At 39.5% G+C, this 71839-nt stretch overlaps 2 protein-coding genes across 2 annotated transcripts; both read left to right on the top strand.

Annotated features, from left to right (window-relative positions):
• Positions 1–27485: 27485 nt before the first annotated feature.
• Positions 27486–34748, top strand: SH2D1B (SH2 domain containing 1B). Its single transcript, XM_069868829.1, has 4 exons — positions 27486–27827; positions 29001–29064; positions 30151–30319; positions 32741–34748. Exons 1-4 carry the CDS (start codon positions 27694–27696, stop codon positions 32776–32778), a joined length of 405 nt encoding a protein of 134 aa, XP_069724930.1. The 5' UTR covers positions 27486–27693; the 3' UTR covers positions 32779–34748.
• Positions 34749–36271: 1523 nt separating this feature from the next.
• On the top strand, positions 36272–59315 carry CIP2A (cellular inhibitor of PP2A). The gene is made up of 21 exons (XM_069868842.1): positions 36272–36444; positions 37086–37233; positions 38566–38678; positions 39918–40012; positions 40650–40746; positions 41175–41297; positions 41380–41525; positions 42212–42287; positions 43449–43676; positions 44150–44309; positions 44737–44878; positions 45640–45739; positions 46572–46690; positions 48334–48526; positions 50731–50805; positions 50891–51001; positions 51747–51943; positions 53579–53692; positions 55566–55648; positions 56135–56274; positions 57328–59315. The coding sequence occupies exons 1-21, from the start codon at positions 36343–36345 to the stop codon at positions 57496–57498; spliced, it is 2733 nt and encodes a 910-aa protein (XP_069724943.1). The 5' UTR covers positions 36272–36342; the 3' UTR covers positions 57499–59315.
• Positions 59316–71839: the final 12524 nt, after the last annotated feature.

The raw sequence follows: 71839 nt of genomic DNA, 5'->3' as shown, positions 1-71839 counted from the left end.
TGAATTAAAACCGCGAATGCTTCAGTCACATCACGGATGTTAATGAAACAGCATAATAGAGAGGCTGAGCGAGGTGGATTCAGGATGTAATGACTCTTTCAGGCCTAATGCTCCTACAGATTAGTGAAAGAGTACAGATGGGAATCTCTACTTCAGAATGACTCTGAGCATCTTCCTACCGATAGCAGATTGAGCTATCTGCTGTGGGAGCTGCTGTAAATAGGTAAAGGGCAGGTTTCTTACCTGTCAGCTTGCATAATTCAGCTCATTCCAGTAGCTTTGACATTTCACTTGTTGCTGTTCTTGACTATTAAATTTTGCTACACATAGATCAAAATTGTGACTGGGAAAGTGAGAAGTTAAAATTCAGCAGAATGCACATTTGGAAGGAAAGGTGAAAAAGGGTAAAAGATAAAGAACTCAGAAAAGTCTAATGAGGATAAATTTAAAGCTAATATGCAAAGCAGACTATGTAACTAAAAGCTGCTCTTTTTCTATTACAGTAATCCATAAATGTATTAACAGATCCATTGACCTAGAGAGTAAAGAGTTAATCCTTCTGGACCAAAACCCAGAGCTGGAATCAATCACTTGAGGTTTAGCTTAATTTCTCTAGGAGCTCTCCTGCAGATTGGGAATACCACTGCTTCCCAGTAGCACTAACTTGTGTCATTTGTGAGTAGTTAAGTATGACAGTAAGACTCCTGCACACTGCAGGTCAAGCCTATTTTCTTGCTAGCCAGTGTGAAAGCCAACCAAAGCCTGGTCAGTTTCCTAAGTAAATGCACTCTGCTTTGTATCTGAAAGCAGCTGAGAAAAAATTAAAGTAAGCAAGCCTCCTATGAAGCACACCTGCCCTTGCTTTTATGTCTCTTTAAATAGTCCACTCCCTGCTCCCTCTTCCCTTTAAAGAGCTGTGCTCTGGTGGAGGGATGAAGTCTTTTAGTGGTATTTGTTATGGCAGTGTGTCCTTACCTAGAACATTATCTTGTATCTGTTGTCATTTAGATATTAGTAACATCAGCAGGGCTGTAACAGGTAATAGATCTTAATTCCTTTGGAAGGTTGCATAGATGGATCTATAGACTTCTATGCTGGTATGCTTCTAATTAACTAGAAGACAGTGGGTTTTCTTAATATCTTGCTATTCAACTTGTTAGAACCTATTTACTCTTAGAATAAAGGGAAGTAACTAAAAACAAAAATGGTAGAATTTTCCTAATTGTATCAGGTTCCTTCTGAATTGCTTCTGAGATGCAATGATAAATCTTACCTGATAGGGGCTTTTTTTGCCACTATCTAAAGAAAGAACTAGTTTTACTTTTAACAACAATGTAGAAGAGCATACTGTTTTATTACTTCACACATTGAAATCAGAGATTATAGTTAATCCTGCGCTTGTCAGATTTATGCTTTTGATTCCCACAGTGACCATATATCTGCTCCTGAAAGCTTTTTCTCACACTCTTCTTATCTAGCTCCCACCTGGCGTTTTTCAAGGTGACATACTGCTCTTCAGACATAGGAGGAGGTAGGGAAAGAAGTGAGGGGAGGAATCATTTTATTATAAATTGGTAAAAAAAAAAATAAGACTTTACAATGTTACAAAGAAAATATTTAATCTCCTGAAGTATTGTAGAGGCAGTGCATCCCAATCTTCCACATTCCCCTAATCCTGTTAGGTAACACCAGGAATAAGCAGCTGCACAATAACAAATGCTAAATAAATGCTTTTGAACTGCTTGAAAGTATGAGCAAGGAAACTTGAGATGGCTATAAGGCAGCGTGAGCATGATAATAAGCTGGGAGTATGCAGTTTCTAGTCTTTCTCATAATGGCCCTCACTCAAATGTGTCCAGTTTAGACTTTGGAAAGATTCTTCTGCCCATGGTATTAAATGCATCAGAGACATTTTTTTTTATTTGGGTATTATCTTGCACGAAAGTCCTTATGACTTTCTCTAAGTATTTTGATGATGTTCCTTTCTCAGCCATGTAGTATTTATCTGGGCTCTGCAATATGAATATATTTTCAAGTAATATGACCATCTGGGTGCATATCTCTGTTTTTAAACCTGTTCTGCAATTTACTAGGCAATAATGAGGAGGCGGTGAGATGCTGCTGTTACCTGGTGCCCTCGTCTGCAGCAGAATGCTCTGGTGAGTGGCCTCAGTACCTAGGTAGTTGCTGGGGTTTTGTTGTTTTTCTTTTTCAATCTGCCTTTCCAGTCATGAAGTTCAAATTATTTGCATATCTGTCATTTCTGCCTCTCATTCTGCAGAGGAAGCTGAGACAGAGGAGAGGAATGAATTGCACTCAAGGAGAAAAAGTTAGTGCAGAAGTACAGTTTACATCTGAGTCCTTGTCTTTTCTCTGCTTAGTGTGTTGTTCCTGTTTTCCCCTTCTCCAGTGAAACAGGCTTAGCCACTCCCGAACAAAGGGAAGCATGTTGAGGCCATACAATGTTCCTTTTCAATGCAAACTATAAGAAAGTTTCTTAGGTATCTAACCCCAAACCAGTGAACCCATACTTGTAAATCACACCTGTATTAACACAGATTTTCCAAAGTAAACTAACTTTTCACAAGTTAGATGTGACTGAAGATCTCCTAATTCCTTCTTTTACCCTAGCATGAATGAATATGGATGAAAACAGGTGCTTCAGAACTTTTTTAATGTGGTCTTTTTTTCTAAGGTGAGTTGAGAACTTTGATAAGGTGCTTTGGGATTTTTCCAAAGCTTGCCCCTTTTGCATAAAGAGAAAATTCACTGTGAACTGAATCTTGCAGCCTAAGAAATATCACTCTGTTACTTAGGACATACATGGCTTTAAAGCAAAACCCTTACCATGCACTAACTAATACGGCTGCAACTATGACAGTTCCACAGTTTACCACAATCGTATAGGCAGATAATAAACTTAGCACAAGCCTCTTCTAAGACATCAGATGACGTGTTTTCTGGAAAGTAGCCCAACTTTGACACTGGGTTCTCGTACAGGTAACTTCTGGTACATTTGCCTAACACTGTGTCAAAGTATGCATCCAGGTACAAGCAGAGCCCATATTTAGGAATTAAGGAAGAAAAGGGAGGAAAGGTGAAAAGGTCTCATTGTGCCTAATCAGACCTGCAAACTGGAAAGGAGGTGAAAATGCACACGTGTGTTAGGAATGTTATTAAAGATTTGATGTCTTTAAATAGTGAACAGACACACTTTTTTCTTTAGAAGTCCCTTTTGTTTCAGAGCACCTTTTCCAGGTGTTTTCTTGTTGATTTCAGGTAACAAGAAGAGCCAGCAACTCTGTTTTATAGACAGAATCTGAAACTGTTTTCTGCCAACTCCACTGTTAACAAATGCCTTTGGAGCATAAGTTCAACTCTGCAATACCTCCTGTCTCGACAGCACATCTGAGTATGTGAGAGGGTAGAGGACTGAGATTAGATTTTTCTGAAATGTGGCAGGAATTTCAGCTCTTAACTGGGTCAGTGAGATATGAGGGTATGTTCTGAGGACTACAGTCTTGAGTATTAACTGAGCATAATTCCAATAGATATGATGCACAGAGTGTTCCTCTTCTGCAGTCCCCTGTGTATTTGATTTGATGTAATGGGTGTGTTCTGGCAGCAGTAGTTCTCATTGAGTATGATAACTTCTATTAAGTTTAATTAAAGCCTGCTTAATTAAAAATGACAGAGATGCTTGTAAGCATCTGTGTGGCAGCACAGCTGCTAAGTCACAGAAGTGGGAGATTCATAGATGAAGGGACTGAAGCTATCTTGCACTTTTGCAGGTGATTTCACTAGTCTCAGTGGTCTAGGTGGTGGAGACTTCACCTTGCCTGCTGCATCTCAGCTGCTATGTTGTGCTGTCCTGCTGCTGGGCAAGAGAAACGCAATGTGGCTGCCCAAACCAGCAATCAAGAAAATTCAATTAAAAGGCCAAACCTCTGTAAATCCTGTGGAATTCCCTGCTGCACTGGAAAAAAGAGCAATGTTCCTGCAGGCTGCAGTAGTGTCCTCTGCAAGGGACCTTTAGAAGGCCCAGCCTTCAAAAGGGACTTTAAGCTAGAGCTGTAGTATGAACTGCAGAGATTTGGGGCAGACCTCTCTGGCTTCCTAAAGAGCAAAGGTTTCTTTAGATTGGAGAGGCCTCAGGTTCAGTAAATTATACCCTGCATGCCTTGGTTCTCCTTTAGGTTATGTCCCTCCCTTTTTATAGACTCAATAGGAATACGGGGTGGGGAATAGAGGGGCTGGCTGTTGTTGTTTAGATCCCATCAGTAAGCTATTTGCTTAGCATTATCTGATCTGTCACTTCTAATTTGACATTCATCCCCACCCAATCAAAGCAAAGCAAATGGCCAGTGACTTTTGTATCAGAACTGCTATCAGCTCGTGAGACTAAATACAGTTGCTCTAGCCCCTGTCTGTTTAGCTGACAATTATCTGAGCTAACTTCAGCATAGAACACCAGAACAAAACACTACAAACTCCATTGGAGCAACTTCCAGATAACCGTGGTTTCTCCAGTCTCTGTTTGAGTGGTCAGCACGGAAGGCCATTTACATGCTGTGGCCTGTGTTGGGCAATTCCATCAATATAGACTAGTGAAGAGAAATAAATACCAACCTATTTACTTCTCTCCATCCTCAGAGAGGAAAACTCTTTCTAAAGCAGGTAGTATGAAATCCTCTTCTCTAAAGTAAAATTTTTGTAGAGGGGAAGCTAACCAGTATCAATGCTTCAAGTTGTCTTGTTTATTATCTCCTAGAAGCAGCAGGATTTTTAAAAGTTTATATCCTGGCTAGTGATCGTTTCTTGGCTGAAAGAAAGCATGCCTGGAGCCAAGCAGTGTGCATGCTGTTGCATCTTGTTGGTTCATTATATCTTAATCCCTGTCTCTTCCCACCTGAAGAACCTTCAGACTGCCTCACCAAATAGCTTTAGCTTCTTTTTTCCTCACTAGCAAACCATTCTTATGCCCATAAAGATATGAAAGAGAAAACTGGCAGCTGAGGTGACAAGTCATTGCAAAAAGCAAGACAAATGAACTCATTGAAACCTTAATCATGTTTCAGTAAATGAGCAGAAAAAAGGTTTGAGTGTTCCCATGGTAAGTTAAACTCATAAGTTTCTGTTCTCTCCTGTCAAAACCTCTAGACCACCCCTAACTGAGGGGAAGAAAGCCAAAGGAAAGAACAGGAGATGTAAGGTGTTGGTGGATGGAAATGTTAAGTGTTCCCTTTGCTAAGGTCATCTTTTTTCCAGATGTCTTGCTGCGAGACTGGAAGACCATTAGAGCCTTTTCTCCAACACACATGCTTTTTCACTTAGGACTCATGATGGCCACCTCAGGCAGCACAGGAACCTGTCTCTGTGGCAGCCCAGTTTGAGTGGAGTCAGACATCCTCGTTAGTTGCATAATTCAGTCAAGCTACATCTGGCTAGAAGGAAATTTTAAAGACCATGTAGCCTGGACTGTGTAGGAATTTGAGGGTATCTCTGCAAAAGCTGCAGGGGTGGAAAGTCCAATCCATCTCTCCTCTAAAAGCATCTTTATTCTTTCCTGCCTAAAATTGTGCTCAGTCTCTTCCCAACCAACCAACTGATGGATTTCTCTTCTGCACTCCTGCAAAAGCCCAGAAAAGAAAGGGAAAAGGAATTGTGTAAGCAGTAGAGACCCTCAGAACATGTAAGGGATGGCAAAGGTATTGGAAAATTGACATGCTCTAGACCAGACAAACCTCTCTTATTTACTAGACTAACTGCAGCATCTCTGAGGATTGGCGTTACCCTGCCTGAATACAAAAGTATATCCTGGCTCCTATAGAGACATAGAAGATCACAGGCAGTGTTTGCGCCAATAGTCTCTGCAAATAGTTGAACATGTGAAAGCAACTTCATGCCACTGAGGTAGCTGTAATTCTGCTTTTGGTCTTCCAAGTTAAGCCATGGAAAGTATTTAAGATTAAGGCCCATCCCAAATTTTAGCCATGAGGATTGGTTCACTATTTCTTGAATCTCATGGATCTAGAGATAGGCTGTTTGCAGCAAATGTGCTTTCTCCAGCTGCAGAGAAGGTGATGCATGAGCCTGGCCACTTCAAGATCTTGCTTTTAGCCCTATGTCTCTCATGTGACAGAAGCCTGATGTTCTTCTTGGGTCACTGACTATTTCTGTCATAACCACAGTGGAAGAGTCTAAAGCAGGCTGGACAGATTCATATCCCCTAGAGCATTCTTTGAGGTTTTAAAGCATGAGTACCAGATAAAGAAAGATTCTATACATTTCTGAATCAATAGTGAAATGAATTGTCATTGTTCTATGAATGTATCAAGCCTGTAATAGATGCTTTTATCAAATGAAATACAACAATTTGTTTTGTCAAGTAAAAGAAGATCTCTGACTATGCTGTCTCTGAAGGTATCACCAAAAACCAGCAAAGAAAAAGTTCAGTTTGGAAAGAACAGTATCCAACTGCATGCAAAAGCAGTTTTCTGTCTGGGATTCTTGTTCTAAAATGTAAAATACCACTTTCTATATATGTTCCCTAGTGGTGAAACATGCATTAACCAGTTCATTGAAAATTTAAATTGCTTAATTTCTTACACTGAATTGTTATACTTTGCAGCCTGTAATGGCCTTAAAAGTGATATTCCCATAAGTATCAGTAGAAGTATTAAGGACAATGGAAATAAGCCCTGTGTGATTTAATCCTGCAGGTTTTGTGCATTCTGGTCATGATTCAGCATAGCACTTAGCAGCATACATTTTGTCTTACATGCATGATTCAACTCAGCAGGATTATTTGCATAGTTAAAGGTAAGGCTGCATTTGAGCACTCTGCTGGATCAGGTTCAGAGCAATTCTCACCTGTCAACATCCTGCTTACTGCAACATAGCAGATTTTGCTTGACAAACGCTAGGGTCACTGGAAAGCACTGTTTTACTCTTCAGAAACGACCAGAACAATGATGTATGTATAACCACAGTTTGGTTAAGAGTGTTCATCTCAGGCTAAAACATACGTATATAACAGACATGCAGACATGGGAGTGTTTATGCATGGAACAGTGCCATGCAACTAAATAATTCATTATTAGTTTTGAATGTTGCTACAATTAATTTCAAAGGAGACTTGTAGCTATTGAAATCCACCAAGTGTTGAGAATAGAAAGAATTATTTTAAACAAATGCATATGTATGACCAGATTTGGACCAGTTCCTTGAGAACTGGATTAACAGATCACTGTTACCTAAATGAAAATGTTCCAGAACCACTCTGCCCCACCTAAATCTTAATAAGTTTTCTTCTGTTAGCACATCACTGCATTTCTCTTAAAGAACTCATTCTGCCCTTTGTGAATCAGTAAAGTTTGTCTAGATCTTTTATTCCTGAATTGCATGCAATTTATAGCAAAATATTTCCTTAATTTAAAAATCATTATCTTCCTAAGAAAAGTGAAAGAGAAAACAGTTTTCAGGCAAAACATTAGGCAAGTCTTTTTAATCAATTACTGTATCAGGCTTTTTTAAAAGAAATGTCATTTAGCTTTGGTATTATTTTTACATAATCAGTCCCATGAAACTTGTCTTTTCAGTCTATTATTCTCAAAGTTTAAATATACCATGCTGAATTTTAGCATTCAGCTAGCTTACTAATAAATAAACAAACTTGTGATATAAAAATCCTGAAAATCTCCCTTCACTAAAGGAAATACCCAAATACGCTTAAAGAAGAATAAAGACCATGCAAATTAAGTTTGCCCCGACCATCAGTAACATTAAAAAAGCACTAATAATAATTTGTTCTTTATTGGAATCAATCTAATAATGATAAATTAAAAATTCAGACAGTGCCAAGTGCTAAAAAATATATATTTTTAGCAAATTATCAAGACCGTGCTTTCATCCTAGACATGTAAGCTCTTCCAACAAGTTTTAATTACAAAAATGTAAAAAAAAGCAAAAACAACATGACAATGCATTGCTTTACCATAGTCACCAAGTTAGACAAGTGGCACTTGTCATACAAATACAAAGTGGAATTTATCTTTTTTCCTCAACCCTATTGTTAAGGCAGAAACTACACAAGTTTTTCAGTCACTTTTGCAGGGCTTCTCAGTGGAAAAAAAAAAAAAGTGTTAACCATAGAGGAAATGTAAAGCTAGACTGTTCTTACAGAGGCTGGTGGGGGAGGGCAGAGATGGGCAGAGACTGTAATGAGCAGCAGTAGAGTAATGAAATAAGCCCGTGGATATCATCAGTCTGTACGTAAATAATTTTAAATTCACCCTTAGCTTTAGGGATCTCTTGTTTCATTTAGACATTGAATGAGTTCACTGCATCAGCAAATCCATATCTCGGGTTACCATTTATTCTTACACAAAGTTCAGTTCTGTTATTGGCTGTAGGCAATGAAAATTACTGATCAAAATGTGTGGTTGTAAAATGTTTACAATGGGGTGATAAACTTCTGTGAGCTGTATCTGATGCTCCTTGGGATAAGGAAATATATGAGTGATATGATGATTATGTTTTTAGTTCGTGAACCTCTGACTTCATCAAAACTTGCCTTCCTGTTGAAGTAAGATTGCACAGTACAGTATACAATCAAATACCCATCTTTTATTGTTTGCTTGTGGTTTTTCTTCAAAGGGTCAGCCAACAGGTCTTCCCCATTTGTTTCCACGTTTTAGCAGTCCAGAGGGGTCTCCTGTAAGCAGCATCCTTGCAACGGGACCATGGGCACGGCTGCAGTAAGAATACTACCTGTTCCAACGGAAAGCACTGAGAGAGGAAAACACGCCGTTCTAGTGTGTTAAGCATACAGAAAACTTTCCAGTTCAGGGGATCACATGCAACCTTTTGCAATCTATACAATTTAAGAAGATAAGAACTCCAAGTGCAAATCATCTATCCTTCATTAATCCAGACATTACTCATTTATTGAAAGAGATTCTTCCTGAAAACTGAAGTGCTTGGAATTACAATGGAGCCATAACAAAAAATGACACTCTCACCAAAGGTAAGAGATACTTTTTCCAATTTCATTGATGCTGTACATTGTCTCTCTTTGACCTCTTGTTCCTCCTTAGAAAAAAAGTTTTAGGATCTGAGTCATAAAAACTTTTCCTCATGAATAGTGTTGAGGGATGTTTTACCTTTGTGGACTAATTCTGAGCTGATGTAGAATTTAAGGCAGACTCTTTGAGGGTTTAATCCTCTATGATTTGGCACTTATTGTAATAATTGTCACAGCGAGTCTCAAGCCAGGCAATAATGAGTCCAAAGAGTCCTGCTTTATTGAGGATATTTTAATGCTGGACTTGTCTAAGATGAACTGAGCTCAGGCTGTTAGTCTGGTGTATAAACTGCTTCAGTGGCATCAGTGTGCTTAAGGAGAAAGATGTAGTACAGTGAAGTGTTAAATTGTTAAGGAACCCTTTCTGATGTAAAAGATTGCTCACTACCTTCTGTGTCACCGAGTAAAGGTCTTGAGAACCCTCAACTATTGTATGGTTGTACAAATGGTTTTCTGCCTTATTACTTTGCTTTCCTATATCTGAACTGGAATTTCTTTCTGTGCTCAATCCTTAACTGTAATGGGAAGCCTTATAGGCTATGCAAAGAGTAAATAACATGTCAGATCAGAAATCATCAGCTCTTCCTTACCGATCTCAAGCATATAATCATAATCAGCCTATGAAATTATTCTGGGCAGCTGTGGATAGTTTAGGACACCAATGAGGAATATATTTTGAAGCTGGCAGAACAGGATTGTTGGGGAAAATGTCACACTAGAATACTGATCTAAAGAAGAAATCTTTCAAAATACACTGGCTTTGTGCCCTAAGCACGTCTGAGAAATTTACCTGAAATCGCTGGGCTTGTTTTTACAGTCATTGTTTTGTAGGTACAGTGTATGGCAAGATGGCCTTTGGGTAGCACCTACAAGGGCTGAATTTATTAACCAGCAAGGCTGGCTGATAGGTTTTACTTTGTCTCAAAGCAGATGATGGTGGTACAATTACAGTATTCAAGACTGACACCTCGACTTATTTGGCCTCGGTGACACTAGCAAGGTTAGGTATGGCAAGAAAGTACAAAGAACAAATCTAAAAGGCTAGATAATGGTATAGAGGTCAAAGGCATTATGAATGGACTCACCATATCACTTTAAAATGTGAAATATGCTTAGCTTGAGAAATTGGGGAAGAGACCAAGTTTCAGCTCCTTATTTTCAATCATGTACTGTTGAATCCCATGCTTTCAAAACAAAATGAGTGCTAAATGTTTTGCTCAAAGTGGTTTAAGAATAACTCTCCAGCTTTTTAGGCAGCATCCTTAGTCTGATGCATTAGTTTGCACTTCTCTAAGGAAATTGCTTGGAGGTAGGTCCTTCTACTACTTATGAAACAGAGCTTGATTTGACACTTGATACAGAAGTTCTCTCTGTGCACAAAAAAACTATGTTTTTGTTCCCTGAACGCCATATTTAACACACCCAGATACGCTGCAAACTAAACACCCCATTTAAATGGAGCCTTTGATTTTCCTCCTTACTACAGTTAGGAACAAAACTGTTCTCCATTTTTCATAATTTGACTCCACAGTAAAAATGCTCCAGAAATAAAGATTTATAACTAAATACTATAAAATATATGGGATTGACTACCATATAGGTGGCACTCAATTATTGCTGTCTATATTGGGCTTAGAAGTATAAAGTGTTAAATGTAAAATAATAATTACTTTGTTATTGCAGAAAATCACCAAGATCAAATGTTTTGGAGCCCGAACCCCTTCATTTATGCCAGTTTTGCACTATTATTTTAATCCCACAAATCACCTCCTCACTTGTAGTGGAATAAAAGGAAAATTGAATCCCTCTCTCCATTTAGTTGTGACTAACATTATGACTGAATGTCTGTATTGACAGAGATCTAATGCCTAAATTACAGATTGCTAACTTTAGCAATCACAAGACCTTTCCTCTCTTTACTGATACAACTGAAGTTAATATTACATTTCCTCTGCAAGTGATTGAAGCAACAGGCCAGAAAGCAAGCAGTACCTGGCTAATACTTTAGCTGTGTTCTGCATAACAGCACACAATCAGAAGAAACTTACTGTGTCTGTTTCCCCTTTGTGAGCAGGAAATAGTGTTTGCTCAGATAGGATTCCCTTGTGTTTCTGTAAGCCTCAAAAGTCTTGAAGCCCGGGAATTTATAAAAGCCCTTTTCAGAGGAAAACAGTCAGGTATTTGGTACCATGTGTTAGATGTGTCTGACAACATCTTTGTATTTCTACATCAGAGCGCAAAATAGTTGCTCTAAGCTAAGTTTTGAAAACTGAAAGAAAAATCTTACATGCAAATGGCAGATCAGCCACAGCAGAAGGTTAAAATAAAAGTTTATAATTGCCCACAGTTTGGAAGCGTCCTGTCCCTACAGGACAAAAACCTTAAATGTCCAGCTTGAGGATGGTATAACCTCAATGAGGAAAGCAATGGTCCACCGTGGCATGAGTTTCAGAATATATTGGAAAGGAAGCTTGGCAATTGCCTGCTTTCAGATTCCAATTCGGTGATGCAGCACTGCCTCACAGGGCATCAGGCTGACCTCAGCTCCCTGCAATGGAATTGCCAAAAACCAGACTACCACCTAAGGACTTCCTAGGGCAGGACTTTTAGAGAACTGTGGCCTTTCTGCCTGCCCAGATACTGACTGAGTCTGGGGAGCAAGGAAGAGTGAGAGAGAAGCAAGCAGGCAGGGAACACTGTGTGCTCCTGATGACCTGGGGCCGCATGCTAGGCTGTGCTCCCAGGCTCACCCCATCCCTGTAACCCCGCTCCTGAAGCCCTCCGTGCTGCCAGACTCACACAGTGTGCCTGGGGTACAAAGGTTAAGGTTCGTGCTTGGGCTGGGGTGGGAGCCCAGATCTCCAGAGCCTGCCCTAGGGGGGCTCCAGCTTGTAGTTCACCACTGAACCTCCAACGCTGAAATAGCTTGTGGAGAATTCACATGCATGTAAGCACAGAAATGCTGTAGGTGGTAGTGCTGTCCATCAGTCTGGAGTGGAACAGTATTTCTTTTTTAGGGGGTTTGGGCATTTAGTCTTTAGATCCCACAGAGTGTGCCTTACGGTTAGTTTTGATAACTATACAAATGAGTGACAAGCTAGCCAACAGGAATTTGTGCATGCATCCAAGGTTATAATTTGTACTTTTATTTAACTTTTTAGAAAGGCAAGTGAACATCTGTGGATTCTCCTGAGCCACGGTAAGACTGAACTGTAAGAAAAGCTTCTTAGGAGCTCTGATCAATCGATGAGGGAGATGTCATCTAATGTGAGGGACTGCTTCTTGCTTGGAAAGTTGATTACTGAGATCCCATGTAAGTACTGTTAATTAAACCTCTGCCATGACAAAACAAACTGCCATCTAGTCCCTCTTAAAGGTGAAGGGATTGTTCCTGTATTCTACCTGGGAGTTACACTTGGAATGTGATTACTGCATCTGCTAGCATTAGCCTGTATCAGGAAGCAGGCAGGACTCTTGTAAGCAGTCAGAGGCACGCGTGTTTGGAGCAGGAAGGAAGAGCCACATCAAATTTTGGTAAGTCACAAATAATCTGGATGTGGCCTTTGGCAGACCCGAGTTCACGCTTCTGATACTAGAGCACAAAGCAGCTGACATCAAATGCAACCATGCTTACTGTACAGTAAGACTAAGAAGTACACATAAGGAACAAAATGCTTCACAGCACTGAGACAGCTAACAGCAATCAGCTAATAGAAAAGACATTATCGCAACAATTTAAAATGGTGCCAGTGAGCAGAGCTCTAGTTTTGAAAAGCTGGGTTTACATGAACATGTCCTGACCTCCTTTTATGCTGTGATGTGAGAAGCATCACTGTGCTAATGGCTTGGTGTTTTGTTTTGTTTTTTTCAAACTAATAAATCTAAAATCTCTATTAAGAATGAGAACAAGCAAAGGTGAGAAAAGGTGAGTGTTGTTTCTTCTGTGAACACCTGCAGAAGAGACAAAAAAAATGCTGTAAAATAAAGCACAACACGCTTCAGAAGCACATGAATAAAATCAAGGAAGCTGAAGCAGCTGCTGAAGGAGATGCAGCAAAAGACATTTGTGATTCAATAACACTCATCAAAATGAATAGTCTGTAAATTTGTACTAAGTACCTTTTACAATTAAACAAACAGAAACATGGACAGAAAAAGAAACAAGAACTATAGCCGAGATGCTCAGGACATGGTAAATAGCCCTGACTTCAAAAGTTGATTCCTTTCAGTAATTGCTTGCACTCAACAAACCCCCATCGGCATCATAAGCAAAGAAATGAAAAATTAAATTCAAGTAAAAGCCAGGGAAGGCCCCAGGGAAAGTTCCAAGTCAAAATGCTGAAAGCTTGTAATGACCCCTTTGATTTTAGAAGTTTTACACAGCTAGAGCAAAGCCTGAGCTTGTGAAGAGTGTCCTGACAAGATAAAATAAAATAAAATGGAGAGGTTTCCATTTTTTTAGGGCAATAAAATCAATAAGTTGAATTAATTTATAGCAAATGTTCAGTTGTAACAAATCTCAATAACTTGAATCTGTATTACCAGAAAAGAGAGGAAAATATTCAGACCCTGTGTTCAGAAGCATGCGAGTGCTTAATTGGATGGCTGGGACAAACATTAGCAATTCTCCACTGCCAGCTAGAAGGGATTACTGTACTGCTATCCAAATGATGACAACTGATACACAAGGCCTGCTACCTGTGCCCGCAGTCTCACTTTGCATGTAGAAAGCTAGGAGAGCTTTTCTGGGACAGTCAATGTGCAAATAGGCATGATTTATTATATGAGGTAAATCTCAGGGAAACCTTCCCAAAGAAGGTATTCAACTGTTTCCTCATCTTTAGCCTGGGATGTGCAATGGGGCAGGTGCTCTGGGAGCAGAGTGCCAAGATACCTCAAGCCTGTGATACCTGCTAAAAAATCTCTATCGACAATGTAAGAACATAGCAGCTGCTCACTGCTTCTGTGGGCTCTTGCACGCTGGTCCTGAGCGTACAGGCATGGAACACAGTTTGTTATGCTTCACTGAAGATAGCAGCATACCAGTTGGTACAGCTGGTACAACCAGAAGCGGCTCTGCTTAGCAGCGTGCTTGCCACAAATTGTCAGCCAGCAAGAAGAACCATAGTTCAAACAACTGATCCAGAATTAATCCTGAGGATCCTGAAAAAAAAGCTGACTGTAGCCAGTGCAAGCTCAAAAACATGGCATAACTTCTGTGATGCAAGTTCCCATTAAAACCCTGCCCAGATATTCTAACAATTCCTGCAGTTATGTCCGCAGGAAAGTTAGAGTATAACCATAACTAAGGTCTCTGTTTAACCTGGAGTTTTTATTCTATCATCTACTTAACTGAAGAATACTCACCTCAGTTTCTCTTTACTTAACTGGAGAATGTTTTTCAATAATTGCTTAATAACAAGTTCAAGCAACGTTTGTTTAACTAAATGGAAGAAAATCCCATTACAAAACTGGACATTCGCAAAATGGAATTTCCAGCAGGAAAAGGCTAAGCACCTATTTTACTGTGAAGTAGAGTACTAGTTAAAGCATTAGTGCATCTCAGAAGAAACTTCTGAAATATTCAAATTGCAGATATCGGAATAGTCTTCTGATATCTTCAAAGTGAAACAAGGTGGCTTATGTTCATTTTTTTTTTTTTCAGTTAGAATCATCAACATGAAATAAAATCTGTAGCCTTTTAAATAATGGAGTTTGGATAAAAATATGGACCTCTCTAAACAGGTGAGTTTAGATCAAAAATCTGAACTTCATGGCACAGATATATTAGAAATAAGGCTCTTCTCCCCCTAGGTCTTCCTCAACACCACTCCTATCCTTCATAATGACCTTTTACATTTTTCACTGAGCTGTAGGACTGTTTGTGGGTTGTCTTTGAATGTTATTTCTCTTCCCTGTATAAAATGTACTTCCTATCTTGGCAGAGAACAGCTTTGGGTTCTATTTTCTGTAGTGTAACAGCAAGCCAAATGTGAATTTGTGTTCTGGAACCCAGAGTGTTAAATTTCAGCCATAACACTGAAATTAAAACTGTAAGTAAATGGCATTTCAGAACAAGGAGCAGGTAGACTTTACTGGCAAGTCGCAGCTTTCTGGTATGATATAGTTCACTGTAATCAGGGACAATTCTGAGCAGCAAAGTGTAAGTTGATAAGTTGGAGGCAGAACTACTGAAGTGCCATTTTTTAGTTTACATGTTCACCATCAATTTGTTTATTCTTGTCTTTGAATGAAAAGGTGGGGAAGAAGAGCCGGGACCAAAAAGCTGCAACTGCTGTTCTGTAAACAAAAAGTTATGTAATTTTGGTTTTTCTCTGGGCACGGACAGTGATAACGTGATATTAATTTTTCAAAATATTAACCAGATTACTTCAGATTAGCTTCTTATTTAATTCAAATTTCTAGCTAGGTGTAGGTCAGAACACAGTCTCATCTACACTGAGACAAGCACCAGGTATAAACTGATGTATTCCAGTAACTCCACGCATGTGTTCATCCATCTGTTTCCATAAATCATATGGCAGCTGAATTGAGCATACTGCCTGGTTGAAAGTTGTTGAGAGAATTTTCAATCTTCAAAACTTTATCAGTTGTAATGAGTGATTTCATAGAATCATAGAATAGTTAGGGTTGGAAGGGACCTTAAAGATCACCATGTTACTGCTTGTATAGCAGCAGATTTACACAGCAACTACAAAATAGTCTTGTTGATCTAAAACATTCCTCCCTAGGCGGTCTCAGGCCAGAGCTCATGCTAGCCAGAAGTGCATGCTGCACCAGCATCAACTAGAACCTGGTCATTTTCATCTGACAACATGGGATAGTAAAAGGCCATCATCCTTCTCCCACCTTGCACTGGTACCAGCTAGCTGCAACACAAGTTTGCATCAGAGAATATTCAAGCCCACTTGTGATGGCAGGGCATTGACTGGGTTTTGTCAGTGTGGAGATGTCTGCCAAAGCCCCTTGTTGCTATGATGATTATTATTATAGGAGCCCAAAACAGGAGTTTAATCTTGGAGGAAGATTTTCAAGGAATATCAAAAGAAATACCAACTTTGCTAGGCTGTTCCATCACTGTTGAGGGAGTGTAGATGTTAGCTGAGGTGGAGAGGCTTGCTTTTTAAAAATGTTGTTGCTGTTTATGTGGTTTAATGTTTTTTAACTTCTCTTTCTTAATCTCTTTAAGAACTTGAGGAGAACTATTAGACATTCTGGGGGCCTGAAAGGGTCAAAGACAGAATAATGAAAGCCAAGAGCCTGGAGAGCAATATTCTGTCTGGCCTGAAAGGGTCAGGAACAGAGTATCATGCCAACAACAAAGCTGCTCCTCCTGAAAGGGAGGTTGTGGACTATCAGGGCTCTTGGCAACATGCTTAGTTTCTCATCATTCCAGGGCCCGAGTTAAATATATTTCAAGAACACCTGCAGGTCTAAGATAAGACCAGCACAAACAGAAGAATGTGTGAATCCTTGAACAGACACGTAGTCCCTCACTTGTAGAACTTACATAACTTGTATTCTCACGGTAAGAATAGCCGTAATGTAAACAGCGCACTCAAGCTTGGTAGAAACTGACAAGCTCTCCCAGGAGAGTATAAAAACTCTGGTTGAGGAATAAAGAATTGCTACTTGCCACCAGAGCAGTAGTCCGTCTAGTCTCTCTAAGACGTCCCTGTGAGCTGGTCTCCGTCAAGAACTTATTAATTATATCTTACAGTGATGAATGGCAGAATTGCTTAGGACTCTTTGGTATGTGACCACAAAGAATTTTGTCATTTTTACTTGATAACTTTATTCAAACTATCGTGTCTTCATTACATTATTTGCCTGTTGAAACATAATGTGCTCACATACAGATAACACATACCACTGTTTAAAAGGTATTGCAAGTCAGAGGGTATTATAGAATTCACTGGTCTTCTCGGTGTGTTGAAACGGATTAGTCTTCTTTGTAGAAAATTGTTCTTCTCTCATGCTAATTCTGTAAAATTCCTAGAGCTGATATCCAACTGCAGCCCAACACACAGAACAATTATCCAAAATGCTAAGCCTGATCGTTCATTATGACAGCTGTCATGCTGCTTTCCATTAAGGAAATACTATTAGAGGCTTTTATCAGTATAAATCAGGAGATGACTAAATACCATTCTCTCTGATAAAATAGAAGATCTTTGTGATCTTGAACCTGCTTTTGGTTTGCGCATCACCTACCACCTACATTAGTGTTTCTGCAAGTAGCAATTCTGAACAGTAATGTAAGTTGCAAAATTGATTTACATTATAATACTTTTAAAAGATGTTCATACCCATTCTGGAAAGAGAAAAAATATTATCTCCTCTGATTTAAGACATTGGAGAGTATATGTCTCCATGTCTTTAGCAAGATGATGGCTAGCAGTGAATTCATTAACACTGACCAGTCACACAGATACCCCGCAATTGTGAAGAGCCAATTAACCCTTTGGTTAAATGTTTCTAATCAGACACAACAACCTGGCTATAGATACCACATCCTGAGACTACAGGGACTGAATGGTAGCGAAATGAGTCCCGAATTAGTTAATTCACTTTATTTAGGAAAAACATGTGAGTATAACAGTATCTTGCTGGCTGTATTTGTAGTATAAACTGTGAATAAACTGAAGAGGGTACCTTGTGAAGCACAAGCCTATGTTGCAACCCAAGAAGTAATCAAGCACTATAAATACACCTATTATTACACGTTTGATATATAAGGAACTGGAAGCTAGATACTTCGCAGCTGTGAATTCTTACCCAATTGGCAATGCAAACAGTTTTTTAATAGGGTTGTTCATTTTAGATTAATTTTTATATAGAGTCACAGTGCCATCTAGAGATCATATCAAGATTTTGGACAGCTTTTAGATCTGATTTTAGACGGAACAGAGCAGCCTTTGTTAGCATGCTGACTTTTAATACATTGCTCTTTGAGAACAGTGTTTTTCATTGAAACAATGGCTTGCTTTGTGTTTATTATTATTCAGTTTTGAACATGGGCCTATTACTCTACTTCTGTGGGCTTTTTTGAAACCTCATCTTAAATGTGGAAATGCAAAGAAGACTGCGGCCTAGTGGAAGCAGACTTAGATAAAACTGATGTAGTAATCAAACCCGACCCCTGAAGTATTCACAGCCTGAACTGCAGCTGGGTAAAGGCACACCAGAAGGCACTACACACTCACATGGTAACCCTTGTGAACTTCCAAGCTAATGCAAGTGGCATATGCTTTCCCTTGCTGTTTTTATCAGGATGTGGGGCTAAGGATCAGGCAGGAAGTACTTCACATTTTCAGCCTTCCGGGTAAAGGTTGCCTTGGGAATCCTGTCTGCTTGGCACTGGCTAAGATGTTCCAAGAGAGCAGCTTCACAGTTATTACAAGGGAGGAAATGCTTCAGGCACATCAGAGTGAGTGCGTGGGTAGTATTACTTCTGCTTCATAACCCACGGGGAACAAACATTTGTCAAAAGCTGCTTACCAGAAGGACCAAGGTAAACAGATGAGCAATGAAGAGAAGTAACACATTTTATTTTTTTAAATTAAACCCAAGATATTTAATTAATGTCCTGTAATGGCAAGGAGACCTTAAACAGAAGTTGAGATCTGCCCCAGAATATAATCACCTGCAGCTGTGATGAAAACGTTGGGATTCATGGGGCCCTGCAATGAAAAGCCTATATCAGGAGCTGGGCAATGTGGTTCTGTAGATCTTCCACACATATAGCTTGTGTAATTCAGTCAGGCATCCAAACCCAGATGGATTACATCTTTTGCCTCTGTGGAGAAAATATAAACATTTCATGTAAACCCCAAAAGAGCATTCAGGACCCACAGAGCTGCTGTCATTTGTGCTTACACTGAATATCCATGGTGCTTTGAAGAAGAAGGGAGAGGAAGGTTTGGAGGCCTGTTGGGGTTTAGAGATCATTTGGAGAAGCCCAGCAACTCCACTGTACTGGCAATTCCACGCTCAGTCCTTCTCAATGTCTGTGAAGCTATTTGCAAGCTGAGATGATGGCTACCTTCCGCCTCTTCCAATTGTACTTTACACTAGGAACTTGAATACATGTCGTCTTTGCATACTGTGCAAGTTTAAACCAGGGTAGCCCCATGGTGAGGTGGGTGTGCAAAACTCTGCCCTGCTGCTTTCTGTCCCTGTTTGCTAACACATAAGAATTCTTTTTTTCACCTTCTGTAGGAGTGGAATGGGCATGAAAATGGGACATATTAAAATTTGGGGGCTGGTGTCAGCATCCTGCCACAGACCTAAGTCCAGGGAGTAAAGTCAAAGCAAACAGGATGCAGTGTATTGGGATATCAGTCACACCAGACACTCGGTGCCAAGCACCTATCAGCCCGACTCTTTCCCAAGATGAGGAAAAGCCGCCTTTTTTTTTTAACTCATCTGAGTGAAATGTAAGAGGGGGAAAGAAAATGACAGCATGTCCCAATTAAAACTATTTAGGCAGAGGAGCCCTGAGGAAGTTTTTTGATCTTAGTCTAGATTACAGATCCTGTGCCCTCATACCCCTTCATAGGACTAGTCTTAGAATGGCAGAAAACCCCCTTCTGCCTTTCTTTAGATAGATATGTAGACAGATGTGTGCCAAGGGGATTTAGACATGGACTCCAACCTGATGGATCGAAGACCCTTTATTGTGTTAACTGTGTCTTTATATACTATTCTAAATTGAACATAAGACACAAAACGTTATATGATTGGTCAAATCTCTGGTTGAGTCTTAGTAACCGATAATCATAGAATCATAGAATAACCAGGTTGGAAGAGACCCACTGGAGCATTGAGTCCAACCATTCCTATCAAACACTAAACCATGCCCCTCAGCACATCATCCACCCGTGCCTTAAACACCTCCAGGGAAGGTGACTCAACCACCTCCCTGGGCAGCCTGTTCCAGTGCCCAATGACCCTTTCTGTGAAAATTTTTTTCCTAATGTTCAGCCTAAACCTCCCCTGGTGGAGCTTGAGGCCATTTCCTCTTGTCCTGTCCCCTGTCACTTGGGAGAGGAGGCCAGCACCCTCCTCTCTACAACCTCCTTTCAGGTAGTTGTAGAGAGCAATGAGGACATCCTTTCTTATTTTCAATTGGTTAATAGTTACATCAGTTTAAGCTATTATTATTCTGTCCAACAAGAGCACATATGATATTTATCACAAGATAGTCTGTCTTGGGCTAGCCTCATTTTTCACCGAGCAAGTGCTTCTTGTGCAGGCCTTCTCTTGTAGCATTAAACCACAGACTTGCTCAATCCTTCTCCTGCTTGCAGCTCATGGGTGGAGGAGCTCCACATAACTTCCTCCTTTCAAGCCATTTTCGATCAAGAAGGTCTCCCCAATTCCCCCTTCTTTTCATTGCACAAGAAAAGCACTGCGAATCATTTTTTGTATCACTTTCTGTAAAAAAACTTAATAAACATGGTAAAAACAAACAGCCAACAAATATAATGACAATGATTAAAAGCCCTAATTTGACGAGGTGCCGCAACCACCCTGTGATGTCCCATTGCCTGAACAAATTTTCTAAACCAAAAATCCCAGTGCTTTGCTTGATCTTCTGAGTCTGTTCGCTGAGTAGCTGTGAAGTAGCATGTATGGACTCTGAGTAACCCTTGAGATCCATACAGCACATTCCATCGAAATCTTCACATCTGTGGCTGTGGGCAAGGAGCAAAAAATCAATAGCAGCACGATTTTGTAGTGAAGCATATTTCACAACACTCAAATTTTCTGCCATCAGTAATATTACCTTAGAGGTTAAATAGGCATTCTTTGCAATCTAGCATGTTAGATGATTAATCTTTGCATGTGCACTAGAAGCAGATACCCAGGGTAAAAAAAGTCTCAAAGCAATGTGCTGTGCTTTGTTCATCAAAACTAAGTTATCATCACAGGTGTTATCTAGCTTAGCTATAGCTCCTTTTTGACAGGAGTGATGAAGTTGTGTGCAATTTATCAGCATCTTGTGAGTGGGCAAGATCGCTGATAACCATCCAAACACACAAGGTCTTCCTATTGGATTAGCCGGAATTCCAGCTCATGCTCTATCATCTTGTGCAGGCCTTCTCTTGTAGCATTAAACCACAGACTTATTCAATCCTTCTTCTGCTTGCAGCTCATGGGTGGAGGAGCTCCACATAACTTCCTCCTTCCAAGGTGTTTTTGATCAAGATGATCTCCACAGATATGTATTGCTAAATTATAATACAGTACTACAAGCAGGAGATCTCTCTGTTCTGTTGTTTTATACCAGTTACCTTGTTGGTTCCTTCTTAGTTTCTATACATAATGTAGTCCAAATTTATAACAAAGAACTGGAAAAATTCTGTTTCATTACCCAGAAATACATTTTCTTTCCTACTGTGAAAGGAATTTCTCACATGTTTGGGGGATCTAAAGTTTGAGTACCCTTTTCAAGCCAACCTCTAAAGCCAAAGTTTACCTGCTGTTTGCCCAATATTAAATGTAATCATTGCGTGTTTGTCTGTAACAAGGCGCGAGATGTTATTTTATGTAAGTTGTTGAGGAAACTTACAGACGTGCTTTCTGTTTTGCAGGGCAATTTGTTGAATCACTTCAATGTGACAAAACAGCATGACAGACCTTTTGTAATTTTCAGCAGTCAAAAAATAACTCCAAGCTAAACCCAAATGCCCAGCAGGCAGTAAAGAGCAAGGGCTGCAAAGCAGAAGGGTCTAACTGGGATCTCTCAGAGGATGCACAAGAAACTGGAACTACCTGATTGTTTGCTGATAGCTCAGTTAAAAATTGCTTTTACATTTGAGATTAATAACCTTCTGATTTGCAAGGAAGCCTGTGGTTAAAATCCACTTTTGCTGTAAATCCATGTGTTCCACTTGTATAGTTTTACAGTCATGTTCAGGGCTTTATGGGGACAGGGATGGACTGGACCCTCCAGGTGGGACCAGACAGGTCCTGCCAGGACCAGGGTTTCCTGCTGAGCCTTGACTGAAAGCAACTTCTGGGTCCAGGTCACACTCCTCTAGGGGCACCTGGGACCCCACTGCTCCCATAGGCACAGCACTCTCAGCCCTTGCAGCTTGTAACTGAAGAGTTTCTGCATTGCATTTTCTTTCTCTTTGTCCTAATTGCATTTACAGAGCATTTGGGGGGTTTTGTATATATTTTAAGTGGTGTCCTAGAGCAAGCTTTTACTTCACAAACGAAAAATAAGGCCCTTGTGAATTCCTATCTGAACATGTGTCTTCTCTAGATCACAGAGGTATGGCAGTGAGCTGCAAGTAGGATGGACTCAACAAGAGAGTAAGCGTTTGCCACACTTCCAGTACCAGTATGTCAGGTTGCAGAACTAAGAGCTAACACGCTGGGAAACCTGCGTAGTAAGGTTTATTTTGATGCTTTTTAATGGAGCATATCTATATACATAGATTTTAACAGTCTTTATTTGATCACATATTCTTATCCTTCTCTCCTCTAGATGAATTAAGTGAGCTTTGTTCATAAACTCCCAGATTGCCAAAGAAAAATGAAAGTGTTGATGCCCCTAATTTTCATTTCTGCTTCACTCTTCATGATTAATTTAACCAGTGCAGTCGAGTTATTTTCAGAGACATCAAGTCAAAGAATCATTTGACACAGCTTTCATGCTGTGAGATGAGGCATTAGAGTTTGAATATGAATGTGATAGTAGCAACAGTAGCAGTGGGAAGCTTTATCTGCCAAAGGGAGTCAAAAACAGAACTCAACTCCATCATTAAGAGTTAGCGAGTTATAGCTGTGCTGCCATAGTTCAAGTCCTTTTTTTTCCCCACTTAATCAAGTGACAGCAAAAGCATGCCTACCTGGCTCAGCAGTTAAAAACCAAGCATGCTGCAAAGGCATGGTTGATAAATGTTTGCCTCTGATAATTTGTTTCAAAAAGAACAGAGGCTTGCTGACTAGCCTGGGGATGTAGAAGAGATAATTTTAGCTGAAGAGTTGAAATATAATCTAGTTTCCTAAATCTTAATCTAATTCTTTGCAAGATAATGAAATCTAGTAGAAGATCAGCTAGGGGTTAGGGAGCATGTTTCTCACTGAGACAGGGAAGTGCTTTTGCAGGTAAATAATAACCTGCCAATATGATGCTCTTAGGCTCTGAAATCCGCAAAACAGGTGGGAATCCTCACATGGCCTCCACTCAGGTCACTTTTAGAAAATCTCCTTGGAAAAGAAAAAAGTTCCCTTGCTCAAATACAGCTGCAATGGAGAAGACCAAAACTAGCCATATGAATTTGACCAGAAGAGCTGAAACAGTACAGGGAAACAATATTGCAGTGCAGTTCATGGGTTTACATGAAAGTCATAGTTCTGACAACTCATATTGCTCTAATGAACCCCTTGTATGATCAATGTTTGCCCAGATGCCTTTAAACAGAACAAGGTTAAATGTTCTTTAGATATTCTCCCTTTCATATTTTTCACTTCAGCCTTTGATCTTTTTTTAAGGAAAAATGAACTTTGTCTCACTCGTCCACATTTTTTCCTTGTTCCCCTCCTTTCCCTCCTCTGGTGACTTGCCTTCTCTTTTCCCTCCACTTGTGGCTAACCTCATCCACTGGCCTGTTGCAAGGTAGTAACTGTCTTTGACACATCTTTCACTCTTCCCATGTTTTTATTGTCCCCCACTCTAGGGACTCCTCCCAGGATCTTGTCTATGCTTCCTATTGTAATCTGCTCACTTTGTGCCCCTTTTGTCTATCTTCAACTCTTCTATCCTGTCATTTGTTCAGCTGTGATCTGCACTCTCCTCAAGAGACTCCCTTTGCCTCTTTCTGGCTTTTCTTGGAAGAGTCCCAGTAGATTCTGACAGATCTTTCTCCTGCTTCTTTTTGCTGCAGTCACAAATGCATCCACAAGTTGTTAAGAACTCACTGATGGACTGTCATAGGTTAAAACCCCTCTGACTGAGTAGAATGGTGCATTCTCTGGTATCTCTGGCTACCAAGCCAGACTTTATTTCAACTGTTTCTCCTCATGTCTCCACCACAGAGCACAATTAAATGGACGTGAAGCTGAATGCTATCTTCAATGAGGCATCTCTCAACTCACATATTCAGTCTCCATCTAAACTTTGCATATTCTACCAACCTCAGGGCATGTCCTTTCCTACCCATCTTCACAGATAAGTGAAGAAGTCTTTCCACAGTTTTATACTTTCTTGTACAAAAACTGTATTCACAATTGTACAAAAAAATGTATCTCATATACTTTCTTTTTCTACACATCTGCTGGTGACCATTGTTAAAGGTGGGATGTAAAAATGCCTTTTGGTTCAAATAAGGTGGATAGCTTTGATCTTTTCTTTGCTTTTGATATGCTCTACAAATTCAGCTTTAAACAGCTTTCCAAGCCTATTATTTTGACCCCATTATTTCTACGACTATGACTTAAACTGCCATTTGAGTTTTAGCCTAGTTAATACTCTCAAGCATCGGCCTCTGTGTGGGAATTCATAGCTACATGCCTTGCTTGAAGACATGGATTCACACCCAGGCCCTATGTGAATTGGACTTGTAATCTTTTGAGAGTTCGGACCATCATTTTGTCCTGTGCATGCACTGCACTGTGTACTTGGAGAGCCAAGTTCTCTGATCACTTCCCTGTAGTTTTTTCCAGACAGTCATTAAAGGAATAGGAACAGGAATATGTGAAACATGTTTGGTAGTTGAAGGGTAATAATTAAATGCTGGCATCAAAGTCATTCAGAAAATTATGTAAGAGACCTCTGGAGTGTGCATGTTGTCAACCTGTTTGGTTTTCTTTACAAGATGTGGTGCCTAATAACTACAGGAAAAAAAAAAGTGTTGTTTTAAAGATCAGGCAAAGATGAGAAACCAGCAGCACTGGGACAAGTCCCTCTTCCGAAATGGCAAGCTGTAGTTTCCAGGTACACAGCGCCTTGGACGGTACAGTGACAACTTAATGACTTGGAAAATATTAGCTAGGATTAAAAAATTATTAGTAAGAGTAAACAGAAGGGAAAAGGTAAAATAAGATGTCACTGTTAATATTATTCTAGATGGTAAGGACAGATGAACACCATAGTCAGAGTCTTGTCAAGTATTAAGACAAAAGCGAAGAAGAGAGTTTTATAGTGAAGTTATATTGGATGTAGTATGCAGCAAAAGTATAGAGATGTGAAAGAGCGTAAATGGGGTTTTTTATCTCCCTTAGCTTATTTATTCATTTCTTGACAGGAAGGCAGTACTTTGGGGACATTGTGATGTGAACTGACTTCTTACTGCATTTCATGAGTTGTTTCATCTGAGATTTGAGACAAATGATGTCTTAGGAGCTGAATTTTCAAGATATATACAGTTATATGTATATATTCAGTGTATTTATACAGCTACATATGTATACAATTAACATGAATCAAGGCTGTAGAACTGGGGGAAGGAGCTGCTTTTGTGAAAACAAAACTGAAGAATGTGCTTTGTAGGTCTTGAAGACTATTAATGTAGTAGTGTAGAAGTGTTACAATAAAATCAAGGTGTGCTTCTTACAAAGATCTGTGCCATTTAGGATGGATTGAATGAATTTAAAGTAAATAATTTTTTTGGTGGAACAAGTGTTTCACTGAAGTCTATGGAAGAATTTTGGTGGCTTCCAGCAGCTGGAATGTGTTTCCAGTCAGGTGGATTTTTTTCTCTGCATTTGCACAGCAGCTGAAGCACTTCAGTGACAGGGGGATTCCACATCCCTTAAGCATCTGTTCCCTCCCTGGCTGGCCGAAGTCCTCCAAGAGGCACCAAGGTGAGAGGCCACTCTATGACATCAGTTTCTTCAGTTTAAAGACACTGAAAAGTCTTATGTCACTGGAAACTTTTTTTCCCCATCCCTCAGTTCTGAGGGGGTTTTTTTTAAGTATATTTACTTAGTCAAAGAAAATTTAAAACTTATAAGCATGGGGAATAATTGAATATATGGATCACTGAGAACCCTGACAAAAGGGTTGCCAGCAAGAAGGAAAATGTCATTTCATGCCTCTGTCTCACAAGTAAATTTTTAAGCAAAATTCTAGATAATTTCAAGACCAAACACACTACTTACACATAGCCACGTATTTTATAGATACACAGCCTTTTTTAATTGTTCTGTTTTATGACTTTTCAATTCTAAGTTTGCATTTTGAAGGATCATTTTTAATTTACTTGCATTTTTAAAAACAAACAATATGTTAAGAGGGTTATAAATCAGACTTTTTCTTCCTAGGTTGACATTTGATTAGAAAGCTAATGGCAGAGTTCTGGAGCCTTGGGGAAATTTTCTGGCACTGCATAGGCATCTCTGCAACTACCTATAAGTTATAGTCACAGTAGACAAATTTTCTTCTTGAATTTATAACATTATAACATTATTTCTTTCAGACTAAAGTAAATCTTGCCATCAACTAATATCACAAAAAACTATGTACCCAGGCAAAATGCATTGAAAAAGTACAAACTGGTGTAGATACGATGTTATGGCTGTGAATTTTGTTACTGGAATGGTACTTTTGTTCAGTTAGCCATAGTATCCCGATTGCCTAGCAACATTGGTTAATAAGAACTCAGTTTTTCAGGAGGCTTAGCCAGAACTCATCTTTCTTTCTGTTTTTTTTATATTTTGTGGGTTTTGCTATTTGTTCAAACAACAAATGATCTTTACAACTTCCTCATTTGTTCACACCACTCATCAAGAACACAGGCTTTGCTTTTATCTGCTTTTGACCACAGCTTTCAATCTAACCCTGACCTCCAACATCCTCACCAATTATTAACTGAATGCTTAACTCTCCATGGGGGTAGGGGGCCCTATCATGACCTATCACAAGGTTCTACGTGTGGCAGTATCCTGTCCGTGTTTAATTGATCATAGCTTCCTAGGGGTGGCAAAAGACACTGCCTAATCCCCTTTTCCTTCCTACCATATTTCCTAAATCACAGCAGAGAGACAGCAGATCTTCTTGATTGCTGACCATCTTTCAGTGAAAAAAAAACAAGAAGACAAAAAAAAAGTTTAAAAAGAGAGAGAAAAAAAAATAAGGATAAAAAAAGGAACCATAGCAGAAAAAAAAATCAACTAAACAACTGTGTTAGAAGGCAAGTCTGGCAAGGAAAGGAATCAAACCAAGCAGGATTTTATGACCAAGAAACCTATTTGCAGGGCCTTGAGCAACTTTAAACACAAAAGTTAACTTAAAAATGTAACTGTACTTGGGTATCACCTTAGCTATTGCACAGCTTAGAAGTGTGATACACAACTCAAAGGTCTGCTGATACAATGTGACAAAAGACTCTTCCCTCCTGAGGTGGACTGTGACCAGCATAGACAAACCCACTTCCCATTTCCTGTCTTCACTATATTCATGAGCTGGTAGCCGACCTCACCACCACAACACAGCAGACGAACTGGTGTATACTCAGCAGCTCCACGTTCAGTTGTCTGCAGATATTTGGAATAAGTTTGATTTTAACATCAGGCTTCTGAGATTTTCTGGAATTCATTTGAAAGGCAAGAGACTTTGTTTTCTCTCATCCATGGAGCTTCCGTTTTTTCATGGAAAGATAACAAGAAGAACCTGTGAAGAAAGGCTGAGCAAGAACAGAAAGAATGGTAGCTATTTAATACGAGAGAGTGAGAGCATGGAAGGAGTCTTGTGTCTCTGTGTTTTGTAAGTACAGTAATACTGAATTTTTTATGAGTTTTCAAATAGATCTAAAGAAAATCGTTCTTCTTCTTTAATATTAATAGTTCTTCCCTAATATCAACAGACACCGAGGGGATGTGTATATGTATTCAAGTAATGCTGGTTGCCTTAGGCTTCCTTCACAGTGAGTGATGAGAATGTGCATTTGCAAAAGACATTTTATACAACAGAGAATAGATGAACCGTGATCTGCTGATGCTGGTCTCTGCAGACAATAAGGGGAGCCCAGAAAAAAATAGCTTAGCCTGCAAAAACATGATAAGTACCTTTCTCAAAGCTACTGCTTTTGTAATGAAGAGTAAATAGCAGTTTAGCACCATAGAAACACTGGAAAGTCGTATGGTAGGTTACAAAACAGTTCGTTCTTCATTTCTTCGTCATGAAGTTCATTTCTTCACCATGACTGTGATGAGGCATGGGCACAGGTTGCCCAGGGAAGCTGTGGCCGCCCCATCCCTGACGGTGTTCAAAGCCAGGTTGGATGGGGCCTTGGGCAGCCTGATCTAGTGGGACGTCCCTGCCCATGGCCGGGGGGTTGGAACTAGATGATCTTTAAGGTCCCTTCCTACCCAAAACTATTCTATGAGTCTATGGTTCTTCATAGGCTTCCTGAATATGTGGCTTTACACTATCCATGAAGATATGTTTGAGTGTGACATGAAAAATGGAGATACTGCAGCTCTCAATGACACGTGTGCCAGCCCTTTGCCTGCAGTTTATTCCCATGTTGACACATGCACAAAGTGGATTCTACTGCCATGAAGCAACTTTGCTGGGAGGGAGCAAGGACTTCTACATACTTTGGAAGCAAAGACTCTTCTCTTAAATGGCACCTGCAGTGGAGTTCCGGGCTCTGTTCTGTGTTTTACTGCTTCAAAACTAGTAATACAAATTCTCAGTGACATCCAGCCTTTCCTGGATGTATAAACTTGAAGGATTCTCATTGCTTTGACATATCAGATCTATTTTATTGGAGCTGTAGTGTACAAAACTCAACATAGGCAATGCAGCAAAGAAGCTGTAAGAAAGCTCAGGCAGTTGGCTGATGTGGAGGTGAGCTAGCTGGACTTGCTTTATCAAGATCTATAGCCTAACAGTTGATGGAAAGCATAATGTATACAGCAATGTTTTTCACAGCTTTGAAGAAATCGTCTACACTTACCGTATCTTCAGGGAACACCAAGGATATTTTAGAATACAGGTGAGTAACTAATTTCATCTGTGAAGATTGCACTGAAGACCACAGCCCTAACCAAAACCAAAAAAATTATTACACATTACCTTAGAAAATATTTCCAAGTCTGTTTTCTTCTCTACTCAATTCTTGACTTTTTAATGTTATTGCATATGAGTAGAGTAGGAAAAAGACACAACCTCAAGGCTGGGTGAGCACTATTCAACAACAAGCAAAACACAGTTTTAGTCACAAATCCAAAACAGAGCACTATATGGACTGCTGCTACAAAAGTTATCTTTATCTCAGCCATGCCCAGCGCACAGTGGTGGTGGCACACAGGCCATGCAGGGCTGAGGGAAGAGAAACGATGCAGAAAAGCAGAGAAAATATATAGGGTTTTGCTAGACAGTGAATGAAGCAAAACCATAGCCCCATTCATTTTTAATGTCTAGTAGTAGGTTTGGGACCCTCACTGTGATTAGAGCTGATTAATGTGCTTACAGTCTGTCTGTCCCGAAGTCACCAGCATTGCAAAGTCTCAGTACAGATCACTGTAGGGCTGTGCTGTGGAAGCAGTTCAGTACAGCTCACACATTAAAAAGCAGCTTATGAGAATGCTGTTCCACTGCTTAGGAGTTTCATCCTCTGTATTTGGCCTCAGGAGTCTCCAATGAAAGTCGCAAATCTGAGATAAATCAGAAACTCCTGCCTAAAAGGAAAAGCTGGCACTGGGGGCTTTCACACTAAGCCTCAGACACCTTTGCTGCAGGTGTCCTTTGCTTGACAATACTGATAGTGAGTAAAATGATTGGCTTCATCTTGTCACATAGTTACTTAAATCCAACAGTTTAAGTGAGAAATCAGTATGTCGTCGCTAAACTTGTGTTCTTTTTTTCAAAAAAAAAGATGGTGAGGGAGGTTACACTTAGTGCTTTAACCGCACCACCAAAGAGATATCCACAGTGTTTTAAGGATAATACAATATTCTGCCACCAAATCTGTTTACAAAATAGCTCCTTGGTAAATGAGAAACTACATATCCTTCCGTTCACTTAGGCAACTCTATGTGAAAGGCAATTGCACAAAAATGTTGCTTTCCTTTCCTTGCAGACTTCTGAAGGCGTTCCAGAGAAGATCTTCAGAACGTTAAAGGACCTGATATACAACTATGAAAAGCCAAATCAAGGACTAATAACAAACCTTCGCTATCCAGTAAAGAAACCAGAGGCCTCGCAAAGCAGTCTGAGGTTCAAGTCAGGAAAGGATGACATCTATGATGGTGAGAAATTTAGCTCTATCTTCATGGGATTTTTAAGACACCTGCATTGGCAGATTTGTGGTATACAGCTGCTACATGTTCTCTGAGACCAGCTTGTGTGGACCGAAGTTCAACATCCTTCCTTCTCTCTTAGGTTCACTGGTAAATGGTTATTCCCTGCTCACAGGTTACATACATACCCTCATCCACTACAAATCAACAAGTTAACATGAAAAGAGGTTCAGAAGGCAAAGCACAACATTTCCCACAGCTCACTCCTTCACGGGTGTTGATGCTTCTGTCTAGGGAAGGCTGAGGACCACTTTAACCCAAAGCAGTTCTGCCAAGCTGCCAGGCTGCTACACTTCACTGAGAGTTGAAGCTATCCTTTACCTCCATTGTCCAGGCTGAAAGCTATTTTTATACCCAAATTTAATTAACTCAGATATTTTACAAATACTGGGGGGAGAGGGAAAAGGCAGCAAACTTGTTGTTTGTTGTGTTTTGTGTTAAAAGATGACTAATTTTTTTAGTCTGTTGAAAATAAGAAATATACAGCCTTGTGCTCAGGGTCACAGCCTCTGGTTGATCTTCTGCTAATTTCTGTTCAGCGGTCCTAGGTATAAGATAAGGATACAACATTCCTACTTGACAGAAATATTATGCAAACTGATACAATAACGATGGAGGTTTTCACAAAGTTGGAGACTGTAGTCCCGCATCATCTCTATGTCCTTATTTTGGGGAAGATGAATAAGAGACGCTATTGGCAACTTGCCAGCACCTCTCACACTTTTTAAAGCTATTTTTCGTATTACAGATGTACAATGCTCAGCTGCAATATCCATCAGCTCACACGCTGCAAAATAACCTTGAAACTCTTCTTGGTCCTCTGATTAGAAGACTAAGGGTAACAAGCAAGGAAAATCCTTTAATTAAGTGCAGTTACCATAAAGGGGAGAAATCTTGGAGTATCTGGTCTTCTGTGTGATTTATGTTTCATGAATAACACTACCTAAAATGAGGTCATTTGGGCCAGCCCCGATGTTGCATCTGTCGGTACAACAGATGCTGAGTTTTTTGAACGCAACAACAGTGCAACAGCTCTGGCGCCCCCCGTGTCAAGCACACAGGACATCACTTCATGCGCTAAACTGCATTTTTAGGGGCTAATCCAGCAACAACCTTTCTGAGAGGAAACATTAGCAGAGAGACATTTCCAGTGTCTCCAATGCTACATTGTAATTTGTATCACTAAGGCAGATAGGTCACGTTTGCTCTAAGAATGGGTTTTGTGGTGTCTTTTCATTACTGCTCCAAGGAAATGGAAAATATTATAGTATCAGGCATATATTTCTAGGAAAAATCAGGTGTAATTCATATTTTACTATCTGGTCCTGCAACATAATCTTGCCTAGAAAATGCACAACGTCCTGATCTAGACTCGTCTGGGAGGAAAAGAAACCCTTTCATTTCACTATCAAAATGTTTGTGGTTGTCATAAAAATGGAGGCTTTTAGAAATAATGAAATCAATTTGGAATTGTTGCCATTCAATTTTAACTTAAAGTTCACTTATACAGCAGTCCAAACTTCTCCCTCAGACTGCATTGCTCTGTGCCCACAGAGGAAGTTTAGGGTAATGTTAGGATGGATATCTCTCTGAAATGAGGGCATCATTTAAAACACCACAAGACTTCCTAAAGCAACCACCATATTTTTATGGTCTGGTCCCTCATGTTGCACCAGCAGCTGACTTTGGGGCAAATGGAGGACTAAGTGCTCCAGTGCAACCAGTGGAATGCCTGTCAGGACTAGGGTCACAATACCGGCTGCTGGACAATTTTGAACATCTTTTTGTAGCCCAGGAGCAGTTTGTCTAAGGGCAGCTGCTTTAACAGACAGTAGGTTTCCATAATGGAGATAGGAGTTCTAAGCATTCAGTTTCTGCTTTTCTTCTATCTTCTCAAAAAAACATAGCAAATCTGACAAGGTCTAAGAGAGAAAGGTTTTGTTCAACCTCTCCTCCTTTAGCTGGGAGGAGAGTATTTCCATTGGATATTTATTTAGAGAAGAAATGGTATGTTATGCTATAGTCATAGCTATCTCAGCTTTTGGTCTGATTTACTAAGTATGGATGATTTCCAACATTGGACTGTTCCTCAGGAAGAAGGGGTCTCATATTAAACAACTGTTTAATAACAGAGCTTGCTGGCCCATAAAAGGCAGGATTTTCCTCCATACAGGCTCCTGGAGGTCTCAGTCTGCAGGACACAGGGCCTAAACGCTGGCCCTGCAATAGCAGAGAAAATACCCACAAACCAGATTGAAATCTTGATACCTGTCCAGCAATACGGGCACAGGCCAACCTGCTTACCATGGGCTTTCAGAAGAACCATTTGTAATGACAATACCATTATTGTTTTTATTGATTTCTTTACAGAAATTGATGACAGTGATTATGTTGATGTCTTACCGTGATCTACACCTTGACGCTTGGGAAGATGCCATTTCAGGCTGTGTCACCGCAGAACGAATCAGCTGGAGAGAGCTGCCAGCTGGGCACCCTTACTGCAGATCTGTACCTCTGGAATTAATCTCTTCCTTTCACAGACTGTCAGAGCAGCTGTATTTTCTCCCAGTAGATCAGCTAATACATATTTTTGTTCAGCAATAAAGGAATTAATTTTGATGATAGATACATTCATAAATATTCATACATATAGAGGGAGTGTAATCTGTCTGCACATACCTGATTTTCATTTTTTTTTTGTCAGCAAACCATCCAGTATGTCTACTGCTAAAATGAAAAACTTGTGCCGCCTATGGCAGGACGACTACCTGGAGGTATCAGGGTTGCTGTGCGTCCTTCCACTGGTGGAAATCTGGTAGATGAGAGGCCAAGTGTTGGCAGTTGCTCTGGTTAACGCACTGCACTGCAAGCAGCATGCTTTAGTCTCGGATTTACAACAATGCTACGGCTGCAGCCCTGGATGCTGCATCTAGAGTTGCGGGTGCATCCATGCCCACATTCCCATGACTTCTCAGGCCTTCCCTCCAAGTCAGCCAGGTGAAGTACAGAGGCATGCAGTGAACTGAGGATTTCAAAGAGGCAGCAAGGACCTAGAATGAAGAGAAACTCATTCCAATATCCAGCTGTGCTTTACAGGACTATATGCTGTTAGCTGAAGGAAAAGGGGTCAATAGACACATTCCCATGCTTCTCTGCAAGCCTCACACATCGGAAGAAAATCTTTGCAAGAGTTTCCAAAAAGCATGATCAAAAGCTTCCCAGAGTAACAGCTACATTCCAGCATTGCAAAGAGCAGTATGTGTGTGTGCATTTCTGTGTGTGGATTGAGCAGTGAGGGTTAAATCCTGCTGTACCAGAACAACTGAAAGATCTACCTTGAAAGGTCTACGAGGCAAATATCCAACTGCATTCAGGATGCCCCAATGGGAAGGGGCCCCCTCATGCATATGAAGAAAGCATTACTCCCGTCCTACTATCCTGTGCATCCCAGCCTCTCTGCTGGGTGGGCAGGGGCCAGCTGCGAAATGTTGGTGACAGCCAGAGGCCCAGAGAGCAGATCCCTCCAGCAGCAGGAGAGGAAAAGTTGTGAGGAGGAGAGGGAGCGGTCAGGGATGCATGGAGGAAGGAGAGAGCAGGGTGTCGCAGAGGTAATTATATTTCTCCTCCCCCTTGCACATGCCCAGTTATTTGAGGTGGTGGTCTTTGAGGGTCTCAGATGTCTTAAGCAACCCTTGATGGCCATACCCCAACTTAGCTTTCCTTTGAAATCTACATATATGGCCTGCAAACCATGTTGTTTCACCCTCTATTGTTGTTGACGAATCTAACCAGCCTCTACTGACTCCGTATCTCACAAGAACTGTTCCATTTCAAACTTGCTTTGTTTCAAGACTTCTGCTCAAGCCATCTGGTACCCAGTAAGTTAATCAATAATGACAGCTTACATTTTGCTAGCATCCTGCAAGGTGGCACAAATTTAAAGCAAGTTTAAGGCAAATATAATCAAGTCATATAACACCTCCAATCCTAAGGCTGCCTTACAGAGGCAGTGGGATGGAAGACTCAGAATGCTCCAACCACATGAAAAGCCTCGTTCCCAACTTTCCACGTGTAGGACAGGATTTGGCTAGCTTCAGGAAGACCCCCAGCAGGGACCAGTTGATAAAGGACGATGTGCTGGACGTGCTGGAACTTGTCGCCGCAGGCCTTGGGAAGAGCGAGATAAGGCCTTTGTTTAGAAGGAACAAAAGAGTACTGGCTACGTGAGGATGAGCACAGGTGTCTGTGGTTGCGAGACAGTTACCTTGATAAGAGGAACTATTGTTGTTGCTGAAGGAAGTAAATGTTTGGAAAAGGCTTCTTTGTATTAACCAATCTGTGATCACCTAGTTTGGTGTGGGGACCAATCAGTTTGAAACACGCTTCTTGTAACTAGTATAAATATGTCTTAAGAACACAATAAAATTGACACTTTTTGCTTGTATCAAGTATTGCCCCGTCTCTCAATCGCAGCATCCACGTTGCCACGGCTGCACGTGAGCTCTGAAGTCAGAAGCACCCACACAAGTGGCTGCATATCCAGCATTTCCCCACTTCTTCAGGGAGCAGAGGAGCAGCAACACCTCCTCCCACTGATACAAGAAGTAATTAGTATTACAAAAAGTGGAATATTTTTTATTTAAGCTAAAGTAGAGTTAAGGTTCATCTAAGTAATTGTGGTGGGTTTTTTTTTAAAGTGAAACAGAATGTTTTCTTTCAAGCAGTGTTTTCCCAGACACTGTTCATTCTTTGGATATGACAGTCTGCTGTGAAGTATGATCTGTGCTAAACAGATGTCTCTTCTTCTGTTATCACCCCTGTTTGCAGTCTTAACATACATAATATGACGTCAGACACACAGGGAATCATTTCACCTAATGTGTGTTCACTGAGGCTGGTTATAGTACTTTTATACTGGTTAAACATACACATTCACATAGATTCTGGGAAACACTGGTTTTACGTATTCCAGGAAATATTGGTTAAACATACGTAGAACTCATTATCGTATCTTACCACCCACTCTTGTATGAACATCACAGTTCTTTTGTGTCTTCAGAATCCTCTGATGTTCTTTATCTCATCTCCTTCTTCATTGTGTCCTTTTGGTGAGCTCAGGTCTGTTCTTTGTCCATGGTGTGGGACTGTCCTTGTTTTAACTCGTAAACAAGTGAAACTCCCGTTACAAGTGCATTCTTTCTAACTGCAAGCTGGCTAAGATTTTATTCTTATTCTTACATTATTATTATTATTGTTATAATTATTATTACTTAAGCTAATTCATTCCCTTAACATAATGATTTATTCCTTCCTTCAAAAGTGAGGGAAAACGTCCCTCTGAGACCATATTTTCTTCCAAGCAGGGTTTTCCCAGACACTGTTCATTCTTTGGAACTGATAACACCTCATATTCAGTATAATCTGTGCTGAACAGGCGTGTCTCCTGCAATCCACTTTGTTTGTAGCCTTTCCCTGTCTCAAATGCAACGTCAGGCAGAGGTGGCTCCAAAGCTCCAAATTAGCAAGAGATTTGACTGTCGGGAAGTTCATAATAACATTATAATTAGACCTCGGGAAGTAATAGAAGATGCATAAATTTGGGGGGGAAACTTTATCCATCTGCGCGTCAGTGGGAAATACACCCTGCCCAGCCGCTGCCTCGGCACCCGATGGATGGAGGTCGCTGCCCAGCCCTCATTAAAGGGCTCTCGCTTGCTAAAAGCCCCAAACGAGCCTGAGGGGGGTTTACTTCCTACCATTTTCGGCACCGCCGCCGAGGGCCGCCCCCCCCCTTTTCGTTCCGCCCTGAACCAAGATGGCGGCAGCGTCGCCTCCCGTCATGCCCGGCGGCGGCGCCTAGCGCTGCCCCTGAGTGGGCGCGGGCGCCAAGATGGCGGCGGCGGCGGGAAATACGAGTTTGCGGTGAAGCGCGGGGCGGCCGAGCCGCGGGGAGGAAGGGGAGCTGAGGCGATATGGACGCTTCGGGCTGCATGAAGTCGCTGCTCCTAGCGGCCACGCAGTACCGCGCCGCCAGGACGCCGCCCAACGCGGAGCTGCTGCAGCGCAGCCTGGAGGTGAGAGCGGGGCCGGGCCGCGGGGACCCCGGGCTCCCTCCGCGCCCCTCTCGGCGCTGCCCGCTGGGGCCAAGAGTGCCGGCAGGTGAACTCCCGAGGGCTCGTTTGGGGGGTTGAGGCAGCGAGCCTGTTGGTTATTCTTCCGAAATAAACATCTATCTTTATTGATGCTAAAACATAGGTAGGAAGTGTAACTTTCTATGAATTCTGCTCAATATCTGAAGAAATATGAAGTGTTGCTCGGCCACAATTATGAGATTAAAGGCAACAGTTGTACTGTGAATGTTGTCAGCAAGCAGAAGAAGCCCCAATGCGTTAAAAATCGTCATGATGTAAAATTTCCAAAAGTAAAGGGAACACGTACACAGAAATGGAAACCACAATATTTTTCAAATCTTTCTCTTTTTTTTTAGCAGACATGAACACAAATGTCCTGTTAAAATGGCACTTACGTTATTGGTTTCTCAAATAGGGCAAAATCTATTTAATATAGCTCTGTGCTGTGACTTCACAGAATCACTAGGTTGGAAAAGACCAACAGGATCATCAAGTCCAACCATTCCTATCAATCACTAAACTTCTGCGTTAAATGCTTTGTTTCAGTTGAATAATTGAGGTTGTTTTTCTCCTTGCATCTTCAGGTTATCTCTGGACTGAATCTTACACGACTATTTGCTTCAAACCAGATTCTACCAATTGAATGTCTCAGTTGCCTAGTAGAACTCCTTGAGGACACTAATATAAACCCTTCTCTAACCTTGTCTGTGGTTACTCTTCTATCAAAGCTAGGTAAGGTTTGCATCTGAGCTTTTTATCTTGGGTCTGGGAGAGGGAATACAAGACAGGTGGTGATTCTGTGGCATGGGTGATGAACTTCTTGGAAAAAAACCTCAGGTATGAAAGATGAAGTGTTTATCATTGTAGTGGAGTGCTTAGCTGAGCTAACTGGTTGTACGTACAAGGCCAGATAAGATGTTAAATTGCCACAAGAAACAGATATGAAGTTACCACTGTGAAATGACAATGATCATGCTTGTCAGAATTTTTCCTCACTGAGAAGGGTGAGAAATTATTCTCTTTTTGGGTCTTTGATTTTTGGACCTTAAAAAGACTACAATTTTTAATGAAAAAACTTGTCTAGGCAATGCAAAGATGGGAAGAAGATGCTTTACATCAACACTTGTTGTCACCTCAGTTAAGTTCTCCCACTGGAGTGCTTGCTGGCTGGTAGTTTGGGCTCTCGAATGGCCTGGACCTGTTTGCTTCAAATTTCCCAGTTAGGAAACATGTGCTGCTGCCTCCTTATTTGTTTCTTAGGATGGATTTATTTTTTTCCATTTCACAGAAGCAGGACTTAATTATATAGGGTTTACCTACATATGTAAGTTACACGTACAGGGTAAAATCATCCCTTTGTTGCTTAGATTTTCATCATGCATGAATAGATGGTTATTTGAGACCCAAGTCCTTTATGATGACCCCTTGTTTATCTTCTCCGGCTCCTGGAGTTTTGCAGCATTTTGAACCTCCTTTTAGGTTTGTTGGGTGTTTTTAATCATTACCATAAGACTGTGTTTGCTGCTGGGGTTCTTAACTATTCTTCCCAACTTATTGGATCTGGAAAACGTTAAATTTAGGCCTCCTTGACTGATCTGTTGCCTTACCTGTCATCCTTGCTTGCTACAACTTTTCCAGGTCCCCATAAGTGGAATTGGAATTATGTATTTAATTATTACTAGGTAAGCCTACCAAGTTTTTGGTTTTAGTCCACTTGCCCAGCCATAGTGTGAAGCAAGAAACTGAGATCATTGATTTTAAGCTGTAAATCCTTTTAAGTGTAGGATTCAAGATCTGAAACAGAACTAAAACTTTGTAGGTGGGAGGTAGGCTGTTCTTTCAATGTGAAAGCGTCTTAAGGAAAGGGTTAATGTTTCCATTAACAGTAAGTTCAAAAGTAAGGTAAAGATGCAAGTGATTAAAGCTGTGATTTATTTGCTGTTATTTGGAAAAAAGACATGAGAAACAAATCAAAGACTTCGGCTTCTGCATAGATTCATAGCTAATACAGCAGTTGCTTTTGCTATTACATAGAGGATTTTGTTACTAATTCTTAAATTATAGCTTTAGATAATGAGACTAGAGAAGCTCTTCAGGATACCTGCAATCTAACCAGCGTGCTGGCAGGAGTGGTTCATCGAAGTTCTTCCAACCTTAGCGACCCAGTCTTACTACAGGTAAAAGGAACTAATGTTTGATCACATTTTGGCATCTATTGTAGAATATACATTATACAGTATGCATGCCATAACTCTTTCAAAGCTCTATAAGAAATAATGTATTGAGGAAAAGTTTATTTAAGCTGTTTATTTTTGCTGTATGAGGTTAGTATGGATTTTAACACTGCATAGAGATCTTTACATTCTCTCTTTAATCTTAATTAAAAAAGCACAACCAAACAGAAAAACCTGGTTTTGAAATTATTTTAAGAAATCATTGCTTGAGAGCTTGGAAGGCTATTTTCTAGATGAAATATTTTATTATTTCAATTAATGTTCATAACAAAAGCCTGGAGATCGTTTTGTCTAAAATGACAAGTAATTGTGAAGGAAAGAAAGGAAAGCTGTGGCTGCTACTTCTTATGGAAGGTTTGCAGGGCTTGTTTGCCTCCTTCCCTTTGGTCATTCCTATCTGCTAGTGAATGCAAGGGGACTATGCTAATGGAAGCTTACTGTTACGGGCCAAGTGCTGCAGTCTGTTAACCAGAATTTTCTTTCTTTGTTTCTTTTAAAAAAAATACAGGTTTTTTTCACACATGACTCTGAGGTTTTAGCAAGTACACACTGGCTACCTGTGGTCACGTAGAAAATGAGTTTGCTAGCAGTTCTGTTGCCCTTGATCTGTGGAAAACGAGTCAAACATTCAGTAACAGTTTGGTTCGCATATTCCTCAAAGCACTAGGAGTCCTAAAAAACTTAGGGATCCAGCTGACTTGCCAGTCAGTGGGGTAATTTTTGTTGTTACCAAACGGATGCAATTAGACTAGACTAGACTATTTCATTTGGAAGTGACCTACAACGACCAAGTTAAGATGTGTTGTTAAGGGCATTGTCTGAATGCCTTTTAAACACTGGCTTGGAGCATCAACCACCTCTCCAGGAAGCCTCTTCCAATGTTTGACTGCCCTCTTGGTAAAGAAACACTTCCTACGGTCCAGTCTAAACCTCCCATGGTGCAACTTTGAACCATTCTCAGAATCACTAGATTGGAAAAGACCCACAAGATCATAAAGTTCAACCATTCCTATCAACCACTAAACCATGCCCCTCAGCATCTCATCCATTAAGAGTCTCAAAATTGATTGAGTTGTGATGTTTTGTTATTTGTCCTTTCAGTTTTTCAGCTTTTGTAGCTTGTAATGTTCTTCAGTGAGAACATTAGGAAAGACGTATGTGAATATCTTTTTATTTCCTCAGAGTATTCAGTTGCTGCAGAGGCTAACCTACAATGTTCCAGTCTTTTGTGCTGGTGCCAATATTGATGAATTGATTTCGTTCCTAATGCATCATGTGTAAGTGTGTGCTCAGTTGTCTTTTTTTATGGGAAACATCTAGCTAAGCGTCTGAACTTTCTAAGGCCACTGGCATATTGCACTATCCTAGTCTCCAGAGTGAACTATGGCATTTTTGCTCTGGAGGTACCAGAGGTTTTACTTTGAAAATCACGTTGTTACAGGTTGTCAAAAGCAGTGATTGTGGGACTTTGGGTGTCTGAATATTCATTGATCTCTTGGGCCACCCCCAGGAACAGGGAACTAACAAAGAGAAAAGTCAGGAGAAAATTCTTGCCTATTATTAGGAGCAGGCTTATGTTAGATGAATATGAATTTTGTGCTAGTGTTCCTGCAAGGGGCCTAATAACTATTAAAAACACCTGCAATAAGGGACCTTTGATAGCACCAATCTCTCTGTCACAATTTTTACAGATGTGCTTGGTTAAAAGCTGCCCACGTGATGGGGATTACAATCTGAATTTTGCTTTACTTGGCAGAATGGTGTCTAATTAAAAAAACTAACTGAACAAAAACCCCAAAATAATTAGCCTCCCAACCACCTTTCTCCCCCCACCCCCCCCCCCAATTTCTTGTAATTAAATTTTGGATGCTTTAATAAAAACATCTTTGTTTACATTTCTGGACTCCGCTGAAGTCAATCCGCTGAAGATGAGTTAACAATACCATGTTTAGGACTCTTGGCAAACCTCTGTCGTCACAACTTATCTATTCAAACTCAGATAAAATCTTTGGTAAGAGTTTTGGAGGGTTTGTGGCATGATTCTCTGGCTTGAGGGTGAAAGAGAGTTATTTGACTCTGGGGAATTATTTTTGTCTTTCACATGCACTTTTGTGCAGCAGTAGTAACCCTGACCTGTTTATTCTCTGAAGTTGGTAGTTGTTTCTCCTGAATTGGAGAAAAATCATCTCTCTTTCTTTGAAATAATGGTGGAATTTATTCCTTGTTGTGTGGGTGATGGGTTTTTTTATTTTTCCTTATACAGGTTCAACAGAGAACTTAGTCATTAACATCAACACTAGCATTGTGCTGTAGAACACTAGAATAGATTTCCTAGGGAACAGTTATTGCTTATTTGTAAATATGTACAATTTGAAAGTTTGGTATTTTTATAGAACAGAAGAAAATTTGTAATGCCTATGTTTCTCCTTTATGCTTTAGAATAACGTGAAGAGTTTCTATCGTACCTTGATAAGTTTCCTGGCCCATAGTAGTTTGACTATGGTTGTGTTTGCACTTTCAGTATTATCAAGCCTTACTTTAAATGAAGAAGTAGGAGAAAAAGTAAGTGATACTTTGAAGTCTGTTCTATTCTTAAGTTGTAGGTAAAACTTATAGACATACTTAACTTTCTTCTTCCTTTCAGCTCTTTCATGCTCGCAATATCCATCAGACTTTTCAATTAATATTCAATATTGTTGTAAATGGAGATGGCACTCTAACAAGAAAATACTCTGTTGATCTACTCATGGATCTGCTGAAGAACCCCAAAATTGCAGATTATCTTACCAGGTATGGCTTTACTTCCTAAAAGTACAAGACATTTTTTCTAAGCTCTTGTGCAGTTCCAATGCTATTTGTATTCTGAACTAAACTTTAGAAAAAAATCCTTAGATGCTTCTAGAATATTTTTAGTTGATTATAACTGCTGTACCTGAAACAGAGGGACTATTGTGTAACTAGTGTCACATGGAAGGGTGAATCAAAATCTGTATTTTCATTATCATTTAAGGAATATTTATGAGTTGTATTCAGTAATACTTTACCTGGACAGTACCAGTAGTCAGACAACTTGATGGACAGCTATTTTGCCTTTTACTGGCCTATATTACCAAGAAGGGGAATAGTGTGTTTGCAGTCGTAGTAATTTTGCTGGAGGGCATCACAGAGTAGGTCTGTGGAGAGCTTGACTAGTTTGTTCTGCAAATACAGCTAGCAGAATTTAGTTGCTGAGTTTCAATCTAAGTCAAGCAGTAATAGTAACTCAAAAATCTTCGCTTATTTTAAGGAGTTTACCTTCATTTTTAGAATATTTTTAAAGCTTAATCTATGTTACGGAAAAATTACATTATCAAAACTATCACTGCACTTGAAATGTTTGGGATTAAGGAGGAGAATAGGGCACTTGTATTCAACACTCTGTATAAATGTCTCTGAAATTCTAATTTTTTTTTTTTTCTCCTCTGTGTGTGCTGTAGATATCAGCACTTTACCTCATGCCTTGGTCAAGTATTAGATCTTCTTCATGGACAGGATCCCGATTCATCGTCTAAGGTATTTATACTTTTTCAGTTTAAGGCTAAGAGGGTACAGCTCCTAATCTAGTTCCACTTCTGTAGTCATAAGTAGGTTGCTTGTCTACAAGGGTTGATAATGAAATACACTGACTTAAGAGTCTTAAGTGACCTGTGGTAATCACCAAGTTTATATTTTTGAGTTGTTCAAAGCCTGTCAGGTTGAATTTGTAATGGTTGGGGTTTTTTTCCCAGGTTATGTATGTTTGCTTTCAGGTAACAGACATAAAGGAAAAAAGCTAACATTATCACCTTTTGTGCTTTAGGTAATAAAGAAGTTTGGGGGTCTACCAGAAATGCAGTGTGTACCCCACTTCATTGTATAAAACTTGAATTAATGCTGCTCAGGCTTTGAACTGATGATTAGGGAGCCAAAAGGGTTAGGGATAAATTCTTTCATAGTAGCTGAACAAAGCAATGCCACATTCAGCGAAGCAGTTAACTTGCATTTAGCTTTGTCTCACTAATACCTTATGTAAATGAAACTTTGCCTATTGGTTTCTAAAGGCTAAAATAGGAAATGATGTGAAAATATTTGGGCTAAATACATCTGTGAAATTAATCCTAAACTTTGGTTATGAGTGCATTTCACATTGTAACAAATGATAAATGCTAATATTTTTGTGTATGTGATTTTGTTGTTATTTATTGGTTTTATTTAGAAAGACTTTCATAGAATCATAGAATAAGCAGGTTGGAAGAGACCCACCGGATCATCGAGTCCAACCATTCCTATCAAACACTAAACCATGCCCCTTAGCACCTTTGACAAGGAGCTTTTTGGCTATGCACATGTGCATCCATTCATGTTGCAGAATATTTTCCTTTCCATAGCTTTCTTCATTCTGAGTGTATAGACATTTCTACTGCTTGTTAGATCGCCAACCAGCAGTCATGCTTTTTAAAAAAGAAGGGATAGCAATACACTGAGTACTGTCACCAAGCTTTCACCAGTCTAATGAACTGTATTTCTGCTGCTGCCTTGGCTTTAAGGAAGGAAAACTATTCTTCAAAAGACTTTGAAGTGCTAAAAGGAGTTGAACAGAACTACAGTATCTCTTAAGACTTGTATAATGAGACTTGCAATTCTGGTATAAGTACTTGACTGAAAAGCATTTGAACTCTCATTCACTTCACACAGATCTTAGAACTGCTGCTTGCCTTCTGTTCTGTGATACAACTGCGTCATACCCTGCGGCAGGCAATACTGGAACCGTCTGGCTTGCCAATCTCTGGAAATACCAGATTTGTGACTTGCTCAAAGAATTTTGAACCTTCTGTTGCATTGGTGCACTTGTCAAACCAACCCCTGGAAGGCTCTGAAGACTGTTCAGTTCTAGCTTTGCAACTATTCAAAGAGATTTTTGAGGTATCGAGTTTAACTGAGTTTAAACATCATCTTAGCAGCTATATTTTTAATTGATTTTTAAACAACTACTAGCATTTTACTTGAAAAATAGCATGTACAAATGTACCTGAAATAACATTCTTCCTTTTCTAGAAGGAAACCAACTTTATTTCAAAGACATACTGTATTTTAGACATATGCCTGCATTGACACTTAAGTGGAAGATACAGTAGTTCATGAAGTCATGAGGTACAGGCAAAGCTTCCAACGAATTGCTTTCTAGGACTTGTAGAAGTGAGGAAGTTTATTCTGCTTCTGTGCTCTCTTGTTAAACTTCCTTCTCCAGTATGATACTGATCTGCATTCTTAAACCTGAAATGGCAGAGGCTGGGGAAAGCTGGAAGACAGGTTTTTGGAGGAAGGGTTAGAGTAGGCTTGTCTTCCTTATTTTGTAGTTTTGAATATTGACATAATATAAAACATATTTATTACAGGATGTTATTAATACTGGGAACAGCGCCTCAGCTGAACACTTTGTGGATCTTTTGCTGCCTGTTCTTCTTGATCATCTTCAGATGCCAGAACAGATTGTGGATGAGCTATTAGTGAAGAAAAAGTGTGAAAGAATGGCCAAGGCTATTAATGTCCTGACAAATATCCTTTTTATGTGCCTATTGGCAGTCAAGTTATTACTCCTCCAAGTAAGGAGGATGTGACTGCAGGACATAGTCCTGCATATAAGCTCAGTTCTGTGAACAAGTCTCTTCGCTAATGTGTTCCTAGGGAACTAGTTCTTGTATTGGGGACTGATTGTTCACTGCCTTTTGTTCATCATCTTTCTTTATGCCACTCATTTTATTGTAGTTTCCTTTAACTGTCTGTTTGCAAGTAAGTGTGTGTTTTAATTGAAAACTGGTGCTTACTTGACTTAGTAGTTTATGTAGTTGGGTTTTAAAAACATTTTTGGAAGCTCTTGTGCTTTGATTCACTGACTTTTATGTCCTTTATAATTGGAAAATGTCGCCTTTGGATACCAGTACCTAAGCATAGGTGTATTAAGTTTATTCTTAACTCGGTCTACTGCTCTGTAGAGATGACAAACTGAAAATGCATGCTTCGAAGGTACTGACTGCCAGCCATTGTACATCTCTAATAGAACACCAGTTTATCTATAGTGGGATTGATACTGGTTTCGGGACAAAAGTGGTGGACTCTAAAATGTGGTGAGCACAGAAATTTATCTAAAATCTAATTGTTGTGATGTTGTTCCAATGGAAAATATATTGTAATTGAAAGTATCATTTAAATGCATGTAAATCAATACTATTTTAAACCAAACTTTGTATTTTTGTGGCAACAGGAAGTAATGTTGCTGGTCAGTTCAATAAGTAAAACCTAGCATAAACATTAAGATATTGTTTTCGGCATAAGCTGGAGATCCACTTGTGTGGAATAATGACCTTAAACCTCATGCAGTAATTCAAACTTATCCAAGTGAAGCTTACTAGAAATGCTCCTGGCACCTAGTTTTTCGTTTTGATTTTACACAACCAGAGTTCAGAATCATCAAGTGCTTCAATGGGAGGGGCAGGGAATTATTGCATTCAGAATTGAATATATATTCCTTCAGCTCGGTGTCATTAACTCGGCTGTAGATATAACTAAGAGTTATACGGCCAAAAACACAGTGGCATATAATTGGACCTACGATTAAATCCTCCTCGCTTTCAACTTGAAGTTGCTTTTTGGTCTTCAGTGTTGCCATCCTTGGCATGCTGAAGTAGCTTAGCATCATGACCAAGGAACTCAGTGATCTCTCTTGGTGTTAGCATTGTTGCCTTGCTCGACATATAAAATTAATTTGTGAAGGTATTTATTCACTTTTTTAAACTGAACAAATTTATGTATCAGGGCTGATTTGACAAATCTTACTCTGCTTATATTTTTTTCTCTCACTTTGCTTTTCTACTTGTATGTTTGAAAGCAAACTTGCTGCTGATATTATTTTGAAAACACTTGATCTTATGAGCAGACTGAAGCAGGATGTGCCTGGTATGGAGGTCAGCTTCTATAAAATTTTACAGGTATGATTTTAAAATGTCTTATGAAGTATATCTGTGAAGGAAAGTGATTGCATTATAGTAGTTTTAGTTCTGGATGTTTTCCATGCTTATATCTGAAGTGATAGAACTTCCAGGAAAATATAATCCACTGGACACAGTTCTAAAAAGTTGTTTCATTGTTAATTCTTCTAAAACAAGAACAGTTTCCTTTTACTCCAGTCATTTATTTCAGTAATGCATACTTCAGTTGCCTGCTAAGAATTATCCTTTTAAGACTGTATTAGGACTGCGGTTTTATTAAAGGTAGCAAACTAGAAAAAGTTATCACGACCATATAATTATTTCTTGGGTTGGTTACTATGAAATATGTGCATCTGATTTGTGACTCTGCATAGTCAAAACAATTTCTAGTAACTATCGGTCAGGTGATACCTTAACAGTTTACTTTGTAGATGGAAAAGTAATCCACATAGTCAAATACTTGGTGCTGGTTTGGAGGGTTTCAACAGTAGGAATTGTGTGATGTAATGGGTAGCGATGAGAGTTTCTCAGTCCTCAGGAAGTCCTTGTAAAACTTAAGCTTGTGACTCTTTTTGGTAGAAGTCAAGCACTGGAAAACTTGAAGGAATCAAGTAGTCTCTTTCCTTTTTGCATTGGCTTTAATGAGAAAACACGTTTCTAAATACTCTGAAGTGTGAACTGTTTATGAAATTGCTTCTCTTCCACTGATTTGAGGTTCAGAAATTTAGAAGAACAATCTTTAAGGAGGTAGTCTTGATATTGTGATATCTGTGTGCCTTTTTTGTTGCAGACTGTTACATCTTGTTTTGACCAAAGTAGTTTCTTTTTTTAGGATCAACGCTTGATTACTCCTATGACGTTTGCTTTAACATCAGACTGCAGAGAGCAAGTTCAAGCAGGACTTGGAATACTGTTTGAGGCTGCACATTTACCAGATTTTCCTGCCATAGTGTAAGTTTATTTTTGTGGTAGTCTGGTAGGATTTGACATTTTTATGAGCTTAGTGATATTCCTGGTTCTTGACGTGTTACTTTCAGTTCATCAGAGACAGAAACAGTAGAAAAACTGTCTTGTTTCTTCATCTGCAGTTAAGAGACAGTTGTAATCTTGGAAGCCAGAGGAAGTAGATCAAGTGCTGATGGTATTCAATATCAGGCCCTAGAGAAGAGCACAGTAGCGACTGACTTCTGACCCTTAGGGTTCATTTGTCTAAAGTCTGTTCTTGAAACTTTCTACTTGGAGTATGTCTAATATTCTGTCAGATTTCTCTCTACTGTTTGTCACACATGTCACTCTTGAGCTTCTACCACTTTGCTTACCCTTTTGCGATAACTTCCAAGAAAGAACAAAATAGGATAAGACGCAGGAAAGTGGCAGTTCAGTTTTTATTTAAGGTGTTATAAACAGGGGAATGGAGCCAGGGTCTTCTGAGTGGTTTCCAATGACAGAACAAGAGGTAAGCACAAGCTTGAAATATAAGGAGAAAAACAATTTTTTATTTTCTTTAAATAAGGGAAAAAAAACTTTTACTGTAAGGGGAATCAAATGCTAGAAAAGGCTACTCAGAGAAGTTGTGGAGTTTTCATCCTTTGAGATAGTCAAAACTACTGGATGTACTCATGGGCATCCTGCTTAGAGCAGGATAGTTGAACTAGACTATCCATAGAGGTCACTTTCAACCTCAACTATTCTACAATTGCATGATTTTGTGGATATAGGAAACATTTTTATAACAGCTGGCAACAAATGCTCTGGCTGGAAGAATGAAGGATCTGTACAATCCAATATGCCTGCAGTTGTACACTGACAAACAGTGTATCCATAAATGCAACTTAAAAATAGGCTCTGCTCACTTCAGAAGCAATTGAGACAGTACTTGAAGTGGTTGGGGTAATGTAGTAACTGAGAGATTTGTTGAGAAGAAAAGATGGGGGGTTTTTTTGCCTCAAAAATCAGCTCTTTTGACTTCTCATTCTCTGATTTGTAATATGTCATTAGTAGCTGCCTTGAAAATAATCACAAGTTACATACTGGTGCTGGAATACAGGTACTGTAATTACTTAGGTCTGAGTTTTTGTGTTCTCTTCCCTGTACGAATTTTAACTGTGCTTTTATCGGCATTGTTAAATTTTGGTTAAATCTTAGAAAATTAAATGTGCTCTATTCAATACATTATTGTAAAATAGCATCACAGACAAGGAAAAACATAGGTTTATTGCTAGCGTTCTGCCTTTTTGTGATTCAATTGTCTTATATTTATACCTAATAAAAAATCCTTACTGAATACCATCTCAGTCTTCCTACTAATAAACAGTGGCCTAATAATTAAGCTGAATAATGACATGTGAAACAACCTGTTTCTGTTGTTGCTAAAGGCTAGGCATGACAGGCTTTCTTTTGTTTCATGCTTTCTGTATCTGGATAGTTTGGGGATGTGTCTGATGCTATGTCTTAATGTTGTGTGATAATAGAAATATGGCTGTTCCAAGTAGTCTGTTATCAATGCAAGAGAAATTAAACAGGTTATGACATTATTCTTGTCTTCAATCCTTGCAAAGGTGTTTGTTTCATTAATGGCCTTAATGTTTATGCAGGCTTGGTGAAAGCATTGCAGCAAATAATGCTTACAGACAACAAGAAACGAAGCACGCATCAAAAAGAATTCAAATGCAGTCACCCATGACCAATGTTACTTCGGTGAGGTGTTCTTCATTACATCCTTCAAGTGGTGAATCTTCAACTTCAAATATTCAAGAGCTAATACAAAAACTTCATTCTGGACTACAGGTTAGTGGAATTTATATACCATTGTCAAATATAATATGTGACACTTTTTACTGGGAGGTGCAGGGTGGAAGTTACTATGCAAGTGTGAGGCTATAGCACATGTATCAGTTCAGTTTAGAATACCTATTTAGAATGTGCTCCTTTTACTGAGCTCCTTAGCAGTATTCAGCGACACTTTAAGATATCTCAGTAGCTGGGCTACTTGCTCAGATCCCTTTCTCTAATGGGGTTGCCCACGCTCTTCTAGCTGTCAGATGTGGAGGCAGGTGTCAGATATAGTCACAACTGCCTTGATTTGCTGGGATGCATAGAAGTAGCCTCTTCCCTCTGCTTCCTAAGAAATAGTCTGTGATAAAATAGAGAGGATATGCTGCTTTATAAGAGTATGATGCATCTCTTGTATGCCTAAACAGGCATACGAACAGTTTTCTTGCCTGAGGCTGACACTCTAGTGTTTGCAGTTCAATTTTTGTGGCCTTCTTGGAAAGGCACCGTTATTACTTCAGAAGGAAGTTTTTGGAGCATGCTGTCTGATACTAAATGTATTTCCTCCTTCTCCTTTCTGTTCAAAGCAAGTTAGTTGCTTTGCAGCTGCTTTAGACTGAGTGATGGATTGCTGCTGCTGTTTTCTTTTGGCTTAAAAGCATGGTATGCAAATCGGTAAAATGAACAGAAAGTGCCTGATAACAGCTTGATATCTGTACCAGTGGCATTGCCTCCAGCCTTGGCTTTGCAGCCCCCCTCTCTTTGTTGTAACTGATAAGAACGAAACTCAAGCTACCAGTTCCTGTCAGCTGCTGCAATAATAGTGGAAAAGGTCAAGTGAGTCTTCATGGGCTTACTTTGTACTCTGCCACTGGATGCTCCCATAGATCATGCTTTTCAGGACTGCATGTGAGAGTCTAGGTGTGCTGCTGTGCATATGTTAGGATAAGTCAAAGCAGCCATAGGTGCCAAACAGCACTAATGCTGTGGCTTCCAGTGATGTGACAGATTATAAAGCTGCCTCAGTTTTTGAGGGGAGAATGTTGCTGATGAATTGTTCAGTGACTCTTTTCTTAGACTTGCTAATTGGTAGAGCTTTCCTTTAAAAGTCAATGCACACTTTCACTTGAAATATCCAGTACTTCATCTCTGTGTGTGTTCTGTATGTTGTGTAAAATCATAAGTGAGAAAACACTTCTAATGGTTATTACCGTGCAGAGAGAGTGAAAGGAACTTACCAAAGCTTTTCTTATAGTAATAATATCTAAAAGAACAGAGATGGACATTGTACTGAGGACTCCAGAGCTGGACACAGTACTCCAGGTGGGGTCTCACAAGAGCAGAGTGAAGGGAGAGAATCACTTCCCTCAACCTGCTGACCATGCATCTTTTGATGCAGCCCAGGTCACAGTTGGCTGCCTGGGCTGTGAGTGCACACTGCCAGCTTTCACCCAGCTTTTCATCCCTCAGAACCCCCAAGTCCCTCTCTGCAGGGCTGCTCTCAATCCCTTCATCCTCCAGCATCCAGGTGCAGGACATTGCACTTGACCTTTTTGAAACTCATGAGATTCGCATAGGCCCACTTTTCTCAAGCTTGTCAAGGGTCCTCTGGATGGCAGCCCATCCCTCAGGCAAGTCAGCTGCACCACTCGGTGTCCTCTGCAAATAAACATTTAGGACTTGTGCCATATCTGGTAAATAAACGGATCTGGTAAGTTAATGAATTAACACAGTAAGCTTTATTCTGTATAGTATCCTTTCAGAATAACTTCCCTGGGCCTTTCCTGGTTATCTGTTTGTTGAGAAGGCTCTGGAGTATGAACAAGAATTTTTAACTATGTCCATTTTGTGCTGTAACAGGGCAAATTAACCTAACGTTAGGGCAAATTGTCTTGCGTGTCCTGTTAGGTGATTGCTAATTCTTAAGCAAAGATTAGACTAAGGGGAACTGCTCTGGAGTGGTGATGTTATCTTTTCATAGGGTTGGACTGATAGTCTTATCCAGAGGAATCCTCTTCAGCCTGAATAGTTCAATTATTTACAAACTTTCTGCAAGAGTCAGGCAGGTGCCTTTGAGCAGACAGTCTTTCACATAAGAAGAAGAACTTAAAAAGGTAGTGGACAGGTCCAGAACTCACAGAACTATTGAGCTCTTTACTTAGACAGGTAAAGTGTGCCTAAATGCAAATAAGTAGCAGTAATTGGAAGAATTTCCACAGATGAAGGAGCCAATCACTGATGTGAGGATATCTGACATAATGGATGTCTACGAGCAGAAACTGTCGGCATTAGCAGTGAGTACAACCTAATGTGTATGGGCACATTGCTGTCCTGTGACATTCAGAAAATGTTAATGACAAATGTTCTTCCTTTGTACAGTCTAAAGAAACTAGGCTGCAAGACCTTTTAGAAGCAAAGGCAGTAGCTCTGGCTCAGGCTGATAGGCTGATGGCTCAGTACCGACGTCAGAGAGCCCAGGCTGAGTCTGAGGCAAGTAGCAGGACCTTCCTTCCGGGAATCTGGGATGAGGCTGAGGCGTAATTGGACGGGTAGCTTTAACTAGGGTTGCATGTATGGAAACTTCGTAATGCTTAGCTGTAAGCTATGATTGCAAGTTGCAGCAGTCTTGATTTTTTTTATCATAATCGTGTTTTCCTTTGCAGTTTTCTTTAATGCCCTTTCCTTTATAGGAAGTCAACAAAACTAACCTACTGTAGTGATTATCATTTGTTAACCGATCGTGTTAATTTAATGGTAGTAGTCTTGAAAACGAATAACGTACTGCAATTCTATATAGAATTTGCTTGTATTTGAAGAACTGTTTCCTGTTCCTTTTAATCATTTGACAAAGACAGACTTTCAAATAAAGCTTGCTTCTGTGGGGTATGTATTTGAGGTGTGCATTGAAAACTGTATAATTTCTATTCTTCAAAGGATATAGTAAAGATTGGGCTGCAGATTACTAAATCCATAACTAAGATGTACCATTTACTTTTTTTCTTCTCTCCCCCACATACTATTTATAAAGGAGAGCTAAAGGAATTTAGAGTGAATGCATTGATTTGTAGGAAATATTAAGTGATAAAAATCCATTTCTTAATGTAGCTGATGGCATTTCAGTGTTAGATCTATGATCTCAAATATGCCTGTTACAAAATGACTTGCGAAACAGAATTCCTTGTAATTGTAGGGTGTTTGGTTTTATCTTTTTTTTGGTGGGGGGGTCTTTCAAAAGGCACGAACTCTTGCTGCAGTGTTGAAGGATGCGGAACGAAAAAATGAAGAACTTAATGATTTGCTGAAAGCTCAGCAGGTAGAATCTGAAAGAGCACAGACTGATATTGAGCAGCTCTTCCAACACAACAGGAAATTGCAAACAGTTGCTGAAGAACATGAAATACTGAAAAAATCCTCTGCTGATCTTCTTCAGAGGTAAGGCACATAAGTTTTCTAAGCAAGTACTTTGTGTTCAAATAGTAATGAAACCCTTTACTGGGTTAAGCACATTAGAAGGGTAACATTACATGCTTCTTGATGTTTTTAAGGGAAAAATTATTCTCTTCCCCCCTGCCCTTCCTCTATATACTTCTTGATGAGGTTAACTTATGTCATTCAAGAAGTTGAAATGTTAAATAGAGTAAGAACTAAAGTTTTAGGTGATAAAGGTCCAGTTCATGAAGTGGTATGGACTCAGTGTAAAAGGGAGCTTGTTATCTAAGAAACAGAACTAATCATCCTTAGTTTCTGTTAATATTATACCATGGTCTCAGCTTTTTTCTTTGATCTGATATGCTGCTTTGATGATGTGCTATAAATAATCTAGAGAAGCAGTCAGTATGTATGCATGTGGTGGGAGCTTGCATCTTTGATCCCTTCTGTAGCAGCTTTGACTGAAATTAGGTAAAAGTAGGGACGAAGGAGTCACGGTGTGTGCCTCATGTGACTTATAAGCAATATTTCTTTAGGATCTTAAGCGGTAAAAGAATATGAGAAACAGAAAGCATGTAAAGACAAACTACTTATGAAAATAGGGAATGCTTGGGAAGAATAAAGGCTAAAAAGAGCTTTGACTTTTTAATTCTCATGGGTTGGTCTCATCACTAGGTGTCAGCAAGGCGAAGAAGCTGATAAACTTGAGTACAAGTTTCTTGCTTAATAATGGGAGCAGGCTTTATATTAGACAATTTTGAAGGCATACTGCCTCCAATAAGGAAGTGATTGAGTGTGGAAAAACGATATAAAACTTTTTTTGTCCATTATGGGGTTTCTTGAATAAGTATCTAGTATGGTTACTGTGGAACTGCCTCCATTTTTGGCTCGAATTGTATGTAGTCATATAATCTGTGAAAATGTATTTGACTATTTCATGTGAAATAAAACAGCCTCCATCTAGTATATAATAGTTGTAAACTATCCAAAGTAGGAATAAAATAACTTTCTGATCCCTACAGTGTGTTTTTAAAGCAAAACTTTGCTTTCTAAACAATCTGCATACTTTAAACGTACTGTTCTTTACAAACAATGAGATAAATGGCATCAGGGGAGAGAATTTTCTTTTTGGTAGGAAAGTAGGAAAACATTTACTTAGAGCATGAAATTGTACTAATTGCACATTGCGTTGTCTTCAGTATATTCAGTATTTTGACAACTGGAGGTCATGGACTGACTCAAAGGGTCCCTTAAAAGATGACTGCGAGTAGCTAATTTGTAACAGTTTGTATATGTCATATTTCTAAAGGCATCTACTTTTTGTCAGTTTCCAAGAGTTTTCTACTAGAGGGAGGTTGCTTCCTGTTTGTTGTTAATAAAGGTTATATAAGGGAACCACTGAAGCTTGGTTTGCAGTTTTTTTCTTCAAAGTATGTTCATTTAGAACAAAACACCCAAACAAACAACAAACTACCACAAAAAAAAATCCTCAGCCAATCCCCCCTACTCATGCAAAACACCTCGCTTTTAGCTTGAGTGGGATTGCACATGCAAGTATTTTTATTTGACAAAATATTAAAATAAAAGCTCTTCTAAAGCACTTGTACTCTTCAACCTTAATTCCCTAATTAATTGTAGGTATGAAACAACTGACAGACAATATCAAGATCTACAGATTACATGCAATTCACTAAATAAGGAGATGGAAACAATGAAGAAGCTAAATGAATCTCTCAAGCAACAGAATGACAGGTAAATTCAGTTCAGTCTTTTTAAACCAAATTAAACAGTGAAACTAAACAGCACTTTAGTCTCAAATTTCAATTGTGCTTTTTTCAGTTTTTCGATTGTGTTTAAGGAACATCCGAGAAGTGTAGTTACAGGAAGCAAAAGATGCTTCAGAGTTGCTTTAAATGTGTATTTCGGCTAAAAATTCGTAGTAATGACGTTGGTGGTTTGTTTGATTCTGTATTTGTTGGGGGCGGGGAAGTATACCCACCAACTTCAGTGACCATAGGAACTAAAGAGTAATGAAGACAACCCAATTCTTGGGTGCATTTGGAGGGCAGAGGAGGGTTCTTTTTGGTTGTTGTTGAATTTTTAAATGCTGTTATCACTCAAAGGCTTTCCCACATTCCCTTTTAGCCTGCAAGATTTCTTTGTAGTGTTATCAGATTAGAAAAAAACCCAACCCTACTCAACTAATACATTTTAAAATTATATTAGAAATAGTGATAACTGGTATTCTGTCTGTGGTACAGAACTTCATTCCTCAACCATAAAACTAACATTACTGATGTCTTCTTGAGGACTAATTTTTTTTTTTCCTTTTTGGTGACTTAAAATGAGGTCTGATGAACCTTTCACCAATGTAACTAAAGGAATAAAGTTCCTATTTGAGAAACTTTATTGAAGACTTATTTTTGCAGATGTCTTTAAATTATGCTCATAGGCAGGCATTCAGTTTAGAAATAAAATGCTATTCTTGGTTTTACTTGCAAAGTTCACTTTATCCTTCCAGGCTCTTGCCTTGTCAGTAATCAGAGCAGTCCAAATCACTGCCTTGAGTTCTGATTGAAATGGAAAAATTTTCATACAGATACATTAGTTAACTGCTGAATAAATTTGAAGACTTAATTTCACTGGTGCAATATGCAGTTCAGTGTAATTGGGAAGATATTCTGATAAAAAAAAAAAGCTCCCCCTTTTTAAAGGCAGGTCAGGGGGAAGCAGCAGTTACAGATACTTGAACTCCCACAAATAAAATGGAGACAATGGGAATACGCTTCCTCCGTATCTTGCTAGAGGCTGCAGCTTCCAACCTGGTTATTCTATGATTCTATGATAGTAAGTGGATAAACAAGTAAAAGCGACAGTAGATGCCATCTGCACAAAGCAAGTGGCAGATAGAATATACCTTAGAAATTAGGCTAGCTTGTAATGGAAGATGATTAGCTTTATGGAGTATGAAATGTTCAGGCTACAGCTACAATGCCAATCAATGACAGTACCTATATATGAGATGATGGTGGAAACTAAATATCATCCTAACTGGTGAGGGCTACAGCAGACCTATATATGGGCCAAGTTGATAACAAAATATTTTTTTTCTCTGAGTGTTGTGTGACAATCTGAAAGATATTCAGAATGATATTTGAAAATCTTTATGCATAGACACACTTGCATGGATAATGCCCAAAACAGGTTTTACTAATGGCATTGTCAATTCAGGAGCGTACTAAGAGCTAAAACCCCAGCATCCTCCATCACTAATGATAGTGAGTTTTTACTTGAGTTGAATAACAATTTTGGTTCTGTCATGGTATTTCACATGCTTTGTGGCTGTAATCAAAAGGAACAGTTTCTGGTGTTTAAGTTCCAGGTATGAACCTTTGCAGTAGCTTCTACCATATGTGCATGATCAAAGAAGGGAAATGACTGTTTCATGGGGGTGGGAAGGAAATAAAATCTGACTGTACTCACATCCTGCAGATTCATAGGTTTGTCGATTTGAAGCTCCTGACAGCAATTGGAAATGATACAGAAATCGTTCTAGCTTCTTGGGACAAAGAAACTATGGCATGTCTCACTTTGATCATTAAAATTTTTTTCTCCACGATTGTAGGATGGCAGCACAGTTGGTAGAAACCGAAAATCACAGAAAAGATTTGCAGCAACAGCTACAGGAGAGAGATGGCAAAATAGCAAGTAAGTCACTTTCCTAAAGGTCACTGAAACTAGAGAACTGACTGGATTAACTAAATGTTATGTGCTTTAGATAAGCAGCTATGTTTTACTAAGTAACTTGTAAATCTTGGTTAACCAGGGATATGTAATTTATCAGTTGAATGAAACAAATAGACTTTTATTTTTTTGAAAGGATATATAAACATGGTTTCCAAGACTGTATGGACTTCACTGAATCTCTGCACAGCATCGTATGTGCCTTCTGGATCGTTTTTACAGCGTGTCCATTTGGACTATTTCCTGTAGGAACTGCAAATTACAAAGAGTTTAACTTAGCTCTTCTGCAAATGATTGGAAGCAACCACTAAAACGTACCAGTAGGTGGCACTGCTCAGTAATTCAATTATTAGTAGCCATGTTGAGTCCTAAAAAATACTTGTTTCCCAGGCAATGCAGTATCTCTTCTAAGTTTGGCAGTCCATCTTTTAATGTGTTCATTTTCTTAAGCTTTGCAACAGAAAATAAAAGTTCTGGAAGAAAAACTGAAAGCTCAGCAGAAAGAAAAAACAGATATGGAACAAACAGTTGATATTCTTAGGAAGGAATTAAGTAAAACAGAACAAACAAGGAAAGAACTGAGTATCAAGGTAAGGAATTAATTGCAACTGCATTCTAGAGACTGTAATTTTAGATATCAGTATAAATGGCAGAGTTGGTAAATCAATATTTCAGTGTTAAAATGTCTAAAAAACTAGAACTCTGTAGGAAACAAGTAAATTCTCTCAGCTTTTCAGTTCTGAGTAGCAGCACTTGAATTTAAGAGAAGAGAGATCGGGCTCTAATGAGGCTGTAGGAGGTGTGGTGTATAAGTGTGTGACTTTTAGGAAAAAAATAAATCAACTGTAGTGCAATATTAAATAAGAGAATTCAGCATACTCCTCTTCAGGAGTTTTGACCACTGTAAAATGTGGATTGGCTTACTCTTTTCCTCTTTCTTGCATCCTGAATTAAGGTACATGTACTACATATGTACACACCAAAACGCACCAGATTTTGATCTCTGAGATTATAATAAAATATGTATTTTTATTTCTAAGAAGCATAGTGTCTTTTTTCAAAATGGAAGCCACTTTGGCTATACGAAGTTAACTGTGTGATGTTTAAAAACCAAAACAAAGTCCCAAAAGCTTCAGTGCAGCCTGTATGTCCTTGCCTGTAGAGTCAGAAGACAGAGATTCATTTTGCATGCAAGCTAATCAGCAATGGTAAAGTGTGCAGTCTGGTGAAGTATTTGTTCTATTTCCATTCCCTGGAAGCAAAGTCTAATCTCTCCAGGCACTATTATCCAATATATAGCAAATATTTCCCTTGTTCTCAACAAATATTTACCAGTGTGGAGCTTGAAACAAAATGTGAATGGCTTAACTATGAACATTTCTGCTTAGATAGGACAATGACAACATAATTGTTTGTGCTTTCCTGTGGAACCTAACGTTTTTAAGTGTGGCAGTAGCTGTAATCATTCATGTGCACCGAGTGTATAGCTGAGAAAGATGTTTCTGAAACAAGCTTGTAATTTTAAAACTGTGCTTTTTAATTACTTGCTTAAAATCACCACCAGTTCGCTGAGCTTCCACTGTCTTCTGTATTGTTTTCAGTTGGCAATGAAAGATATCGTAACATTTTGTTTGTTTCTGCAGGCATCTTCCCTGGAAGTACAAAAATCTCAGTTGGAAGGACGCTTGGAAGAAAAAGAAGCACTTATAAAACTACAGAAGGAAGAACTGAACAAACACTCCAATATGATTGCAATGATTCACAGTTTAAGTGGTGGCAAGTTAAGTGCAGACACAGTGAACCTCACTTTATAGGGCTCTGTTAAGGTTTTAGTATTTCCTATGTGTGTATGAATATACGTGAAGATTTTTAAACTTGAAGCTGGCATACTATCTGGCATAAAAAAATATTCAAGTAGTTTAACAATTGAGAAGAAAAAGTAGTAAGTGTGGAAGCTTTGGTCTATAAAAGCTAAGCTACTGTATAGCAAAGAGCTGTTCTGATGGCCTTAGCATAACTTTTATCATCTGTATTGGGAACTGAATGCAACTCTTGTTCGTGACTAATCTTCCTAAATATAGATGGGGAAACATAAAGCAAAACAGGAGTTGCCGTCAACTTTTTTGTCTGTATATTCTTCGTTTTTTTTCTCTGGCAAGTAGTGTGCTTCATAGGTTAAACATTTTTATCGTTTAACCTTGTTAATTTTGTCTGAATACCATTATTACTTGTGTAGTGTTGTTTCCTTATGTCTGAGGTACAAATGTGAAAATAAAATGGATTTTATCAATTAGAACATATTACATTGAAAGCTGGTTTTATCAGTGTATTGATGCCAGTGCTTCATGCAGTAAATATGTGGAGATTTAATTATAGGGAGAAACTAATTTGAGCATATAGGACACCACATCTGAATGACTTTTCAGCAAATAGCATCAATTAGGGAAAGCATGCTGAAATGAAATACATAAATGTACAAATATTTCTTAAATACTAGATAATACTTCCCTAATCTTGCAACACTTCCTTTCATTCTTTAAAAAAGATCTGCACTTTTTTGACAGTCCTAGCTGGTGTGTGCAGGCTATTGTCAGCATTCTCATTTTCTCCTGTACGCCAACAGGATTTAATATATTGTTTTACTGTTGTTCTACTCTGGTGATTTGGGGTTTTTTTAAAACTGTACTTTCATGTGAAAGACTAGTACTAGAAGTCAATGCACATTTTTGAGTGGCAGAACACTGTTCTTAGTTTACATGTGATGCGAGTTGTGTGTCTTTTAGCAGTTGGCAGAATTATTTAATTAGTATCTGTATTTTCATACAATAACCAGAGTTTGGGGTGATCTAGTATATCTTTCTCTGTAGCATTACTGCCTTTATTTGTATCTCATTGGTAATAGCTAGATTTTAAAATAGCAAGGTTCTTTGTTTTTCCAGTTATGTAATATCTATGTCTTAATTAATCTGTTCAATTCATGTGCGTACAGCCTTGTACGTTCCATTGTAATTATACAACAACAGATGAATTGTGTCAATTTTAACCTGTTCCTGAAATATATTTTTTAATAACTTAAGCACAGGTAAAACTTGTAGACATTGTTCTGGTCTCTGTGAAGACCAAGGGAATAAAAAACAAGTAATTGCTCTGTTTTCCATGTTTTATGTATTCTCTTAAGCAAGATCAATTATAGACATCACTGCCAGCTTTTTGCAAAATACATGCAGTTTTGTTGCTTTTTTTGCATAAATGTAGTTATTGCTTAAGCAGTTCACAAAAAAGTTATCAGAATTGCCGAGATGATGGGTTTTCTTAGTTTTGCAAACTCTATTGGGAAAGAACCTCATTAACCATAAAGTTTTACTTCACTCTAATGAGTTAAGAATTTTGAGTGTCAAAGTAAATTTGCAGATGTGGGTTCATTTCTGTTTAAATCTTCTGGTTGTGGGGAAAGGGTAAGTAAATGTGGTTTACTCCCTTCCTGCCAGAAACTGCTCGTGTAAAGAAATTCAAGTAGGGAATGTCAGGTGTGTTACTAATTAAACTGTTAAATGCTGGTTTGACTTTGTTTTCAAATTGGGGGGAGGGGCATGCCAAAAAAGTCAAGCCGCCCTCCAGAATAAAGTTATGCAGTAATAAGATTTGTGTCCCCAGAAAGTGGAAAATGTATCTTTGGAGTTTACATGATAGAATCTACATAATAAGCATGGTGTTATGAATGTTGATTGGGGTTCTTTTTCCCCTTGGAAAAATGTGCTGCTTCAATAGGCTGTACTAAGCCAAGTGTTGCTGAACTCTGGGTTGCATAGCAAATAAATATATGGACACATCAAGCTACTTTCACAGCATATCTGCATTCTTTCCTGGTAGTGTTTTTCCGACTGGTAATGAATAGTGGCTAATGGAACTAGCAAATAAATTGTTGTCTCATTTAAAATTTTGTTCAAAACATGTAGCCCTTTTCACTGGAGAAAACCCTGCAGATTTTTGCACTTAACTCATGCAGAGAAATAGCTGTGTTCTGGGGTTTTGCTTCTAGGTGTCTTGATATTATCAGTGTTGAAAATAGTTCCGTAATGAGGTTCCCTGTGCGCTTCTAATACTCTTGCTGCATGCTGTATCTAATGCTGTTGGACTTTTTTTTTTTTTTTCTTTTCTTTCCCCACAGGCTCCCTCATTTAGTGCAGAGAGTAGCTGGCACCAGCACAACAAATAGAGTCGATTTTTAATTATCTGTGTGTTATGTCAGGTTGTCAGTTTTACAAGTGCAGAGGCTCTTGAGCTGTCTGAGTTCCAAGCAGCCTCACATCTCAATATCAGGCACTCTAGTTCTTATCTGAAAGTAGCTGCCTTTTATTCTATGTTATCTGGAGAACATTTTCCACTCAGCATGTGGTTCTATATAGATTTGTACACTATTTCAGACCTGCTGTAAAAACAGGTTTTCTTTTTCTGTAGCGTGTGTTTTGTGTGTTCTCATTCTTTTTTACTGTACTTTTTTGGGAAAATGTGATATTAAGCAGTTTGGAGTTCACGCTCTTTATCTGTTATACGTTGTCTTCATCTTACCATTCCCCTTCTCTTTGGTCTCAGTTCTACATTCTTTATTCTTTTTCTACTTCCCTGTTAGTGGTTTATTTTAGGCTTCCACTTTCCCCTATTTCTCCATCTCTACACCTCTCTTTCAACGCTGATTCCAAGTGACAGTGCCTACCGCTTGCTTTTCTCTAGTGAAATCTCAGTCTTGTGTTAAAGTCAGGAAACTTTTCTTGTGGATACCACCAGTGGAGTCTTTCCCACCTCTGGGATAAAACAGGCTGTGGAATTAAACTCTGACTTTCAAATGAAGTGCCATCTATCATCCTTCCCTGCGCAGAAGATAGAACATGAAGCATTTCCTGAACCAGCTCCCATGCTGTCGTTGTCCTCCCCCTACGCTTGTCTCTTTTATAAACAAGACAGAGCATTCTTTTTATTATTTATTAATATGGTAAAAATATATGTGCTATGGTATTTGTGCTAGCACATGCAAATTGCTGTAGGCAAAACCTCCTTTCCTCCCAGGCTTGTGAAAATTCGGGAGGACTTTTTGTAACTTCAGGGTGAAGTTAATGGCCTGCACAAATGGTAGGAATTCTGAGCTTTACAAACTGCAAAGTCTGGCCTTGTTGTAGAAAGTGATCCTTAGTGTAGGTGCTGGTAAGTAAGCCAGTATAGAACAGGCAATATAATGAATAGCTGATATGACCTTTGATAGAACTTTTTTAGGAATTAGTACTGATTGTAAATGGGAGGATTTACGTAGCGGTGATGTAAACAATATAGAATTCAGAGGAAAACAATCTGAAAAAAACCACTTATGCTTCAGATTCAGCAGTGCTGAAAGTGTTAAATACTGGTCAGGATTTCTGTCTTGCTTATGCATACAATTTCCAAGATTCAGTGCTGTGTGTCTAGTTCTCCAGGAATTCTCTAGCAGTGCACCTTCCTGAAATAAGTGCAGATTGAAAATGGGACAAACTCCACTGCAATTGTCACCCACCTTTATAGGTTTGGTTTTAGCATTCTTGTTAAAAGGTAAGGAGAGGTTCTCTTCTCCTTTTTCTTAGTTTGTTAGTAGCTGAAGATGAAGTATTTTCAAGCAAATACTTATTTCTCTAAAAACTTCCAACCTTGCAGAGTTGGTTTATGTATTAAATAAACTTCTCCAAGCATTCCCATCTGATTACTTTTGAAATCTTCAGATTTGTTCACTCTCTGGAACAGGCTTCCTTTCCAACTCTTCTTCAACAATTTCCTTTCTGCACTATGATGAAATTGGGAACAGTCTGCTTGCTTTCTATCCCCTGTGACAGGTCCACCTCTCTCTACCCTAGTCTGATCTAAACTAGCTACTTTCCTAGGAGTTACCTAGAAATGAGGAATAACTAGTTGGACTTAACCATGCCACACTGAAAACTGCATAGCTGTTGATGTAAATATCCTGGTAATCCTGGACCACGCCTGAAAACCAGGCCAAGGTGCTTCCTCACCTCCTGAATGAAAGTTTGGGTTCTGGTAACTGCTGGAAAAAATGGATAACTTTATTGTGGAGGGCATCCATTTCAGAACAGAAATAACAAGGCAGCATGTACCTCATGTTTATGGCCAGCTTCTGCTTGAATCTGCTGTGCCCGAGGTTCTCATAGTTGCAACATGTTAAACTCTTCCAAAGGAACAAGCTTGTGTCCCTTTTGACGTGTTGCTCTTTGACCTGGGATTAATTGATGGTCTTGGCTGAAAAGCTGGTGGTCAGCTGGAATACCTTGTCTTAATATGAATGATTCTTGTAAAGAGTAGTTGTAAGAATCCATGCATGTGTTTCATGCTCAGCATTAGTGTCATGGATGTGATTCAAAGCTCTCCATGTCTGCCCTTATGCCTGCATTTCTTTCTAACTGAAGTGTAAATGCAAGTTTGAGTCTAAAAGGTGGGGATTGTTTTGACTTGGGTATTTTTTTTTGGTTGGTTGTGGGTTTTTTGTGGCTTTTGTCTGAAAATGGAAGTTTGAGAATTATGGAAGCCCCTTATATAATATGTTGCGACCATTGATGTATTTAGTGTGTCTTCCTGACCCATTGTTGTTGGGCTGTGTTGAATTTAGAGCAACAGTTGCAGCCACTTTGCTCATAACAGAGTGGGGTTTGTTGTTTTGTTGTTTTTACTGGGGATGTCTTTAGAAGTAGAAATATACAAACCTACTGGTGTATCGCTACTAAAACTTCTGTGGGGCTTGCCCTACTACTTCATCTTTCCAGGTGAATGTGTAAGAGCATCACTGTAGTCTGCGTTCTTCCTTCTGCCAGTATCTTCCCTTCTCAACAGAAGGTTTGTGGAGAAACCTAAAAAAAGGTAACAAGGTAATAAAACTAGTGGGATGGTAATTTTTTCCTTTAGCCTGTGTATTCTCAATGTTGACTGGGCAAACAAACAAAAACGATGGTGCCGGGGTAAGGAACCTGGCTGGGAGGAAATAAATCTGTGTTATCTACCACAGAACTTTCATCTTGCAGTGCAGACTCTGGCCTAGCTTGAAAAATTGACTGTATGGACAAAATTTGCTGCAGTCTAGGGAAGAAGCTTTAATGGCAAAAGGAAGTGTTCAGTCTAGTTGTATCAAACATGCATAATGTTAACCTTGAATCTAAAGCTGTTAGGCTAATAGCCCAGCCTTTGTACAACCTTGAGGAATGCAGGTATGAAAAATTAGCGTATGGGGGCAGAAAGGGAGTAGTTATGAAGTACCTTGAAGCATATTTTGGAATGGTCTGAAGTGTATTCAGTCAGTACACAGTCCCAGGCCTGAACACAGCCTACTATGCGTTTGTGTTACATAAAGCACTGGGGCACCTGAAGAAAGTAGAGAGACAAACCGAAGGACAACATACGTTGCTTGGGAGTGGACATTGGATCTCTTGCTGCTTAGATGGATTCCCAAAGCACTGCTTGCTTGCAGGGCTTTGAAACATCTGAAGCTCTGCATCAGAAATAAAGTCCTTTTCAGTGTCTGAAAAACATGATGAAGGTGGCCTGCACGTTCCTCGTTGCAATGTGGGGAGCCTAGGGAGACAGCCAGTGCAATTGTGTTTTTCTGTGAGACATTCCCAGCACTGCTTTTGCTCTGGGATAAGGAAAAGAATGAGTACAGGGAAGGGGGCAGACTGTGTCACCAGATCCTAAAGAAACTGATAGGAGTGGAGAAACCCCAGATTTCCTTGGCCAAGCTACTGTAGTATAATAGCTGGCTGCAGTTTTGTTCTAATGTGGTTGGCTCATGATAAAGTCTTTGTTCCAAAGTCCAGCCTGTGGGTTGTCACTTAATATGTGCTGAATAAATTCTGTAGGATCCTGTTGCTTTGGGCCAAAGTACGTCCTCATACTGCTGGGATCACCCACATAGCAGGGACAGTGAGCCCTTGATTTACCCGTACATGGCCTTTACATGAGAGAGCAAATACTGTATTAAATTTTTCTTCGGAGTAATTGAGCTAATGATTTGTTTTAGGGCTTTACACTGTATTAAGTTATTAAAAACTAATTTTGGAAGTCAGCAGCTGTTGTTTTGGCTCCATTTTACTGCGGAATAATCTATCTAGATGTATTATTTGCTTATATTGATACTCAAGTGTTGCATTTCAGTTGTGTTTTACAGAACAGCCAGAATGTCCTATAACCTTTGAAGGAAATACAAGGCTATTATAATTTAAAAATCTAGAAGCTTCTGATGAGCCCCAGGGGAAAAAATCCAGTGCTGCTTGGTTACAGTATATTTTGTTTAATCTTTGTTGGAGAGCGAGAGCCATGCTCAGGAGCTGTTTCTGCTCGTTTGTGTGTCATATCAAGTGCTTTAATTGTTTCTCTGTTTATCTTTTGAGAATAAAGCTTAGAAAAATATCTCTGGTTTATTTTTATCATGTATCTAGCAACTGAAAGTGAATCTAGTTTTAGAATAAGCCTTTAATTTTCTTACTTACATTCAAGATGAGGCGAATCAATGTGACTTTTTTTGTTGTGGCTTTCTAAGGCGGTGGTAAATCTTGGAGAGTTCTTGTGTTCATTTCATTATCAGTTTAATGGCTTGCTTTAACACCAAAAAGCTCCTCAGGAGCTCCTTCAAGGTATTGTGCTGTTGTCTTGTGTTCTGCAAAGACCAAATAAATGCCTTTATGCCTTTCACTGGCAAGAGCAGAAGTCATTCTTATTGGTGGGGGAGGGGTGTTAATGCACTGGGGAACGGCATCCTCTCTGCATATGAGACTGTTGTCACCTGTTTAATGTCTGTGACTGAAGTGCTATATATTTTTAGGCATGGTCTGCTCAGGGAGTGCAATCTTTGGCCTGGCTGGTGCGTGCTGCCCTCCAAGGTGACTGTTCTCTCCCCTTCCCCTCAGAGGTTAACAGCCACTCGACTCTGTGGAGTGGCAGAATAGAGATTGTTCCTGTCTTTCCCTGCATGAGCAGAACACAACTGCAGCTTATAGCTACTCGAACACATGTTGCTGCTTAGACTGTGCTTGGACACTTGTGTTTGTGTGAAAAACCTTCACCCATATGTAACTGTTAAACAGATGAAGATGAAATATCTGTTCCATAATCTCTCACTGGTTAATTTCTGTACACTACTTATCGTTATGGTATCTACATACTATTACCTTCATGTTACCAACAGAGAATCAAGATGCAAATTGGGGTACACTGCTAATTTGAGGCTCCTTATGTGAAAAGTTGAAAGCCTCCATTTGTTGGTAGATAACACTTCATACGTGCATGCGCAGATATGCTTTCTATAGCCCTAAAGAAACAGATTTGGATGGCTTTGGCTGCAGCCCTGGGATGCAGTACTTTTGTATGCTTTCACTCAGCATTTCCTTATGAATTGGGGTGGTTTGTCTCAGTTGCATAGAAAATAAAACCAGTTATGGTGCTTGCTTGTCTAAAAGTTGGTGTAAATGGCTTGCTTGCCGTCATTCAGGTACTTAGTGATAGTACAGGTACTGCTGGCATACTAATGCAGCAAGCAGTTAATTGAAGCTTAGTTTTCCCATTTCTGACTCATACAGAAGGCAGCTTCTGCAACAGAGTGAAAAGGGACATGCAAGCAGCAGCATCTCCTTCACCACCTGACTTTGCTTGCTCCCCACGCAGGCCTATCGCTGAATGAGGCAGAGCCCCCAGGGGAAAAATAGCATCTAATCACATCAGTGGAAGCAGAGTCCTTATGCAGGCAGGTGCTGAACTGAGGTCGCATAGCCTCCAATTTTAGTTCTATTTCTGAAGCATGGAGTACTCAAATGACATTTTTCCTTCCCCCATTCCCTCCTGCTCCCAAGCCTTGTTTATTCTAAATCTAACAACTCAAGGCCTGATGATAAATGCTCATGTTTATTCATGAAGTTGAGAAGAAAGGATAGAAGCTAGACCTCAACTGCAGATAAAATTCCATTAGCTTGCCAAATCTGCACACAGGAGGGTTGCAAAAGACTGTTGCCGGACAGCAAAAAGCTTTTTGGTGACTGCAAGTCCCGAGATACAGTTCTCCAGCAGATGACTTCACTGTTTCATAGGAGAATGATACTTGTTAAATCTCCTCTATCTCTTCTTAATGTCCTGATGAGATAGAACTCGTGTTTTATGTCAATATGCCTCAGGTTAGAGGGGAAGTGTTTAAAATGTCAGTGCTTACATTCTTTAAGACTTTCACCATCACATTTGATGTGTGCAATTTAAAAAACTATTACACTACATCCATGGATATTCAGGACACACAAGTGGGTTTTGCCCCACAAAGTAAGAAGCAAGCTTGCTTGCATTACAGAAACTGGAATGTCCCCTCCGCCATCACCTCCCCCAAAGTCTTCCAGTTCTCAGAAAGTGATTATGGGAGAGATAAGAGGAGTGATGCTAATCTTTAGGAAGTATTTTCCATTTGTTTCAGTGTTGAAGTGTGATAAAAATTTTAAGTCAGGTAGCTGAAGGCTGGCATTAGTCTCTGTCTGTTGTTCAGTGATAACACTTCCCTGGATTTCTCCCAGACTCATTAAACATTGTCAGTCCCAGGCAAGGATGTGTGCTTGGGTGAGAATTCTGCTGGACTGAAATATTAAACAATGACCTTTTTTCCAATGACCAAGGTAAAGGTAAACTCAGCAGTTTAAATCAAGCCTGATTTACTGCTGTTTAAAATAAGTTGCTTTCCACAGTTCATGCACATGGTCAGCTTCCCTTTCATCCAGTGAAGTACTGTGTAACAGTCAAAAATACCACAACAGCTTTGAGCTTTTTCTTATTCTCTGCATATTATTTCTCTAAGCAAAGGTCTCTCTAATTTCTTTAGCACTTTCTGGGGAAGGAGGCAGGACTTTCCCTTTTTCCAGGAACAGGTCTGTAGTCTGAACTACCATCTGAATAATCGATTTCATAAGTAAACACCACTATTTCTTACAAAATGCTCAACAACTAAAGTACTGGCTCCATGTCCTTTTGGTGTAATCTTTCCTGCTTGGTTCAGTTCTTCGCAGTACACATGCACTTCTTTCTTTGGAATGTTTTTGTCTCCATAAAGGGCAAGAAAGGATTTGTTTATTTTTACCCGTGTAGAAAGGGATAAAGCTCCTATCAGATCTGGGACTTGAGTTCAGCACTTGGGTAGCAACACTTACAAAGATTGATCTAGGCAAACAAAATTGGATTTTGTTATCTTGTGTTAAAGGCTCTGGCACGCTTGTGTCTTTTAAAAGCTAAATGTCCTCAGATTCACTACCGTTTAGGCAGGCAAAATGCTGGCAGGAATGTTAGCTGCAGACCTGTTTTCCTGTGAAACTCCATAAACTCATTCAAAATTGTTTTCTAGCACCTTAAAACTATTAATACCTTGACTGGGGAATTTGTTTGGAGATATTGCTGTGCATTAATGTTGCGTTTTTAATAACCCTGTTCAGCAAAGAGAATATTGGCTGGTTTATATGGACTCAAGTGGGTCGATAAGTGGGTAACAGATGCATGTGACATGCTGGAAAACCACTTACAGAACAATAGCCAAGGTCACTCGGTATCATTTCTGCAGCATGTGGCAGACCAGCTGAGCCAGGTCTCCCTCACCTGCTCTTCTAGCCAGGAGAAATGTAAACTCCTCTTCATAGAGCCATGCTTAGACTTCAGAGGAGAAGGAAGACTCAGTGGCAGGAGCTGGTTACTATGGCTGTGTATATTACTCACCCTAAATGAAGAAATCAAGCCAAGAATCACTGTATACATTAACTATATTTATGTATGTAGGAAGCTCATTGCCAGCAGCTGTGTGAAGGTGTTGTGCTGAAAATCCAACTTTGTTCATGTCAGTCAAGGACTTGGTGACTTTCATGCATTTAAAGCAGCACATACTGAAAGCAGCAAAACTTATGCACCATGGGATTGGGTCCTTTGTTGTCCTGAAGCCCTCGTTTTGCTTTACACAAAAGTGACTTCGGTTCCCTCACCTCTGTGCCACTAGTGATCATAGAACAGCCTAGGCTGGAAGGCACCTCAGAAGATCATCTGGTACAACCTTTCATGGGAAAGGGAGCCTAGATGAGCTTATCTAGTACCCTGTCCAATTGCTTCCTAAAACCCTCCAGTGACAGCAGCTCAACCATGCTCCTTGGGGAGGTTGTTCCTCTAGGATGGAAACAGTACGTCATGATGCTGACTTGGAAATTACAGAGGTGCTAACTGGCCCAGGCTCTGGTGCGCAGACTCTGAGAAAAACAGCTTCTGCCCATGTTGGCTTCAGAGTCCAGCTTCCAGCCAGCTACTTATTTGTAGGACTATCACTAGGGCCACTTGCCCTTTATAAAATGCAGTTAGAATAAATCAGTGAGGAAAAAACTAACTGTGGGTGAGGAGAGATCTGTAACATAACTACAGCCTTATTTTTGTTGGTTACAAATTTAAACAATTTTATCTTTCCTTTTTGAGGTCATCCACTGAAACTAGTGTTTCTGTGGGGTACCTCGCACGTACAGTTCCCTTCTATTGTTGCAGAGTGGCTGTCAGTGGCTCTGTCGGCTCTGAGTGTTGATTTCTCCCTTTCCACAGTGCTGTGGCTGGTAGGTGAGAGGGATTAAGCTAAGGCTGTTACCACCAAAGCCTCAAGCTAAAGTTCTTGTTCCTGTCTCCAGTGTCCAGATTTTCCTTCAAACTGGAGCACTAGGCTTGGGTATTCTCGTGAGACCGCCTGTAGCTTAGAGCCCAAACCAGTCGAGCACTTCTATTACCTGCTGTCAGTTGTAATTCCACTGTTAAGGCTGAAGAGATTTTTGCACATAAAGCAGGGGCTGAATCTTTAATCTGGACAGAAAATAGAACATATTTGCTGCAGATGTAAAGGCTTGCCTTTTGAAAATGGACTAGATTGTTACAATCTGCAAATCTTTTAATTAGCCTGAGTTCAAATTAATTAAAAACTGTCATTTAAAGAATTAAGCTTTCATGGGTTTTACTGAGTTCTGAATGATCTTAATGGAATAAAACAGACACATGGAACTTTCCATATAATTAAAAATAATGGAAATCTTCCGCCTGCATGTATATGAAGAAATCAGCTAATAATTAAGCCAGGTTATTAGAAATGGCTGTATTTAATATTACATTAGAATACAGCCATGCTAAAAATCCTTAAATAGGTCCACTGTGATATCAGACATAATGCAATTTATTTTCAGACTGCTGCAGTGGCTAAAATACTGCTCTTATGGGGAAGAAGGGGCACATATAGACTTTCACTGGTGGATTAACCATGTCACTTAGCTTTAGTCTTTGAAGTTTAAATGGCTTAATGGTTCAGTAGTTTGCATGTTTCTGCCTGAAGCATCCCTCATACCACTGAGGCAGAACCACAGAGGGCACCAGAAGTTTCATGCTAGCGGGACTCAGAAAGCAAGATCTTCACACCATTTATTTGTATGTGTTCTCCCTTAAAAAAAAAAAATTAAAAAAAATTAAAAAAGCCCTAAGCCAGTTCTTCTACTCCAAATTAAAAGCAAAATACGTGAGTGGAATGACCTGCTTCATGAGGCTCCAGTCATGTTAAACAGGTACAAGCCTCTTCAGAGGGCTGGCACCCACTGGTTGTCTTACACTTTGCCAGTAGCTCTGCCTTTAAAGAAGTGCTGTGCTGTGCTGTTTGGCACTTAGTGCCTCCAGAAGGCCAGAAATCTTGTGCAGGAGCCCCAGCTGGTGCTTCTTGCTCAGTTTCCACATAGTCATTTGGAAATGGGAACTTCCGGAAGGGGAGAAAAGGAAAAAAGCCTGGTAAAATGAATGAATGCTAGTGATTACTCATTCAATGAATTCAGAAAGGTGGAATCAGCTTTTAAAAAGCTTGTAGGAATACAAATGCTCAGATGGTTTAGTCACCATCTGCTCTCGCTATTCAGCAACATTAAGACTTTTTGAACTCCCTGTGTTTCTTATTTCAATTTGATTCGGTTTCATTTTATTTAATCTCTTAATTTCCTGGGTCACTGATGCTCAGTTGGAGGCTAATGGCAGCATCATTGTAATATTCCTAACTGTAATTCTGTCCTTAATATGTATTTTTCTTGAGGCAGAAAACATAAATACTGGGCAGGATTTACTTAGGCTGCCTGATCAGAATTACTGTTGTTGAAGGAGGATGATGTATCCTCTCTGTGTTTGCCTTTTTAATACTAATGATCCATTCCTATCATCACTTCAGGCAGAATTTTCAGCTTTTTCAGCTTTTCTTTTATTTAAGGGTCCTAATTCTCTATGGCTAGGAAGATACTCTCTTAGCAAGCACTGGATTCCTTTTTTAATATTTCAGATCTATAAAGAAGTTCTCATGGATGCGACAAGTGCTGCATCTTGAGCACAATGAATTAGATGTCAGCGTTTGATATGTTTTGTCAGCCTGTAAAAACATGCAAGGTGATGTGTCCATCCTGTTGTTGCAATGAGGGGTTTATTCTGGGGAAGGAAGGGAATGTCTTTGAAGACAGTAATGAATAACGAAGGAGGAAGATTGAAACACTATCTCTTAATTTTTCTTTCTTGACTGTATGTGGTTATAGCTTAGGGTTTTTAAACTGAGAGCTGTAGGCTTTGAGCTCACCGAAGAATGAGGTGGAGGGAGATTACTGGCCGGGTCCTAGATTGTCTTGTCCTCAGATGAGGGCAGGGAGAGAAAGGAGGCGGTGCTAAGGAAAATTAAATGAATATTTTAAGGTATGGGTGAAAGATTGTCATGCGGCTTGCTCTTTGAAAGCACAGTTATGAGCAGCCGTGATGGCTGGCGTGTCCTTGCACACACGCACTCTCCTCGCTCAGTCCATTGCTGCTGAGCTGGGCAGTGGAAGTCAGACACGAGCCCTTTGCAGTGAAAGGGCGCTGTGCAAAAATGTATTTCCTATGCCAATACCTTCTCACTTCTGCTTCTGATAAGGCGGGTGGGAGACACTTAATGGAGATAGTCAGATTAAGGCGCACATTGCTGACTCCCAGAAGAGCTTGGCTATTGTGAAGGGACTTGGACAGCCCTTTTTTCCATGTTATGACTTTATCAGTGATTCGGTGTCAGCGGTCTGGAGCTCAGCTTAGCAGAGCACAGTGTGACATGTCACACATTGTTACAGCTAACAAACACATTGTGGTATGGGGAGCAGGAAGAGACTGGAAGATTTCACTTCACTAATCCTTTTGCAACCTCTTTTCCGTAAGCTGCACAAAAGCTGTCATTCATATTTGTTTTCTTTAACGGTCACTAAAACACTTCTTGAAGCTGCAGTCTGAAAGACCTTGTCTTCTCTGCTTAAGAGAGTATTTGGGTGTGTTTTCCTTGAATTTTATACATATACACTGCCAACAAATCAGTAAGACCTGTCTACATTGCATGGACTAGGTGTAGAACCGGTGCTAATTGTTGAACTCAGTCTTATAAAGGGTTTGGTTTATTACTTCTGGGGAATGGATCAATACATCTGCTTTTTGATTTTTTTCTCTCATTGAAATAAATGCTACTGATTGGTCTCACACTCCAGTTTGCATGCCTTTTTCACGTCAAGACACAGACACCTCGTATGGCAATTCAAGTGTAATGTAAGCAGTTCAAGTGTATTCAGGATAATTTTCTGATTTAGTAAGTAGCTGAAATTCAATCTGTGTGTCCAATGAAGAGTGAGCCAAATTTCCCTGAGAAGTAACTTGAAACACAGTGAGCATTGGCTATTATCTTTGAATGTATCAACCTATTCTGTTTTGAATAATGGTGCCATTAAGTGCTGTTGCTCCTTATACTTTCATTATCTAAAATCTGCCTCTCCTGTTCTTGATCCGTATTAAACTGGTTGGGCAAGAACAACTTGCCATTGCTTTTTATAGGAGTAAACTTCCTTTAAATCAACTAAGCGTAAAAGAGATGATTATCTGGTGAGAAACCTGTCTCTCCATGAAGAAGATGGGATTCTGACTCCCAGAATGCCGTCAAATTCTTGCAGCCCTATTGTCTGGTGGTTTTCCTGGTCCAACAGCATGATCATGAACAGACTGCTTAGTCCCTCTTCTTTGAGGGTAATCAGCTTTGTAATTCCGCACAGAGAAAACAGTGGTAATTAAACGCCT

The sequence above is a fragment of the Phaenicophaeus curvirostris genome, chromosome 1 (assembly GCF_032191515.1).
Source record: "Phaenicophaeus curvirostris isolate KB17595 chromosome 1, BPBGC_Pcur_1.0, whole genome shotgun sequence".
NCBI classification, from domain to species: domain Eukaryota; kingdom Metazoa; phylum Chordata; class Aves; order Cuculiformes; family Cuculidae; genus Phaenicophaeus; species Phaenicophaeus curvirostris.
This window is presented reverse-complemented; position numbering and strand designations above follow the sequence as displayed.

Coding starts and splice junctions, on each gene's coding strand:
- SH2D1B (XM_069868829.1), top strand. CDS start 27,694: ATGGAGCTTCCGTTTTTTCATGGAAAGATAACAAGAAGAACCTGTGAA. Junction 29,065..30,150: donor AAGGATATTTTAGAATACAG/GTGAGTAACTAA, acceptor CTTTCCTTGCAG/ACTTCTGAAGGCGTTCCAGA. Junction 30,320..32,740: donor AAAGGATGACATCTATGATG/GTGAGAAATTTA, acceptor ATTTCTTTACAG/AAATTGATGACAGTGATTAT.
- CIP2A (XM_069868842.1), top strand. CDS start 36,343: ATGGACGCTTCGGGCTGCATGAAGTCGCTGCTCCTAGCGGCCACGCAG. Junction 51,002..51,746: donor GAGCCCAGGCTGAGTCTGAG/GCAAGTAGCAGG, acceptor GTCTTTCAAAAG/GCACGAACTCTTGCTGCAGT. Junction 51,944..53,578: donor TCTGCTGATCTTCTTCAGAG/GTAAGGCACATA, acceptor AATTAATTGTAG/GTATGAAACAACTGACAGAC.